We start from the raw sequence: 72,089 nt of genomic DNA on the forward strand, positions 1-72,089 counted from the left end.
AAGTTTATGAGAGAGAAGGAGCCAGTAGGGTTTGAGCCAGAAGCAGTGTTAGTAGACATCAGAAAAGAAAGAAAGACAAAGTTTAGATTAGATAAAGAGTCCTTAATATAACACCCAAAATGAAATATTAAGGCTAGGAACCAACACAATATTTTACAATTTGGAAGAGGGTTGTCGTAATCCAACTTGCAAAATATTTGAAGGTAGGTAAATGATGATTTACCAATTTCCACCATGAAAAACGAAATTGTTATTAAGTTTTAATAGGCTTTAAATTCCTAAATCCTTTGAGAATCATTGAACAATTCAATGGCATGTTTAAATCTTGATTATGCCCTTCAAGTTTGTGACTAGGATACCGAGGATCAAAAACAAGGTGTGAATAACCATGCAAATGTGCTTGGTACTCTCGATGTCATTTATCACCCAATCAATGTGTCAGTTAACCACACACGCTCCATTGATCTTATGATAAACATAGAGCCACCCTTTTCCACCCTTACTAGTCTAAGTTAATGTGTTGGTTAACCATACACGCTCCATTAACGACTTGGCAAGGTGCAAAGTGCAATTTCATGGATTAGCATAAATTTCACATTTTCCTAAAGTAACTAAGATTGGGAATTTTAATAAAACATTTAGTTACTTTATTATTATACTTTTAATGAGAATTATAGTTCTATCCTACCCGTTCGACTAACAACCCTCCACCAGTCAAGGAAGCGGTGGGTGAGAATGGACACCCATTAAACCACCATTTTATATGCAGTAACCTTATACCCCCTTATAGACCGGCTTCGTGAATGAGGCCTACTAACGGTAAGACTGACTTGATCTTATACATATATATTATTAAACTTATAATACTATAAAATATAAGGGTTGAATTTTAAACTTTTAAAATTCTAGGGTTTGGAATTAAAGTATCTTAAGTGACTTTACAAATTCCAAAACTAGAGGGTAAGTTTTGAAACTATTCAAAACCTTTCATTTCCAAACTTATGAGTTTTAATGGCTTTTAAAGACTTTTCGTTTTCCAAAACTTGAGGACATGTTATGGAAACCATTAAAAGACATTTAGATCAACAATTAAACTAAAAAGAAGTGTAAAATAATATATATGATCTAGAAAAACTCATAAGCAAAGATAATTCACATCAACAATTTTCAAGAAATTAGCTAATCATATAAACTAATACAAATCTTGAAACTTTGACAATTATCTTCTAATTAGACAAGCATGATCATTACCTTATGAAAAAACAGATTTCGTGGTTCAAAAAATAGTTTGGGGTAATGATCCTAATCCAATTTATGGCCAAAAGTCGAAAATCTGCCCACTAGAGCACCAACTCGGAGAGTACATGAACTGGACTCGTCGAGTTGGTCATTTTACAAGGGGAATCGGCGAGTCACCCAGTGGACTCGGCGAGTTCACTAGGCAGAAGGCAGAAATTCGATTTTTTCCACTTTGAAAATCAATAAAAACATCAAGTATAATAGAAAACAATCTTAGGCTCTGATACTACTGAAGGGGTTTGAGCATCCTAACAACCTTAAGGTACACATACAACCCTAAATGCTTTGGATCTATGTTTTCTCTAATTATATATGCAATTTGATTTTTCAAAGCATTTCCCTAATTAGCATACAAACATCGGTACTTGTATAACAAAATCTAGTTAGAAGACATACCTTTTCTTTTAGCTTGATTCCTTGGGCCTTTAAGATCTTAGCACCTCAAATGTGATGTATCAAATGCTTCACACAACACCACCAACAATGGAGGACTTTGAGAGAGAATACTTGCACTCAAAAATCGACTATAGCTCTTCCAAGAACACTAGGGTGTTGATTTTAAGAGCCAATGGGTTTCTTATATAGTGTGGAAAAACTAGGGTTACACCATGTAAACCCTAATGTGCATGACCTTCCATATTCCTTAGGCTCCATGGGTTTAAACCTCCATGGATCATCCGTGGGTTTTCACATGGGTTTAGCCCAACCTAAAGAATCATGGATCATTAGCCCACACCATAAGAATGAATGATTCACCAAATCAACCCCTTATATTTAATTAGTCTCTTTTAATCACAAAATTAATTCCAAATTAATTCTTAATCGATACTAATTAAATAATATGATTTCATATTAATATATTAGAATTTATAATATATTAATAAATCATAAATATCCTCTTCTCAAAAGTCCATCCTTACAAATTGTTCTGGTGCCATGCAACCCAAATAGACCATGCTACTATCGGGTTAAGTATATACCAATTATAGTTATGGGCTTAGACACTAAATCCAACAAAAAGCTCTTACCGTAATTCTCCACAAAGCATTGATGCATCATCCCTTGAACCCTCCAGGAGGCACTTGATATGTGTATTTATATATATATTTTTATGCACTTTATCTTAATATTTTGGCCTTATTTATTCTCTTTTAGAACTAAAAAGTACTCATAATGCTTTGAATTATGTTTTGCAGCTATTTGTTGTCGATAAAGCACAAAAGAAAAGACTGAAGCGGAAACCGGACGTAGAAGCTAAAACAAATTAAAAATGCTGAAGGAATGAGTACGCCCCGCGTCCATAGCTATTACGCGCCGCGTAGCGACCAAAGTGAAGTACGCCCCGCGTACCTTAAGGTTACGCCCCGCGTACAGACTTGCATCGGATAAACTTGATCGCGTAATTATCCTTAGTACGCCCCGCGTAATCCTACGTACGCCCAGCGTACGTAAGTCGGTTACAAAGGCTATAAAAGTCGATTTTCAGCTAACCAGGAGAGGGGATTCGACTTACAACTTAGTTTAGTCGATATTTAACTTCTGTTAAGCCGTTTTGAGGGTTTAGAAGGCGGCCGAAAGGCCGTTAAGCTAACGGGAGCGGAGATCGGAAGGATCGGAGAGCGGATACATGTCGGTAAGCATATGGGTTGTTAACGTGACCATGTTTAGCATTCCATTATGTTACTAATCTGTATTTAGTTTCTGATTTAGGTGTAAAAGCCTTTTACTTTGTGTTTATGATTGAATGAAGCTTTGATTATTAGACTAATTGCTATATTAAATTGTTTATTTATGTTTAATTTATCTTGCCAAGCTTGTTAAAAGATCCTTATGTGTTAATGATGATTATTTTCTGTTAATTGTCAGGTGAATTAAGTTGCATGAACATCTGCTTGATTTGCTTGTCTCTTATGATTTTTGATGACCATCGAGATTATAAGTCTAGAAATAACGAATGTGAAACTAGGATTAACTTGAGAATAAGTAAGTTAATGTGTGAGCCTTGTTTGATGACCATTAACAAGAGGTTAATTGAATTATTAATTTGATTGACTATATTTACAAGTCTTGCTTGATACGAACTGAACACTAGGAAGCATGTTAGTTTAATCAACTGATCACTGTTTAAATTGACTTGTTTGCTAAAGGATTAGTTATAGTGAACGCGAATCTAATAATTTTAGGAATCGGTGAATATGAATAAATGAATTTATATATGTAATTGTCTATGTTTTTAAGGTGTAATTTCTCTAAACCAAAGTACCTGAAGAGATTTGTTTTCCTGTTAGTTTATTGAGAGTAGTTAATTAATTGTTAGTTTGAAATTTATTTCTTTATTCTTTTCGTGTGACCTATAACCTATAATTAAATATATTAAATTAATCAACCGTTCCATGTGATCGACACCCGACTTACCTAAGCTATACTGTAATCTGACTAGGTACACTGCCTATAAGTGCATAGATAGTCTAAGTTTGTTAGGTTATAAATATTAAAATTAGTGGATACTTTTGTGCACATCAAGTTTTTGGCGCCGTTGTCGGGGAACGGCTTGTCATTAATTTAGTTTATTTGATTATTCGTTATTTGTTCTTAGTTAGTTTTTATTTTTAGTTTGATTTTCGTTGATATCATTTCACTTGTCGGGAAGGTTCTTGTTTTTATTTGCAGGAATTTGGGATTGTACACATTGCTTGACTTAACTTTTTGCATGGGTTTCGAGAATGAAAGTGATTAGGGAATTCTTGACCTGCTTAGCCTACTACTTTGTTGAATTGTTCAACTCAATCCATAAGGCGTAGTATAGCAAGGCGTATTGTGGTGGTTAAGTGGAAGACCGAGCTCTTGTTGTTCTTGACTAGTTAGGTCACTTCTTGTTCCGCTTTTAGTTAAATGTGCAAGGAAAACAAAGGAAATATTCTAACGGGTCCCGAAAGTGGGTATTTTCGCAAACCAATTCTTGCATGCAAAGGTTTTTAATCAACCATTGTCGTTTGATCTTGACAAAGATAAGTGATTGTGACGTTTTTTTTTTATTTTTTATTTTTTTGATCACTCATCGTGAAGTCATTAGTTGCTGAATTGACTAAGAAATTAAAAAGAAAAAAAATATAATAAGGTTTTAAAGTCCCTAGATTAAATAATTAAAAAGAAAAGGGAGTTAAATTAAAGAAAAAGGAAAGTTTCATTTAACTTACGCCCTGCGTAAGTTATATTACGCCAAGCGTAATTCAACATCTGATCGCGTATGAATTTTCAAAGGGATGGAGTTACGCCCCGCGTAACTTCGCGTTACGCCCTGCGTAAAGCGATGACCAGATTATGGCCCGAACGACACAAAGAACCAACCCACCCGAGGATGTGACCGATCATCGTTTTTTACAATTTCCGCAAACGCTGAACGATGCTACCCGGGCGCGTTATGTTACCAACTTGAGTTTGCTTCTCACAAAGGAGATTGATATTGCACCCTCATTTGATTGGGAATTGGCTACCAGGACTGGACTTGTTGCATTGATCCAGGAATTTTTGCAATACACACACTCGAACGCGAGTGGTGTGGAATTGTTTGTGTGTCAGGTATGGGCGCGGTTGTTCAGGATCCAGGAGCCTGTATATTGGGAGTTTTTGCTGGAGTTCTACGCTACAGTTTCTTATGATCCTAGGAAGGCACTCGATGACAGGACAAATTTTGCCTTCAGATTGGGGGGGAGTGAGCCGAGAATGCAGCGTGATAGAGCTTGCGACTCGGGTTGGTATTTACACAGTCGATGAGACGAGGAGTGTCCACTTCCCGCATTCCTTGCTGATTGTCTCATGGACCGGCCGGAGGACTATAATGAGAACACTTTTTGGGCCGAGATTACGGGAGGAGTTTATACACCATCTACCGCACGAGGGGGGATGATTCGGTCTACTACATACTGAATGTTGCACCGGTTGATTTCTATGTCTCTCACGCATCACAAGAATAGTGAGAGAGTGCCTTCGACGGACTTGTATTTCCTATGGGCACTAGTTACTCCAGGGAGGCACCTGAACCTTCCGGTTGCGTTAGCTGCATATTTGGGACGGAGGGCCAGGGGACTTCGGGGGGATAGCCCGATATGCGGAGGGCATTTTGTCACGCGGTTAGCTCGATCATATCAGTTGCTGACGCGTGAGATCACGAGATCGATGGTGTTTCACGACATGAGGCCGATGAGTCTTCAGCTGTTAGAGTCGATGCGCGTATTAGAGTGGGGTGGAGATGGTGTCTTGAGGGTTCGGGCAGATGATGTGGCGGATGAGGAGGGTGCCGCCGAGCCACAACCGACACGGGTCCAGCGGCGTAGACCTGCTCCTCGGGGAGCGCAGCAGGGACCTGAGCCGGAGATTGATATGCGCTACCTGGCTCAGGGTATTGACCGTCTTGACATGAGGGTCCAGAACCTTAGCGAGTATGTTGCACATGTGGACACGCAACAGCGGTGGTATGGGGATGCGTTGAACGCATTCTTCGCTCACCAGGGGTTTCAGTATTCGGTTCCCTACCCACCACCATTCCAGTCACGATTTGATGGGGCCGGTACTTCTGGGACACAACCACATGATGATGGAGATGATGAGTGATCCTTTTTATTTTATTTATTTTGTGTTATTTTTTTTAGTTTTTTTTATTTGGTATGTAATTAAACGTTAATTTAGTTTGTTTTACTTTTGTTTTCCATGTTGATGCTCTTTGGTTGTTTAGATTTCTACAGAATTTTTGCCCTTAGAAAGCTGGCAGTAAGTTCAGCAGCTAGGTCCGACTGTTGCTAGAGAGAGCGGTTTGAGAGTTGAAGATTATAATCAAGACCCACAATTTGTCATAAGTGTGGGGTGCATATTTATTTCGTGAGCGATCGTTTTGAAGATTGGCATTTTTATGATTTTCTGACTCTTATGATATGGATGAGCAGTTCCCACACCATAGAGTTTTATTTTGACGCGAGGAAGACGTATCATCCCGGCTGCCATGACATGGTTGACACTTTCCTATGTTGTGGGGGAGATTTTCATTGCGAGAAGAGGATGTCATTCTTGACGAGACGACGTGGTCGACACTTTCCCACGTCATGGCTATTACACATTGCATTTGTTTGCAATCTTTTGCACCACATTTTTGAAGATGGCGATCTTGATTTTATTTTTCGGCAAATTCTGAAGCAGCAGTTCCGGTTTTCAGTCTTTCAGTAATACTTGGAGCAACTTGTAGCAGCCCCATTCGATCTCCCTACAACTAACATGGGGAGTCTGTTCCCTTTTCTCCCTTTTTATGTTCTTAATTTGTTTTAGCATACAATGAGGGCATTGTATGAAATAAGTGTGGGGTAGGGGTCGGTAAAAGTAAATTAAATTTAAAAATTTAAAAATTTAAAAAACTTGAAATAATAGTTTAATTTAGAAAAATCTAGTGATAATTTAAATTTTTGCTAATATTGTATGAAATAATCCGATGAGAACTCAAATGTTTAGTTGAGCCTATATACGTTATAGTGCATTTGTGGCTTCCCTTATTTTAGTGAAATCATGGAACAAAAACATAACCCCGCTTGGTTTGAGGGATGCAATATGTTTAGCAGCCTAAACCTGAAATGTATCCAGGAAAATTATTATCATTAACCAATAAAGGTTGATGTTGAGCGCCTCTGCTTAAGCATGTAGGTTTTGAGTGAAAAAAAAGTGAGTTACATGTGAAAAAAGAAAAAAGAAAAAGAATTACGAAAAAAAAGTTTGAAGAATTTTGGAGCAAATAAAGTGAAGATCAAAAGATCAAAATTCTGAAGAAATCCAAAAAGTTGAAGATACCAGAAATCAATTCAAATAAGGTGGTGAATTCAAAGAAATCAAAGATCAAATTATCAAGGAAGTGAAGAATTCCAAAAGAGCTCCATAGTGGTATCGAAAAGTTGTAATTCTAGATTATGTATGCTTAGGTTGCTCAACTAAAAATACCTTGAGGTTAGGAGGTTTTCTACGGATGGATTCGGAGGGTTGCATAAAATGAGCATTGTTCGGAAAAAGTGGACGAGTGTTTATGAAGATTGTGAGTATTTAAAATATGGGGGGGGGGGTACTTTAGGAAAATTTTAGACACAAATGTATGCGTTGAGGTCTTGGCATAATGGCTGAGTTTTAAATGGATTGTTTAGTGCGATATTGGTAAAATAAAAGTAAATTTGCTTTGGGGCAAGCAAAGGCTAAGTGTGGGGTATTTAGATATGTGTATTTATATATATATATATATATATATATATATATATATATATATATATATATATATATATATATATTTATGCACTTTATCTTAATATTTTGGCCTTATTTATTCTCTTTTAGAACTAAAAAGTACTCATAATGCTTTGAATTATGTTTTGCAGCTATTTGTTGTCGATAAAGCACAAAAGAAAAGACTGAAGCAGAAACCGGACGTAGAAGCTAAAACAAATTAAAAATGCTGAAGGAGTGAGTACGCCTCGCGTCCATAGCTATTACACGCCGCGTAGCGACCAAAGTGAAGTACGCCCCGCGTACCTTAAGGTTACGCCCCGCGTACAGACTTGCATCGGATAAACTTGATCGCGTAATTATCCTTAGTACGCCCCGCGTAATCCTACGTACGCCCAACGTACGTAAGTCGGTTACAAAGGCTATAAAAGTCGATTTTCAGCTAACCAGGAGAGGGGATTCGACTTACAACTTAGTTTAGTCGATATTTAACTTCTGTTAAGCCGTTTTGAGGGTTTAGAAGGCGGCCAGAAGGCCGTTAAGCTAACGGGAGTGGAGATCGGAAGGATCGGAGAGCGGATACATGTCGGTAATCATATGGGTTGTTAACGTGACCATGTTTAGCATTCCATTGTGTTACTATTCTGTATTTAGTTTCTGGTTTGGGTGTAAAAACCTTTTACTTTGTGTTTATGATTGAATGAAGCTTTTATTATTAGACTAATTGCTATATTGAATTGTTTACTTATGTTTAATTTATCTTGCCAAGCTTGTTAAAAGATCCTTATGTGTTAATGATGATTATTTTCTGTTAATTGTCAGGTGAATTGAGTTGCATGAACATCTGCTTGATTTGCTTGTCTCTTATGATTTTTGATGACCATCGAGATTATAAGTCTAGAAATAACGAATGTGAAATTAGGATTAACTTGAGAATAAGTAAGTTAATGTGTGAGCCTTGTTTGATGACCATTAACAAGAGGTTAATTGAATGATTAATTTGATTGACTATATTTACAAGTCTTGCTTGATACGAACTGAACACTAGGAAGCATGTTAGTTTAATCAACTGATCACTGTTTAAATTGACTTGTTTGCTAAAGGATTAGTTATAGTGAACGCGAATCTAATAATTTTAGGAATCGGTGAATATGAATAAATGAATTTATATATGCAATTGTCTATGTTTTTAAGGTGTAATTTGTCTAAACCAAAGTACCTGAAGAGATTTGTTTTCCTATTAGTTTATTGAGAGTAGTTAATTAATTGTTAGTTTGAAATTTATTTCTTTATTCTTTTCGTGTGACCTATAACCTATAATTAAATATATTAAATTAATCAACCGTTCCCTGTGATCGACACCCGACTTACCTAAGCTATACTGTAATCTGACTAGGTACACTGCCTATAAGTGCATAGATAGTCTAAGTTTGTTAGGTTATAAATATTAAAATTAGTGGGTACTTTTGTGCACATCAGCACTCATCCCTACCGCGGCTATGGTATGATCCTCCCAGTCTTCCTCGATGAAGCAGATACCCTTCTGCGCCTGCACCACGGTTAAGCTAGCACCCCACAGTTGGGGCGAGCAATCAAAGTAAAAGGTCACTTGGGGATAGTCGTAACCAACCAAGTTGCGATTCACCCAAATACACTTATCTTGCTAGTTCTTGTTGGGCGCTTTTTGGTTAACGATGAATGCATGAACGCCTCGCCTTTGAGAAAAAGGTATGAAAGCCAGATTGGATGGAAGTGTTGAAATAGACTTTGAACGCCCAGAACTGAGGCATCACTCCAAGGGCTCAAAAGGCGAATTTAAAGCCTACATTTTGTTGACGGTGTTGGGAGTCAGATCATCCACAGAGAAGTCATATTGATGCATTATCTCATCAAAAAAGTCAGTTTTCGGCATCCTCAAGTCTGCCTTGAAGATCGGAATGGGGACTCCGACCTTACCCTTTGGTGAACGAGAGATGATTGTCCTTTTCCTGGGATAATGTGCCCTGTGTTTAGGCAAGAAGCTGAATCAGGCTTGTAAGGCCTCGAAATCGCTTGGGGTTGTCTCGATTCCAGTTATTTGTGTCACCATTGTTCTCTTAGAGCAAGAGCAGAAATGAAGGGAGGGTAAACGAAGAAAAGATAGAAGCAGATGAAGGATGGGAAGTGCAAAGAGTAAAACCATCCCTGATAAGGGAAGATTTAAATGAAAAGAAATAGAATCGAACAGTTACCATGATGAAACCGTTTACATCGACGACTCCGTCACATCAGCGGACGTCACAACCATCTTCGTCGAACACGTGTCTTGATCTAAGCTAAAACAACTCAGCTATGCCAGGCCAATGCTGACATCTACTAGCCTAGGGAACTTGTTAACGTATCCCACTAGGAATACGTTAAAGATAACAGAACTACTATCTTAAGGACGACCTTGATAATGGTCACAAATCCACTCTAGCGCCAAACCTAGTCCCTCGCCCTCATGCTAAGACCCTCACACTTGGCGCTCTCGCGCCTAGGTCCAATTCCTGACGACAATCCCTGGTCTATAATAAGACAAAACACAGCTGGTCATGTCCCAAAGCGACAAGTGTAGTGCCCAGGGCGTTGTCCTCTTTTTATTATGCACTAATAGCAGATGACCACTAGTGGTGCACGATCCACCAATGGGGCTCTTCCACATCCTGATGGCTAAGATATGACAAAGGACACCATTGGGATCGTGCACAAGGAATGAAATGTATAAAAGGATCGTTCTTCTCTAAAAGAATGGATCGGTTTCTCTGTATAAAAAAAACCCTAATCGCCTTATTCTTAAACATACACTAACTAGGCCGTTGGAGCTTCGTCCCGGGACCACCTCCTGGACATTGACTGACATTATCTCTTCTATGTTGTGATTACAAGACTCAAACCAATCGGAATCATCAAGTGACGGTGTCAAGTCCAAAGCACATATCACAATAGCCATAAACCCTCATTTTGACCTAATAGGAATTTAAGAAATGCATTGGACATAAATTTCAGAAAAGCATGGGTTTTTATGTTATTTATGATCCTAGAAACCTTTCTAGGAGTGTTGGACTAGATTTCTTCAAGATTAAGTGCTTATTGATTTAAGCCAAGTTGTGTTTTGCCCCTTTTGGATCTAGGAGCGGGATTTCTATCTCTTGGGGAGTATAAAGGGATAAAGTTGGAAACTTTATCCGCTTAGATCATAGAATGGACCAAATCTAAGCTTTGTAGCCCTTAGAATCGAAGAAAATAGCTTAACCCATTAACTTGTTAGGAGCCTAGTGCCCACGGTGTGGCCTTAGGTCGCTACGGCGTGGCGACTGGGCTAAGTCTCATTTGTTTTACTGTTTAGTGACACGGCATGGCCAAGGATGGCCACGACGTGGCGAGCAGCTGTAGGTTAACTTTTGGACATTGACTATTAACTGTTGACTTTGACCAAGTTTGACTTTAGGTCATCTAGGCTAATTTAGGTAGTATTTGAGTTTTGGATTGAGGATTTTTCCTTCTTTTTCTATATATGTGACATGTGGATTCAATACTCGAATTTATGTTCTTTTAGCTATCATCTCAGTTTTGAGGTGAGTTCTGTCACTATGCCTATGGGGTCAAAGGCACCAAAGCTAGCCCATTTGTTTTGTTATGTACTTGATGTAGGACCATTATATGGCTAATTGTTATTTGCATATGTTGATATATCTGGATGGTTGGGTTGAGGTGGAAAGCCAACAAACCCGGATGGTTGGGTTGAGAATCTATGACAACAAACCTGGATGGTTGGGTTGAGACTCTACGTCCACAAACCCACATGGTTGGGTTGAGGTTGTGGACAAAAAAACCCCTTTATGTATGCATTGTAATTGTATTTCTGATGTGTTGTGTGTTTTGGGAAACTCACTAAGCTTGGGATTACAGTTATGGATTTCTTGTTTTAGGTATTTCAAATGACCAGGGAAAGGCGAAGGCTTGATCATACACATCCTTTGTAGATTTTGATTTCCGCTTGTTTAGATACTCTGATTTTTGGGATATTCGTAATTTACACTTATATTTGTGATTTGGGTTTTATGAAAACAATGATTTTATTTAAATGAAAAACGAAAAAAAAATTATCGTGATTTTTGGGATGTTACATGAGACCTATATTTCCGTTCTTTCTTTCAACCAAAGCATACTGTTAGGGAGTAAATGATGAAGTATATCATATTTGATGTTATTATACTTTTTCCAAAGTATCAAACTCTTTCATGAAGTACTCTCTGCATCTATTCTAGCGAATAATCTTTAAGTGCTTCTTAAGTTGATATTATACATCGGCCATATATTATTTAAGGGCATCAAAGGCTTTACCTTTTGATCGTAACAAATAAACATATAAATAACACTTCGAGTCATCATTGAATCAATTTAATGAAATATATGTTACCTCCTCAAGTAAACATCTCATTTAGTTCAAAGATGTCAGAATGAATCAACTCAAGCAATGTTATTCTTTGTAAACTTCGATCATTTCACACAAGGTTTGTATTTATAATTAAAAAAACAAGACATTTTTTTTTGAAAAAACGAAACTAAAGAAACAAATACTATTAAACCAAAGGTTATAAGGGATACCAGTACCATTGTGTCCACATAATCATCATCAGAAGGAAAGTGTATCAAGATATGTATCACACAATATGTTTACTATTTATACCTCCTATAATTACTCTATTACCTTGTTGTAATCTGCCTATAAAAGGACACACAGTGTTTTGTAATAATGTAGAAAAGTCAAGAAATATTCTCTGTAGTGTTTATATGGTATAAGAGCATTCATCGCTTCTCTGAGCCTTCTCGATCCAAAACCCCACAATCACCTTCAAACCTAATCATGACTAACATTATTGAAATCACCATACACACCCATTTTCTCATCAATCTCACATTAACCAACATCCTTGTACGGAGGAAACAAGTTCCTTCTACACTTATTGGTCTTGATCTTGACAACTATGTCAAAGAATCAACCATAATACCACCTAAAACTATCGATAACAAGCCTAATTCTCTCTACCAAACATGGTATCTCCATGACCAAATCCTCCTTGGTGCTCTTCTAGGAAGTTGTTCTAACACCATCCAGCCTATCGGTTCATTTGTAGAGACCACACATGAAGACTTCAAATGTCTTACTGAGAGTTATTCTAGTGTTTCCAGATCTCGCATCATATCTCTAAAATTGAAACTTTCTCAGAACCCAAAAGGCTCTAAATCGATGGTTGAATTTATCCATGAGATGAAAGCAACTGCTGATGAATTATCCCTAGCATAGGCACTAGTTATAGAAGAAGACCTAATTGTTCACATACTAACTGAGTTAAGGGATGATTATAACTCTTATGATTCAACAAAAAACAATGAGCTCACCAAATTTGGGACACCCAACAACAGTCCCACAAACAATGGGCCTTCGTTCAATACTAACTCTAGTGATAATCGTCAATCCTTGTTTTGTCAATTTTGCAATATTCTAGGTCATGACACTAAGGATTGCAGAAAATTGGCTTGGTTCCTACGAGAAAACAATATCACAATCTCCTCGAGTTCACAATCAACTTTGAATGTCAATCATTTCATGGTTGCTCCATCTTCAACAAATCCACCTTGGATGTTTGATAGTGGTGGATCTCACAATGTAGCTTTGTAACACTCGTGTTCCAGTATGGTTTAGTTTTATTTATTCTCTAGGGCTAAAATGGAGTTTTTGGGGGAAAAAATGTGTTACGATGTGGAGCAAGGATGCCCACAGTGTGGCATTGAATAAGTGGCGCACATTTTATTGAGCCACCACGGCGTGGCCAAGAGTTGCCATAGTGTGGCAGCTATTCTGGCCCAAGCTCGTCATTCTTTTAGGGTTCCCTTTGTATTTAAACCCCCTTTAAACTCATTTTAGGGTTCATTATCAGCCTCCAATCCCTCTTTCACCTTAGAAAACTCTAGCCTCCATCCCTTGTTTGATTCTTGAGCTTTTTGTAGCTTTCTTGGCTTGAAGAAGAAGAGAGGAAGAATAAGAAGAAGAAGAAGAAGAAGAAGAAGAAGAAGAAGAAGAAGAAGAAGATGGTGATATTTTGGTGGAGCTTGCAAGGAATCAACAATATCATCACCTCATATTATCTTTGGACCTTTGTAAGTGTCCAAGTTCTTTGTTTTATGTCATTTGGTGGTTAGATCTTGAATATTATCCAATGTTCCTCATGTTTGAGCATGTTTGGAGGGAAGGAACACATAAAGTTTGCAACTTTATGACTCTCTTGAGTCCCAATAGTATTATAAGTTATGGATCTATTCTTTGATGAAAGATCTAATAATTTTCCTGAGTTTTGGCCTTTAGGGTTCATAATTTGACCTTAGATGGATCTTAGACATGTATTGAACATACATGTCTATAAAGTTTCCACCTTTATGACAGATTTGGAATTAGAAACCCTTTTGTAGTAGCTGGGTTAAGGACTTTTTCAGACTAAGGGCTTAATGATTAAGACATTATGGATTTTGGCTTTATTTGGACCTAAGGTTTGAGATCTTGATTTCCTTGGGTGTCTTTAATGGATAAAGTTTGAAACTTTATCCATTTACACAATAGTATAGACCATATCTGAACTTTGGAGCCCTTAGGATCGAGGCAGGAAACTTAATCCATTAAGTTGCTGAAGACTTAGTGGCCACGGCGTGGCACCAGATCGACATGGCGTGGCGATAAGGAATATCGTAATGGACTGTTGCTGGAGGGACACGGCATGGACATAGGTGACCACAACGTGGCGGTTAACTAAAGTTAACATTGACTGTTGACTTTGGCCATTGACTTTTGACATGGGTTGACTTGTGGCCAAGATGGCTGATTTCAGTATGTAGTCTAAGGTCCTTGTATGTTGTGATAAGAGTGTAGTAGCGGTGGTTACATGGATTTGAATTAAGTTTTAGTCGGCTTTTTGATTTAGGTGAGTCTCTTTACTGTACTCGTGAGTCGAAGGCACCAATGATGGCCTACTGGATTATGTTTGTAGGATGATGGTTGTCTTTGTGACACTTACTGGTATACCTATATGTGCTTGTTGTCTTTGTGACTCATGCTTTATGTTTGTATGTTTATGTATGTGGGGTGAAACGGACCCGGGGGTTGAGACGGACTCGACACAGCTACAAGTTGTTATATAGTGTCACTATGGACTCAGGGTTTATACAGACCCAGGGTTTTATACGGACTCGATACAGCTACAAGTTGTTACATAGAGTCATTATAGACTCAGGGTTGATACGGACCCGACGCAGCCACGTGTTGTTATATTTGTATATATGTTGTATGTGGTATTTTTGGGAACTCACTAAGCTTTATGCTTACGGTTTTGTAGTCTAAACATTTTTCAGGTACTTTCAGTTTTAGAAAGAAGAGTCCGGCTTGATCGCACTACATCCCCTGAAGATTTATTCTGCAATGATTATTTATTATTTTATTTTGATGTTTTGAGAATACTTTTACTCTAATCATCTTTTGGGATAATGTATGAATCGTTTTGACTTTATTTAAAATGAATATTTTTCTCGGTATTTTTAGGATGTTACAAGCTTCTGACCGGTCTTCGTTACATCATCTCTCAGAATTTAGAGGGCCAGAAGAAATTGTTCTTGGAAATGGTACACATTTATCTATCTCTCATACTGGCCACACCTCTCTCCCAACTCATTCTCGATCCTTAAGCTTACACGATGTTCTTATTGTTCCTCAATTACGAAACAATCTTATCTCTATAGCAAAACTCTGTAAATCTAACAATGTTTCGGTTGAATTTTTTTCACCATCATTTTTTGGTTAAGGATCTATAAACGAGGGCACATCTCATGCAGGAAATCAACGTTGATGATGTCTACTACACAACAATAAACTCTCTTCATATTTTGTCTCAAATCAACTTCACTACCACTTCCACCGGGTCTCTTCTCTACTGGCATCACACATTTTGACATCCATCTATCAAAATTATCAAGCACTTACTAAAAAAATTAGGTTTTTCTCATAATAAAATGTCCAATACTTTGTTTCACTATGATGCGTATTCTATTAATAAAAGTCATAAAATGCATTTTTGGTGAAAATTGCTTTCAAGTATCTAAGCCATTGGAACTTGTATACTCTAATGTTTGGGACCAGTCCAACCATCTAACGATGGTTATACCTATTATGTGATATTTGTTGATTTTTACTCAAAATATACTTCGTTTTATACAATGAACCGAAAATCAGATGTCTATGTGTTATTTCCCCAATTCAAAACATTAGTAGAAAAATATTTTCATACCCCTCTTCTCTCGCTTTTCTTGGACAATGGTGGAGAATTTGTTGGACTCATTCCATATCTTCAACAACATAGGATATCCTACTTCACCACTCCTCCAGATACACCGAAACAAAACTGTGTAGCCGAAAGGCATCATTGTCACATTATCAAGACTTGTCTCTGCCTTCTTCACCATGCAAAGCTCCCTCTCTCATTCTGGTCTCATGTATTTCAAACTGCATTTTATCTCATTAATCGCCTTCCCACTAAAATCCTTGGTTGTAACTCACCCAACACCAAATTACACCCACTCCACCTACTTATACAAAACTCAAACCCTTCGGTTGTCTGTGTTTTCCATGGCTACGTCCATATGCCTCCTCTAAACTTCATCCTCGCTCTATCAAGTGCATTTCCCTTGGCTACTACTCTTCCAAATCAGCATACAAATGCTATGACCCTACCACTCCATGTCTCTATCACACTTTCCATGTTGAGTTCATAGAACATGAATTCCCATGCATATCAAATTGTGAGTTCACTTTCATCTTACGTATAACCGAATCTAATCTATTTACTGGTACACACTCCCCAACACTACCTACACACTCTTCTCCTTCCTTTACATCTACAAACCAACCTACCACACCCACTATTCCTACCACCACATATGTCACTCAAAATACAAATTATTCTCTTGATCCTCAAAACACAACCATTCCCAAACCACATACTTCCTCCTCTCATCCCTCACCACCAGTTGACACTTCAACTAATACTCCACCCACACCTCCAACCAACACTCCCACCAATTCTACACCTACACCTTCCCCTCCATCCAATCCACGTCCTCAACGAACCTGAAAACTAAACTCAAAATATTTCAATCCAAATCTTATTAACACCACCACTTTTCACCAATTATCGACTACTATTGAACCTTCCACTCCAACCTAAGCTCTTAAAGATCATCAATGGCATAGTGCTATAGACACCGAATTCAATGCCCTCATTCACAATCAAACCTGGGAATTTGTACCTCCTCAATCCCATACATTGATTAGCTGTACATGGGTATTTCATCTCAAATTCAATCCCAATTATTCCATTGAGAAATACAAAGCTCATCTTGTGGCTAAGGATTTTCTTCAACAATATGGAAAAGACTATTTGATACCTTTAGTCATGTTACCAAACGGTCACCATTTGAACCATTCGAACCATTGCGCTCTCTTAAAACTAGTAGTTAAGACAACTCGATGTCAACAATGCCTTTCTTCATGGAACATTTCATGAGGATGTCTTCATGATTCAGCCACCTGGATACGTTGACCTACAATTTCCTAACCATATCTGCAAACTCAAAAAATCTCTCTATGGTCTAAAACAAGGTCCGCGCACTTGGTACATAGAAGTTACTACCCCCTTCTTCAGTTTGGATTCCACAAGTCTTTATTTGATGCTTCCCTCTTCATCTATCAACATCACACCACTACCTGCTACTTTATGGTTTATATTGATGATATTGTTCTCACTGGAAATGATACAAAATTCCTTGATCATTTCATTCAAGCCTTGAACAACAAGTTTTCTGTTAAAGATCTAGTAATGCTTCATCACTTTCTTAGTGTTGAAGTCATCCTTACCCCTACTGGTCTCTTCCTTTCACAACATCGTTACATCCAAGACATTCTTCATCAATTTAACATGGATGGTGCTAAGGATTTCCTCACTCCTCTCAGTGTCACTGAACCCTTGTCTCTAAATGATTTGTCTCCCTCAGTTGACACTAAAACCTATCGTAAGCTCGTTGGCACTCTCCAATACATTGCCTTTACCTGTCCTAATATATCATTTGCCATAAAAAAAACTCGCTCAATTCATGCATGCTTCTAGACAAACTCACTGGCAATCCTTGAAGTGGGTGCATCGCTACTTAAAGGGCACCATTCATCATGGTCTCTTTCTCACGCTCTCATCCTTCTCTGATTCTGATTAGGGTGGGTAAACGATGTCGGTCAGTCAACTACAACCTATATACTCTACTTTACCAACATTGTATCTTGGAAATCCACTCGTCAAAATTTGGTATCTCACTCCTCTACTGAAGCTTAATACAAAGCCTTAGCTAATGCATATGCTGAGCTTATGTGGATTAAGAGCTTACTTAAAGAACTAGGCATTTCTACTGCAAAAAAAAAAACCTAAATTTGTTATGTGATAACACATGTGCCCATATCTCTGTGCCAATCCGGTATACCACTCTCGAATGAAACACATTGCTCTTGACTATCATTTTGTAAGGTAACAAGTATCAGATGGGCTTCTTCGTGTCTTCCATGTCTAGTCTCAAGACTAGCTTGCGGATATGCTCACCAAGCCTTTGGCAAAATCTCCATTTCTTCGTAACCGTTCCAAGATGAAGTCTCCCATGGATCCTCCATTTTACGAGGACGTATAAAGAACACCACTACCATTGGGTCCACACAACCATCATAAGAAGGAAAGTATATCCAGATATGTATCACACAATATGTTTACTATTTAAACTTCATGTAATTACTCTATTACCTTGTTGTAATCTGCCTATAAAAGGCCACAAGTATTTTGTAATAATGGAGAAAAGTCGATCAATATTCTTTGTTGCTTTTATAAAGGGCCTAGCTAGTTACATATATGGAAACCTAACAAAAGACATCGTTCAAATATTATATTTGTATGCCTAATTATAACCGTACAAGGAGAATCTAGTTCCATTGCACAGTGGTTGTCCATATCATCCCTTATGTAGTAGCAGTTCGCTGCAAATCAATGGTACGAAGTGTAGTCAAGTTATTCAAAAACTTTTAACTTTTTGTGGTCATAAAAAGGACCATTATTTTAACAATCGTCCAAAAGGTTTATGCTATCACATAGCAAAATTTCAAATCCATCCCATCTATCAACCCATAAAAGCAAAATTAAATCAGTCCCTTTTATCTTCTTGCATTAATAGGTACTTGTAGTTATTATAATTTATGTGATTAGTATTGTTTTCAATGTGAATAAGTACCTCTAATCCACATAAAATATAAACAATAATAAAATAAAGACATATATATCAATAATACTGTTTAAGTTCTAATAATTGAAAGGTTAATTTATATATTAAATTAACAATATTGGTTGGCTTCAAACGCATATGGCCCATAAGATTCCATGTGCATGGTCCAAGTGTTATCTTAAGCATCGGTGGATGTCAAATCTTAAGGCACTTTCGATGGTATTGCATGAATGTCCTACGTATACTCAATAACTGAATCTTGATTACAAACACGGAAGTCAAAGGTTCGATAAAAACAAGTTCTAATGAAGATTGTCAAGCCTACATTTGATCTTCTGTTATTATACATATCCTTTTTGTTTGATTATGATTTATGAAACAAATATCATGGTAAGTTTGTAGTTTTTTTGTGTTTTCACTCATTTCCTTATTCAAATGTCGATGTCAGTAAAACTCTACGTTCCACATATCATACATAATTAAGATCACATATATATATATATATATATATATATATATATATATATATATATATATATATATATATATATATATATATATATTTCTTCAACGATGCGTTCTAATGTCTACGCCGGGAGATAATCATATCCAGTCATCACCTCAAATAACATTGTCTATCTTTGTACTAAACCAAGGAGATCATTACATTATTTGGGATAATAATCTCATTTCAAGTATTACTCATCAATATTGTCCATGAAGGCCACCTTTTCAGAATCGGACGACAATAACAATATCATTCAACAGATAACGCGCGCAACATATTCTCATGCACTTATACCAAACCCGTTTTATTCTCATTTCGTGTTAATTAGGCCACATGAGTTCGAAGATTCTAAATCATAACGATTATATTCATTGTTTTATGCAACTTCCACTACAAGAAAAAAATCCAAATTAGTGACCACAAAAATTTAGTCACTAATAACTTAAAGTTGGCGGCTATTACACTTTTAGTTAACAAAGTTGGGGTGGTCACTGTTTGTCGTTAATGGGTTGTCACTAACTATTATACATTAAATGATCACTAACTAGTGACCAACCAGAGTGTCCACTCTATATGAAGACCCAAGTATACTTACTAATTAAATCATGCATGGAACGCAGTCATTATTTTGATTAAAATTTAATGACCATAAAAACGCCACTAGTTGTTCGTTAGTGACCAAGGTTGTGGTCTCTAATAGCCGATTTTTTAGTGATCGAGAAGGTGGTTAAATTTGACAGTCTTTTAATCAAATTGTGGTAACTAGTGACTAACAATTATGTCATTAACGTTGTTTGCTAGTAAGTGGTCACTAATCAACAGCACGTGACAAAATATTTGTCAAATTTCGAAAATGATTTTGTTATATAACATTATATGTCAATCAAATTAATAATATTAAACTAAAATCTATTCTATCATCACTATTACGTCAACTTAACATCACCTATAAAACAGTTAACATCACCAAAAAGAAAACGTTTAAAGTATTTGATATTGCATTCTATATATGATATCCAAAAGTAGTTAAATTATATGTCTTGAAGAGTAGGGACTTCATATTGCTCATCAAAACCACATGAAAGAAGATTTATTAGAAAACCCCCCAAAAAAGGTTCAAAGTCATCAAAATAACTACTAGTAAAGCAAATTTAAATCAATATACTATGAGATGAGAGCTTACTTTTATCTAAGACTACATTTTAGATATTAGACATGATCACTCTTCTACCATATAGTCCATTTGTTCCTTCATTTGATCAGAATGCTCCTGTTGAAACTGGTATTGAATGTTCTTTAACTACCTGAATATCTCCCTCTAAAACAGTTGTTCTTTTCGTCTATGACGTCTCCAACCATTTGCAAATCTTTGGTGCACAAAAATCTGTTTTCTTTGAACCGAATTTCCTTTCAAATGTCCAGGAATACAATGTAGAACTTTTAAACACATCTCTACATGAGAACAAGAAGAAGCAGCTTCCTTACGATGTAATTCCCTCTAAATACGGTAAAACAATTTATTATTGGTTCCAAATACATAGTTTGATCTTATAGAGAAAACATTCGTTGTCAACTTGATGTGCTTGAGGTCATATGAATCACATAGAATTTAGAGCATAATCACTCCGGTACACTTTCATTTTCAGAAGTCCCGTACTATATGGCACTTTCTAGCCCTTTGTGGTTCCGGATACACCAGACAATGCCATTCACTAGTACAATGGCAATAAAACCCCAAAATATAACCCGATTAACGAGAAATTAATGTGAGTCCCATTACATGTAGAGTGAATATAATCAAATAACCCAATTCCATGTAGGAAACTCGGCTCTATTTGGAAGACAATCTAATATGTTATCTTAGACTCTATATCATATGAATTGATTAAAAAAAAAGTTAAATATGAATGTACAAACATGATGTGGTTCGGGATGTTCTCTTTGATTCTTGTCGGCGTGCTGGTATTTCTGTGAAGAAAGCACAACCAGTGAACTTTTTGACGGACCAGCAGGATGGAAGGTCCACACTTAGACCGGCTGACATTTTGGTCTTTTGATGGATAGGAGAGAAGCATGTGTGCGTGGATCTTACTGGGGTCTCTCCTCTCGTTGGTTTGGGGAGCAGGGTTTCACAGCTGGGCATGCCGCTTTGAAAGTCGTTGTGTGCAAAGTGGTAAAGCACGAGAATGCATGTATAGAAAATCAACATGTGTTTGTACCTTTTGCATTCGATACATTTGGTTTTCTCGTACCAGAGGCGATGGAGCTTATCAATAGAGTCCAACGGGTCATGCATTCTAATGTCATATCTCCTAAATCCACAAATGTTGTTTTCAAAAAAATTGGTTTTGTCATCCAGAAATCGCTAACGGTGCAGCTTGTTGCCCATTTGCCTTCAATCAATATATTAAACTATATTAATATTTCTAAAGTTTACACAACAGGACCATAATATGCTATATCATGAGTTGTAGAGAATATATATATATATATATATATATATATATATATATATATATATATATATATATGTGTGTGTGTGTGTGTGTGTGTGTGTGTGAATGTTTAAACATTAAGCATTTTTAAATCAAAATTTTGGAATAAATACAAACGATATGATGAATAATAATTTAATATATATTAATAAAAAAACTATTGACATATTTTAAATAATTATATTGAATCGTTGATGATGATTTTGGGTGTATTCAGCAAATATAGTTTAAAGTTGTAGTTTTTATTTGTATAAAAGTGTTCAAATAGCTGTAAATTTTTGAAATATGTAAATTTACATAAAATAATATATATGGATATAAAGTAAAAATAGAATACATTGACAATTAAACTAATTTTTCTAAATTAGAATTAACCCAAAAAAAAAAAAGATTAACATCAAGTGCACCGATTAAGCTTTCTAATTGGTAAAAACTTTTTTATGCATTTTAGTAAAGTTGAGTTTTTTTATAAATAAAGTAAATAAGGCTTTTTAATGGTGAAAAAATCTAATTCAAACATTTTTTACATATTACAAGTATTTCGACGTTCTAAAAGAAACACAATTATAATATGATATTAAGATGATGTTTGGCACGTCACAACTAGTTTGTTTTCGATTTTTTTTTAAGTTGTTCTGTTTGGAAAGTCAAAAAAAAAAAAACTTATAACCTAACTTTTTAAAAAGCTACCTAGACATTTTTCATAACCTTTTTTAAGATATTCCAAATATACCCATAACTTACCGGAGAAAACTGATTATCCTAAATTAGAGTAAATTACACGTTTCGTCTCTGGTCCAAGTGTCAAATTATACGTTTAGTCCCTAAATTCAAAAATTAACTCAGATCATCCCTTGTATAATTAAAAGTTGCACGTTTCATCCTTGACAGACATGAAATGACTATAATACCATTTTTTATATATTTTTCATTTGTTTATTATTTTTTATTTCTTTTTATTAAAAACAATACCCCTTACTGCTCCTTACCCTCTACTCTCATCCACCCCCAACATCCCCATACTTTTTTCTATCCTCGTGAAGAAGAACCACTAATAGTGTCCGGTGGAACCACCATCACCATCATCATAATCTCTTGCGAGATGTTTGTAGAGGATTCCTGGATCCGAAGGATCGCCATCATCCCGTCTCCGATGAACATCAATGACTCCATGACCATCGCCGATGGAACTAACAAATCCGCAATCACCATCACACTAGTCTCCAAAGAAATACCTAGCCATAGTCTCCACCATCACAAAAAAAAACCCATGAAGCAACTTGTCCAATCACTGCTCCACTACCAAATCAAAAATCGAACCCACAACCCGACAAAGAATCTATCATCAATATGGTGATAGTGGATTGATTTTATGAAATCAATGTATGCTTCTATAATGAACGATTTCTGTAAGCCTAAAATCGATTTTCTGAGTAACTTCTCATTCTCTCTATTTCAGCAACTCGAGTTCTTGATTTATGGTTTTACCCATTTTCTTATTGAAGTTGATTTTAGGGTTCAAGATGAATGGTTGTTGTCAATGGACAAAATTAGAAATAAATGGATTTGAGCCACTGGGTATCAACCATATCATGTTCACTGTCAATGGCAAGGCGGTAAGAAACTAGATTCCATTAATGGCACTAATCAAGCTTCAATTTTAGATGGAATGTTCATTTTGGGTTTTATTGGAAAACAAATTTATTGTGTGTTTGTTTGTGTATGTCATGTTCGGAAAATAGGAGGGAGTAGTCTTTGATGGCTGAGATTTAATTGTCAGAGTTGAGCATGGTGTCAGAAATATGGCTGTTGGTGGTGCCGGGAAATGTATTTGATGAAGAAGGGGGTGTAGGGGCGATAGATTAGTGAATTTGAGAGCTGGTGGGTCCCATTAAAATATTAATCTTTCATCTCTTTTAATGTATAAATTGCAAAATCAATGTTAAAAAACTTAAAAAGAAATAGAAAAGGGCAATATAGTCATTTTATGTCTGTCAGGGACGAAACGTGCAACTTTTAATCTTATGAGGGATGACCCGAGTTAATTTTTGAAATTAGAGACTAAACGTATAATTTGGCACTTGCACCTGAGACGAATTGTGTAATTTACTCCCTAATATACCTTTTATGTTACACTTTGTGGTTCCCTTACATAAATGGTCCATGAATTTTGTTGAGTTTAACATTTTTGGTCCTTATATGAGTTTTGCTGTTATGCACCCTTATTTATTTGGTTTGATATCTTGTACCTTGGTCATAAGTTAGATAAATAATCATTACATTTTGCTCACTTATTAATAAATCATCCATTTTTTATTTTATTATTTTTTAGTTTTTTTTTATAAATGCATTGATTTTTTTGTTTTTTTTTTTAAGAAAAACATACGTCTTGGATGAAGCCCGAAATCACCTACTAGTTAAGTATTATTTATGTTTAAACATCATGGTTTCTAAATAACGTAAGCCGTGATTGACGGCAATGTTAAGCCTTAAGCTTTTTTGAGTCATGGTGAGTCATGTCGTTTGTAAAATGTAACTTAAGATGACAATTTTGTGTGTGTGTGTGTGTATATATATATATATATATATATATATATATATATATATATATATACCACTATTATTCATTTTTATGTACGTATTTGACTTAGGGGGTGTTTGGCTTAGCTTTTTAAGGGCCAAAAGTTCTTTTTAGAAAAGTTGCAAAAAATCAGGTTTTCCTGACTTTTCCAAAAAGTTGATTTTCTTTCTATCAAAAATCAAAAAGTAAGTTTTAAAATTGGTTTGCCAAAGATCTTTTGGCTTCTATCTTTTTCTAAAAGATCTTTTGGCTTTTCAAAAACTAAGCCAAACACCCCCTTAAGGCGGCATTTTTGTCAAAATTTGACGGCAAGTATAAACTTTGGATCTATGGCACGTCATAAGAGAGTCATGACCAGCTTTTTAAGACATTGGTAAACATGTTATATATTTAATCAATTATTAAATATCAATTCATTGGACAAATAAATATAAAAAGTTAGGTAGCAAATACCAATTACTCACTTTCTAAGAAGCAACTGTATCCTCTTAAATTTTAGTGACCTTTTTCCCCTACACCCTCGGAGATTCGTCTTTAGTGCTCCAAACATAATTACCCATGATAACTTATATTTATGATAATTATTTGATTTATAGTTCTTTCTAAAAGAGAGATATATAGTCAATAATCTACTCCTAAAATTATATCCATATGCAAAATGAGATTTGAACACTCATCTGTTTATATAAAAGACATTTAGGTTATAGTCGATTATATTGTTTTTATATAATCACAAAAAGTCTTTTTAATTGGATGAAGTAGAATGATAAAATAATAGAAAATTGGTAAATTGTATAAAATACATTAAGTTTATATAAAGTTTCAATTTTGACATTGTATTTGTCTTTTTTTTTTCTCAATTAATTCGTTAAGTTTATAATAATTTTTTTTCAAATTTAACTGATCGATCAGTTTGTTTCGGGTGTTTCATGTTTCTCACTTGTTGACTATGTAAAAATTTGATATGGCTTCCATATATGATAATAATTGACAAACGTTTAAGTTAAAATGAACCTTTATATATAGATATGTACTCATTTTCCCTTACTTTTTCTTTTATTCTCTAAGAGCATCAAAATTTTGTTTAACGGTTTTACAAGGCCGCTCAAATAGTTTATCATCCAAAAGTGGTGTAAGCAATGCAAGGAAGGTTGTCAACAATATCATCTTCTAAAGAAAATCTTTCTTGTCTTGGTTAAGATAATGAACCATTTCAGTTAGCTTGGAAAGTCATTACACAAAATTGTGATGTTCTAAAAAAAATGAGTAAACATCAACGTAAAAGTCCAATTTAAGCTAAAAAATTGCGAACTATAATCTTATGTGGAAGTCATATAGTAAGTAAAAAACATGAAGCATTTAAAGTAAACCAATCTATCGATTAGCTTTACAAGAAATTTATGAACTTAGTGACTTAATTGAGCAAAAAAATAAATATAATATCAAAATCAAAATTTTATGTAAATTTAATGTTTTTTATCCATTTTTTCACAATAAAAACAATAACAAAACAAATTATTATGTTATATAATTATGTCAAAGTTAAGACCAACTCCAATCTCACACTTTAAATTATATTATTTTATATAAAACTTAGCACTAAAATTCTTTTTAATTCCAACCTTATACTAGAAATTTACATGTCAAATATATATTTTAATACTATAATAATAAAATTTACATGTTAATACTATAATAATAAAATAACATTTTATTTATCATTATATGATTTTATTTAACTTGCTAACTATTATTATATTTAAAAAAAATAGATGTCATGACTCCGTTAAAATAATGAGATTCTATTTATTAACATAAAAACTGTGTTGTATATAGAGTTCCATTGGAGTTTTTTTTCCTTTATTTTTTTGTTTTGGAGGTCCATTAAGATGAATTTAGTCTTTCTAACACATTTAACTCATTCACCATATTTAAGGGGCGAGTAAAATTGAACTCAAAAACTGTAAAACGGACAAAATCGAAATCATAACATAGTTTAGGTTTAAGATTTTCAAAAATTGAAAATTTTCGTTTTGGGTTTGGTTTTTGGATATGGTAAAATAGAAATAAATTGAACCGAACATATTATATAAAAAATGTTTATAAAAATATTATATATATATATATATATATATATATATATATATATATATATATATATATATATATATATATATATATATATATATATATATATATGTTTTGCGTAATCAAAACAAAAATAGCAAGTTGTTTAGATGGACAGGCTTTGGACCATTGAACCTAAGGTCTCATGTTTGAAACATGACACATTCTACTCTTAGATTTATTTTTTCAAATACATTAAACCTATCATGCATTGTTGGAGGAATGCAAAACCTCTATTCTTGATTTATTTTTTCAAACACATTAAACCTAATAACCTATCATGCATTGCTCGAGGAATGCAAAACCACGTCCTCTTCATGCTTTTATAATGATTTCTCTTTTCTCAACGTCTCTTGATGTTTATATAATGATATATCATGTTTAATTTGGATCAAAGTAGTTTAAACTCATTAAACCTGGAACCAAACTCATTAAAAGTGAACCGAGCGAACCGAGACCCTGGACCCATTGGTTTGTGTTCGGGTTTAGGTCAAGCCGACCCATGCACACTCCTAGCCACATCATTGTCCTCACTCCTCTCACTTCCATATTTCTCATCTCAAGACACATGGAAACTCATCATTCTCATTCCTCTTAACCCACTTAATTTTTTATTTTAAAATAAATACAAACTAATTAAAATCATTCAAAAATAATTAACAAAATATTAAAAACATGCAAAACTAATTCACAAACTAATTAAAAACATATAATACTATTTTGGTGTCTCTGTCCATGAAATACGACTACCTAAAATTTGAGAGAGTAAAGAGAGTCTAGAGAGAGAAAGATAAATCAATGGGTTATGTATGTAACATCCCAAAAAACAGAGGTAAATTTTTTCAATTTAAAAATCATCAATCCAAAACAATGTATCACAAAAATCAGAGTAAAATGGGAATCAATGCGGAAATATAAGGGGGATGTTGTGCGATCACGTCGGACCCTTCCCTTTCATGCCGGAAGTACTTAAAATCATAAACTTAAAACAATAAGAACAAAGCTTAGTGAGTTTCCCAATATACTACATATCATACATATAGTTGGGCCCAACCCTGGGGTATATTCCAACCCAACATACAATCATGGCCCAACCCTAGGGCCCAAACCTAGGGTATGTTTCAACCCGAACATCGAATAATGGGTACATCCTTGGGGTTTATTCCAGCCCAAACATACAATCATGGGCCCAGCCCTGGGGTATATTTTAACTCAATCATACATGCAAGAGTCACAAAGACAGCTAGCATTCTACATAACACAATCCAGTGGGTCGATATTAGTGCCTTCGACCCATAAGTACAACGAGAAGACTCACCTTCCTAATGTAGTTAAATGTCAACGGCTTACAAAACAGGAGACATGTGCTAAACACCGCCTATATTGCCACACAAGATAAATACTTAGGCCAACTTTCTAAAACTAGAGATTTGACTAAAAGTCAACGAGTCAAAAATCAACCCTCAAATTCAACGGTCAAAACTAAGGTCAAAATTACCAACAACAGTCCTTCACGTCGTGGCCTTCCTTGGCCACGCTGTGGCACAAAGTGACAAAACAGTCAATGACTCCCCAGTTGTCATGTCGTGGAAGCCTAAAGCCACGTCATGGGGACTGGTCTAAACAGCTCAAACGATCTTAAATCATTTTCTTTCAATTTCAAGAGCTCCAAAGCTCAGATTTGATCCGATCCACAGTCTTAATGGATAAAGTTTCCAAATTTATCCCTTAAGACATCCCTTTAAGTATAGATTTAAATTCTAAAGTCCAAAAAGGAAACTTAATGCATGGGACTGGGCCAATAAGCACTTAATCCATGAAATCTTCAAACCAAAACATCCATAAACACTTTAGGGGTCCTTTTGAACCCTGAAAACGTAAACTTTATGGACATGCACACCTTATACATGTCATTCCCATATTTAGGTCAAAGATGCAATAAAAACCCAACTTCAAGCAAAGTCTCCAAATCACTATCATTTCTTAGATCTATGAGATATAATGCTCTTGGGACATAGAGAAACCATAAAGTTGCAAACTTTATCTCTTCATTCCATTCAAACCACCTCAAAGGGGCAATAATATGCCATAAAACCTAGATCTATAAAAAAAATACAAGAAAAGGTGGAAAATTTAGGACTTACAAATGGTCCATCTAACATCCCAAAAATCATAAGTAAAAAATTTTAATTTTAATTCATCCAAACATCCATTAAATCATCAAATCAAACCATAAAAGTATGCCAATGTGAAAATAGTTATCAGAGTATAAATCCTAAAATCATAAAAATGCGGAAACACGGGTGGATACGTTGCGATCAGGTCGCACCCTTCCCCTTCGAACTAGAAGTGCCTGGAACATAAACTTAAACCGTAAGCACAAAGCTTAGCGAGTTCTTAAAATACCACATACCATACATCAATCATACATATCATACTGAAACATGTAACGAGTCTATTTCACCCATGAGTCTCTTCTAACTCTTTGAGTCCTTCCTGATCCCTGAGTCCTGTAGCGTCCCAAACTTTAAGACTAAAATTTTTGATTTTTATATTAATAAAACCATTATCCAAAACATTATCATGAAACCATATTGAAATCATATTATGTCAAAATCATCCAAGTACATCAGAGTTAAACAAAATGCAGAACAATATGGTGTGTGCGATGCGATCATCCCAAGCTCTTCCCCTTCGATCCAAAAGTACTTGAAACATAAACTGAAAACCGTAAGCACAAAGCTTAGTGAGTTCCCTAAAATACCGCATACCATACATATCTGCCAGCTCAAGGTTGTGTCGGGTCTATTTCAACCCCGGGTCTATTTCACCCCCCGAGTCTATTTCAACTCATATGTCAACACAAGGATGTATCGAGTCTATTTCACCCCAACATACATATAGCAAACATGCACACATGCATATAACACATACATCAGGAATCACAAAGACTATAAGCAAATAACATATCCTAGTGTCCTACAGTATAGTGAGCAAACTCACCTCGACCCTGCTGATAATGAAATACATAAGTTGCTACAACTGGTAATCACCTCACTAACCAAGCAAACAAAACCCTAATTAATAATTAGGTTAATAACCATAACCAGGGTCCCTACTCCTCAACTTCACTCCTAGGGTAAAAGACTATTTTACCCTTCCATTATTAAGCCCAACTAACTTAGCCTAAAAATCCAATTTTGGCCCAAGGCCTAAAAATGGCCCAACTCAAAAACATAAAGCCCAACCATGGCCCAACAGACATAAGGCCCAAAATCCAGTTAAGGCCCAAAGCCTAAAAGAATCCGGATTCGAAAAAGGGCCCAAAACGGCTAAAGCCCACTTCACCAAGTACATTCAGCGTATGGGTGTTGACTCAAAAATGATCAGTTGACCCAGTACACGTAGCGTACCAAGAATTACGCCCGTGTATTTTCTAGAGTCCAATTTATCCATTTTTTTTTGTCTTAATCACTTAAGTTCTTAACGTCCAAACATTAGATCTACTTCATTTCAAGGTATTAATACATAAAGTTGGCAACTTTATCACTTTGCATGTCTTAATGGGACCCAAAACCCGATTTTATCCATGACGACCCATAATAAGGACTCTAACTCATGCATGGTCCACTATGAGTCATCATGATAGCATTTTTTTACACAAGGAGCATCATAGGGGGTAAGATCTAGCATTCCTAGCTCCTGGAATGGCTAAAACTCACAAGGAGACTCATAAGACCCTAATAAGCTCAAAAGCAAGCCCTAATATAAATCTAACATAAAGAAGTATCAAGATAAGAACTTTATACCTTCTAGAGCTAACAAGACTGATGAAGATTATGGATCTACAACCTCAAGTTCAACCAAAGCTTGATCACCCAGAACCACCTTCTTTAATGCACATAAAAACAACACAAAATTACTTCCAATGCTCAATAACACACTATGGGAGGCTAGGATTTCGTGGTAAACTTTATAGGGAAAGACGATGATGATGAAGCAGCTTCATGCCTCATAACGATGATTATATAGGGTACAAACCCTAATAATTAGGGTTTGTGCTCTGCTTGATTACGCCCAGTGTATGCATACGCCCAACGTAATCAAGCCTAGACCAAGGTTAATTGAAATAAGGATAAATCTCATACGTGGTGACTTGGGCTTTACAGTTCTCTCCCACTTGAATCAGACTTCATCATCGAAGTCCGCTGCCGAAAATAACTCTGTGTAATGCGCCTTCATCTCATCCTCAGGCCCCCAAGTCCACTATGAACCCTTTTGGTGCTGCCACTGCCCCTTCACCAACTCCACAACCTTGTTCCTCAAGGTTTTTGTCTTCCTGTCGAGGATCGCTACCGGTTTCTCAATGTATTTTAGGCGGTCATCCACTCGAATATCCTCCAGTGGAACCACTGTGGAATCATAAACCAAACACTTCCGCAGTTGAGCGACGTGAAATGTGTTGTGAATCTGACTGAGTTCCTCCAGGAGATCCAAACAATACGCTATCCTGCCCTACCCGGGCGGCAACCCTGAAAGGACCAATATACCTGGGGCCTAGCTTGCCTCACTTCCATAATCAAATGACACCTTTCCAAGGTGACACCTTCAGGAGGACCATGTCCCCTACCTGGAACTCTAGATCTGATAGGTGTTTATCGTCATAGCTCTAATTCCGACTCTGAGATGTCTGAAGTATACAACGGGCCTACTGAATTATCTCGGTCGTCTTGAGTACCACCTCAGTACATCCTATGACCCGCTGACTGACCTCGCCCTAGTATATCGGGGTCCTACACTTCCATCTGTAAGGAATTAGGGTATATAAAGGCTTGAAAATTCTGAGAAATATGGTTTCACTTTCAGATTAAAGTATTTGGGTGGTACTCCCAATCTTTAATCGGATAAGACTCAGAATTGAGAGCAAGAACAGAAAATATGGTTGTTATGAATTTTGTGATTTTTGTTGTACCAGGAAAAATGATGACCAAAATGATTAAGTAGTTCATTTGTTTGAAAACTGTCAAGGCAGTTTTCTTTGTCCAAAAAACTACACCAACTGTCACAACCAATAATAGTCACTAAAACGGGATCCTTAATAAAGGTCAAAATGAAGTCAAAAATCGGGTTCATTTATAGAAAATTTAGCTCGACCTTATCCAGGTGAAACGACCCAAAAATACGACCCAAAAATATCGTTTTTCAACATAACCAAAAACCATAATCTGAGTGTCATATCATAAACCATACATGATGTATCTCAAAATAATAATAAAAACATTGTGCGGAAAACTGTATCATATCCATGTCATATAAAAATCAAGAACCAAATCAACTCCCAGGATAAAAGTTGAAGCTGTGGTGTGTGCGATGCCATCATCTCGAGCTCTTCCCTCTACAAGCGGAAGTACCTGAAACCAAAACTGAAACTGTAAGCACGAAGCTTAGTGAGCTCCCCCAAACTACCACATACCATACAATACATATAAATCACATACTGGGCCTTGCCCACTGCATCAGACCGAGGTCTGGAACTAGCTGCATCGGACCGAAGTCCGGAACTGACTGGGACCTTGTCCCCTGCATCGGACCAAAGTCCGGAACTAACTGCATCGGGCCGAAGTCCGGAACTAACTGCATCGGACCGAAATCCGGAACTGACTGCATCGGACCGAAGTCCGGAACTAACTGCATCGGACCGAAGTCCGGAACTGAATGATCATGACATAGCATAACACATAACAACTATTATAATCACACATACTGCATACTGCATCGGACCGAAGTCCGGAACACATACACGAATATGCTTGAATCACAAAGACATCAAGCACTCTAGCTACTGCATCAGACTAAAGACCAGAACTACTGATAATTACACGGGCCGGCATTGCGGCCGTAGACCCGTTCCTACTGAAGGGAAACTCACCTCGTGAACTGGCTGCTGAGTGTATGGCTCTGGAAGCTAGCTGCTGCTGCTCCGGTATCTCCCCGGCTACAAGTCCATAAACACACTCAATCAAATACTAAACACTGCACTGGGTAAAATGAATCTTTTACCCTTGGTCAAAGTCAACTCTCAGACAAAGTCAACTCTCGGTCAAAGTCAACCCATAGTTGACCTGACTCCCCGAGTTGGGCCGCCAACTCGCCGAGTCCCTATTCTCACTCCTCGACTCAACTCGCTGCTACTCGTCGAGTATGGCATCGACTCGACGAGTACTCTCCCGATCCAAGAACTCAGACAATCTTCATCCGACTCGCCGAGTCCTATGAACAACTCGACGAGTTGTTCTTGAGCTTAAGAAGATTGCCTTGGACTCGCCGAGTTGTATGAACAACTCGCCGAGTCCCCCGATTACTGAGTCTACCTTCAAACTCGCTGAGTCCACTCCCTTACTCACTGGTCCCACTCGATACCGCTCGAAAGGAAGAAATCGGGGACTCGCGACTAGACTCGCCGAGTCGTTCTTCCGACTCGCCGAGTCACCGCCATGCAACTATTCTACACTCGATTCTGATCAAATCCAGTACATACAAATGATAGACTGAGTCCAATAAGCTGATTTACCACGTAAAGTTTCCAACTTTACGTGTACAAACGCATGAACAAGGGAATAAATGCTAAAAGATGCTTAAAAGGGGTAGATCTAGGGTTAATGTGCAAAATAGCTCCATAAAGGCAATAGATCTGGGCTCTACAACTCCTAAATGAACAGATCTAAGGTTATCTCGGCATAAGAGAGCTTCCATATCAACATAAGGCTTTAGAAAGGCATAAACAAGATCTAGAAAGGGTTTCAAAGCATAAAAGGGAAGGAAATCTGAAGAATACCTCAAAGAGCTGTTGCTTTCCCTTGAATCTCTGCTCTACAATCCTTCTCCTTGCTCCTTTCTTCTTCTCCTTCTTCAAGCCTTCACAATTAGCACACAAAATCACTTAGAATCGCTCAAGAACGAATTAGGGTTTTCTCACAGCTTTAGAGGGTGAAGGAGGCGGGATTGGGGGCTATAAGGTGGCTTAAATAGTGGGCAACCCGGGGATTTAGGGTTTCTCCCAGACGGGCAGACTCGCCGAGTCCAGAATATGGACTCGTCGAGTCGCCAGCTAATCACGTGCTCGAAATCCTGACCCTACTCGGCGAGTCAGGCTATGAACTCGCCGAGTCCTTCTTGCAAAACTTCAAAATAAATACTAAGGAATTACCATACCGGACACGGGTCGTTACAATTCTCCCCCACTTATCTCAGACTTCGTCCTCGAAGTCTGCTACGGCTGAATCTGCAAATAACTCTGGGTAGTGCTCCCTCATCTCCTCCTCAGCCTCCCACGTCCACTCAGACCCCTTCCGGTGCTGCCACTGCACCTTTACTAACTGAATTTCCTTGTTCCTCAAGGTCTTGGTCTTCCGGTCTAGAATTGCGACCGGTCTCTCAATATAATTCAGGCTGCTATCAACCTGAATATCCTCTAGGGGAACGACTGCTGACTCATCCACCAGACACTTCCTCAACTGAGACACATGGAAAGTGTTGTGGATCTGACTAAGCTCCTCAGGAAGATCTAACCGATAAGCAACCCGACCCACCCGGGCCAAAACCCTGAAAGGACCAATAAATCTGGGGCCCAACTTGCCCCTCTTCCGGAACCTGATGACACCCTTCCAAGGTGAGACCTTCAGAAGGACCATATCCCCCACCTGGAACTCCAAGTCCGAACGCCTCCTATCGGCGTAACTTTTTTGCCGACTCTGAGCAGTCTGCAGTCTACTACGGACCTGCTGGATCAACTCGGTCGTATTGAGCACCACCTATGTGCTCCCAATGACTCGCTGACCGACCTCGCCCCAACAAATCGGGGTCCTACACTTCCTCCCATACAGCATCTCAAAGGGAGGTCGATCAATGCTCGCATGATAACTGTTGTTATACGAGAATTCCGCTAACGGAAGATACGTATCCCAACTGCCACCGAAATCTAGGACACACGCCCTTAGCATGTCCTCGAGAGTCTGAATCGTCCTCTCGCTCTGCCCGTCTTTCTGAGGGTGGAAAGCGGTGCTAAAATGGAGACGAGTACCCATCTCGTCGTGGAACCGCTTCCAAAATCTGGATGTGAAACGGACATCTCGGTCTGACACCACCGATACCGGCACTCCATGACGTGCCACAATCTCACGCACATAGATATCGGCTAACTTCTCCGCCGATATACTCTCCTGGATCGGGATAAAATGGGCACTCTTCGTCAACCGATCCACTACTACCCATATCGAATCCACTCCACGTGCGGTCCGGGGAAGCTTGGTGACAAAATCCATGGTAATGTCCTCCCATTTCCACACGGGAATGTCTAACGGCTGCATCCTGCCATGAGGTCTCTGGTGCTCCGCCTTGACCTTCCGGCAGGTCAGGCATCTCTCGACGTACCAGGCGACGTCCCGCTTCATGCAGGGCCACCAATAATCAGGTCGAAGATCTCGGTACATCTTCGTCGCCCCTGGGTGGATAGAAAACCGAGACTTATGAGCCTCATCCATCAACACTTGCCGTACTCCACCCCAGTACGGTACCCACACTCTCCCGTGAAGCGTCAGCAAACCACGACTATCATAATCAAACGAGGCTACTCGGCCCACGATCCTCTCACACTTCTGTCTCTCCTCCTTGAGACCCTCTACCTGAGCCTCCTTGATCCGCTCCAACAACGGAGTGATCACTGTCATCCTCAAACATAGATCCCTGATAGGGGCCGCCGACACCTTGCGGCTCAGGGCATCGGCCACCACATTGGCCTTCCCTGGATGGTATAGGATCTCACAGTCGTAATCCTTTAGCACATCCAACCACCTCCTCTGCCTCATATTCAGACTCGGCTGATCCATAAGATACCTCAAACTCTTGTGATCTGTGTAAATAGTACAACGAACCCCATAAAGGTAATGGCTCCAAATCTTGAGGGCAAACACAACTGCCCCCAGCTCCAAATCATGGATAGGATAATTAGCCTCGTGAGGCTTCAACTGTCTCGAGGCATAAGCTATCACATGGCCTCACTGCATCAAAACTGCTCCCATACCTGTGATCGAGGCATCACAATAGACTACAAAGTCCTCTACTCCCTCTGGCAAGGTAAGGATCGGAGCCTCGCATAATCTCTGCCTGAGGGTCTCAAACGCTGACTGCTGCTCAGGACCCCAACGAAATACCACTGACTTCCTGGTCAGTCGGGTGAGCGGCACTGCTATCTTGGAGAAATCCTGAATAATTCTCCGATAATACCCTGCCAACCCCAGGAAGCTCCGAATCTCAGATGGAGACTTCGGGGCCTCCCACTGCATCACGGCCTCAATCTTGGCCGGATCTACCAAAATACCCTTCTGGTTGACGAGGTGACCAAGGAACTGCACCTCGCGCAACCAGAACTCACATTTGGAGAACTTTGCGAAAAGTCTCTCCCTCCTCAAAGCCTCCAGCACCTCCCGCAGGTGCTCCTCGTGCTGCTCCTGCGTCTTGGAATATACCAAGATATCGTCTATGAACACTATAACCGACCGATCCAGCATCGACCTACACACGCGGTTCATGAGATCATGAACGCGGCTGGAGCATTGGTGAGCCCAAATGGCATCACCACAAACTCATAATGACCATACCTGGTCCTGAAAGCAGTCTTCTGTACATCTTCTTCTCTAACCCGCATCTGATGATAACCGGAGCGTAGATCGATCTTGGAGAACCAAGACACTCCCTGAAGCTGATCAAACAAATCATCTATCCTCGGAAGTGGGTAACGGTTCTTCACCGTTACCTTATTCAACTCCCAATAATCAATACACATACGATGCGACCCATCCTTCTTCCTCACAAACAGGATCGGCGCTCCCCAAGGCGAACTGCTCGGCCGAATGAACCCTTTGTCTAACAGCTCCTGCAGCTGTGTAGACAACTCCTGCATCTCAGGGGGAGCTAATCGATACGGTGCTTTGGCTATCGGAGTCGCACCAGGAATTAGGTCGATCCCAAACTCGACCTGTCTCTCAGGAGGTATCCCCGGCAAATCCTCGGGAAACACGTCCGGGTAGTCTCGAACAATAGGAACATCATCAACTGTCATCTTGCCCTTCTCCCGGGCATCCAAGACGTAAGCTACAAAGCCGGCGCAACCCTGCTGAACATAGCGTCTCGCCCTTGCGGCGGAACAAAAGGTCGGTCCCCGTTGTGGCTTCTCGCCCTGAATCACTAACTCTCCCCCACTGGGACTGCGGACCCTCACTAGCTGAAGTTCACAATCAATCACCGCCCCATTGGGGCTTAGTCAATCCATGCCCACAATAACCTTATTCCCTCGCAGAGGAATAGGTACCAGATCCACTAAAAACTGCTCGTCAAATAACTGAAGAGAACACCCTCTATCCACCCTGTCGACCCTCACAGTCCTATCATCTGCTATCTCAACCTCTAATGGACCATCCAGCTCCCCTGGAGCCCTACTAAATCTCTTGCTAAGCGCAAGTGATACGAATGATCGGGTAGCCCCCGAATCGAATAATACCAAAGCAGAAATGTCGTTCACAGAGAACGACCCTGAATAAAACATACAATCATAAGCAATATTCAATCAATAATAATAAAGAGATAAAGGGAAGATACATACCCGTCACCACATCAGGAGTCGCTCGCGCCTCCTCTGCTGTCATCTGAAACGCCCTACTCTTCGCCACTGGCGCATCAGCTCGGCCCTGCCGGCCATCTGTAATCCTCAAGGTAGCAGGGGCAGGTACAGCCACCTTCCCTGCTGCAGCTAAACTCGGACACTGGGACTTTTTATGTCCCCTCTGATTGCACTTAAAGCAAATCAGATCTGATGCTGCGACGGCAGTAGCAGGGGCCGTACAATCCTTACTCAAATGCCCAATCCGACCGCACTTGTAGCAGCCGGAACTCCCTGCCTTGCACGCTCCCTCGTGCAATCTCCCACACTTGCCACATCGACCGTGGCTCTGCTGACTCCTAGATCTGTGATCCGAAACCTTGGGCTTTTTGCCCGAACCGCCTGAACCCGAAACCGCCTCCGGTTTCCTCTTCTTCTCCATCTCGAGATCAATCTCCCTCTCCCGAGCCCTAGCAATCATATCTTCCAGCATTTTACAGCTGGACCGACTCACAAACTGGCGGATATCGCTCCGCAACATCTCATGATAACGGGCCTTCTTCATTTCCTCATCAGCCACGTACTGAGGAACGAGAAGAGCCCTCTCCCAAAAATATCCCACTACGGGGTAATAAGCAAGGAAGGAGTGCCACTTTCAAAAATTCTTTTTTAGTTAAATCACCCGCCGAAGCGAATCCTGAACTTGGCAGTGATCTCCGCCACTGTCTCTGTAGTCTGGGTGAGGTCCTGAAACTCCCTAGCCAACTGCTGCACCTCAATAACCGGTGCGAACTCCGCCCTGAACCTGGTAGAGAAATCAGCCCAAGTCATGGCGTCCAATGCTGCGTCATCTCCAATGGAATGTCCGACCTCCTCCCACCAGTCTCGTGCCCTGTCCTTCAGAAGACAGGATGCCAATCTGACCTTGTCCCCCTCGGGACACCTGCTAGTGCGGAAAGCGTTGGCCACATCTGCCAACCATCTGGTACTCGCTATGGGGTCCCGCGCCCCATGATAGTCTGGAGCTCCACATGCCCTGAACTCCCTGAATGTAAGGGTGCGCGACCCCATCATGGCCGCCACCTCGGCACGGAAGGTGCCCAATCTCTCATCCATCAGCTCTAGAATCCCCTCCTTGATCGAACCGAAGATCACAGGAGTCTGCTCTATAATGATACGCGTAATCTCCGAAGAAAGAAACTCTCGGGTCTGCTCATCCATGCGCTCATCCCCCGAGCATGAACCTGATCCCTCCCCGGCACCTCCGCTGCCGGCTGCTGGTCTCGAACGCAAAACCACCATTCTGAAACACATCACAACTACATCAGACAACGGAAATATCTCAAGGGATCATTGATACTACAACTAGCTTCCTGGTCTTGTCTCAGCCTTTCTTGATTCGAGTACGGATCCTCTGCTTTCAGTAGTACGGGCCCATACTACCTTCCACATCTATCCGTACTTTCTTCAAGAACTGCTTTGGCTCCACCAAGTCACTTTTACTACTACTGTTCTCTGCTACTCTCATCCTAGGCTTGCCCTTAGGGAAATCTCAGACTCAACTCAACTAGTCCTCAGCTGCTGAGAGTCTCCTTATAATGCTAATTAACCACCACCTGAACACCATCACATGTGACGAAGGTTAGATAATCCTTCAAGTCAAGGACCCGTCCCTATAACGGTTGGACTCAAACAAGAGCTGCGCAATAGGGCCAGTTCCAGCACTCTGGGATTATTCAACCCTGATCACATGTGGTGTGACGTGTTCACCTAATGGCTAACTTCCATCACTCAGAACTCCCACAAAGCACGAAGCAAGCATTATTCGGATAAAGGAAACATATTCAGGCAAACTATTCTCAAAACGAGAAACTGTACTAGCATACAATGCTAAGATCACACTATCAAGCATAACCTAAATAGGCTATCCTACTGCTATCTGCTCAATACTAGCATGCAATACTCATAAAGCTGTAACACATAAAGCAGGCACATAAGGCATCCTCCTAGATCCTTAGTCCTATACCAGCATGCTGTTCTACTGAAGCTGGAACAATTAATCATAATAATAAAACTTGTATTGGTAATTTGGGAGTACTTACTTGAGCTCGGCTGATCGCATGCACCACACCCTTATCTCGTTTTAAAAATTTTCTTTCTTTCTAAGTGCTTTCAAAATTCTTTTAGAAACATTTTTCTTTTAAAAATCTTTTTATTTCCCCCTTAGTTTGAGTTCAGATACACCCGGAAGTGTATCCCAATCCCTCAAACCAGGGCTCTGATACCAACTTGAAACGACCCAAAAATACGACCCAAAAATTTCGTTTTTCAACATAACCAAAAACCATAATCTGAGTGTCATATCATAAACCATACATGATGTATCTCAAAATAATAATAAAAACACTGTGCGGAAAACTGTATCATATCCATGTCATATAAAAATCAAGAACCAAATCAACTCCCAGGATAAAAGTTGAAGCTGTGGTGTGTGCGATGCCATCATCCCGAGCTCTTCCCTCTACAAGCGGAAGTACCTGAAACCAAAACTGAAACTGTAAGCACGAAGCTTAGTGAGCTCCCCCAAACTACCACATACCATACAATACATATAAATCACATACTGGGCCTTGCCCACTGCATCAGACCGAGGTCTGGAACTAGCTGCATCGGACCGAAGTCCGGAACTGACTGGGACCTTGTCCCCTGCATCGGACCAGAGTCCGGAACTAACTGCATCGGGCCGAAGTCCGGAACTAACTGCATCGGGCCGAAGTCCGGAACTAACTGCATCGGACCGAAATCCGGAACTGACTGCATCGGACCGAAGTCCGGAACTAACTGCATCGGACCGAAGTCCGGAACTGAATGATCATGACATAGCATAACACATAACAACTATTATAATCACACATACTGCATACTGCATCGGACCGAAGTCCGTAACACATACACGAATATGCTTGAATCACAAAGACATCAAGCACTCTAGCTACTGCATCAGACTAAAGACCAGAACTACTGATAATTACACGGGCCGGCATTGCGGCCGTAGACCCGTTCCTACTGAAGGGAAACTCACCTCGTGAACTGGCTGCTGAGTGTATGGCTCTGGAAGCTAGCTGCTGCTGCTCCGGTATCTCCCCGGCTACAAGTCCATAAACACACTCAATCAAATACTAAACACTGCACTGGGTAAAATGAATCTTTTACCCTTGGTCAAAGTCAACTCTCAGACAAAGTCAACTCTCGGTCAAAGTCAACCCATAGTTGACCTGACTCCCCGAGTTGGGCCGCCAACTCGCCGAGTCCCTATTCTCACTCCTCGACTCAACTCGCTGCTACTCGTCGAGTATGGAATCGACTCGACGAGTACTCTCCCGATCCAAGAACTCAGACAATCTTCATCCGACTCGCCGAGTCCTATGAACAACTCGACGAGTTGTTCTTGAGCTTAAGAAGATTGCCTTGGACTCGCCGAGTTGTATGAACAACTCGCCGAGTCCCCCGATTACTGAGTCTACCTTCAAACTCGCTGAGTCCACTCCCTTACTCACTGGTCCCACTCGATACCGCTCGAAAGGAAGAAATCGGGGACTCGCGACTAGACTCGCCGAGTCGTTCTTCCGACTCGCCGAGTCACCGCCATGCAACTATTCTACACTCGATTCTGATCAAATCCAGTACATACAAATGATAGACTGAGTCCAATAAGCTGATTTACCACGTAAAGTTTCCAACTTTACGTGTACAAACGCATGAACAAGGGAATAAATGCTAAAAGATGCTTAAAAGGGGTAGATCTAGGGTTAATGTGCAAAATAGCTCCATAAAGGCAATAGATCTGGGCTCTACAACTCCTAAATGAACAGATCTAAGGTTATCTCGGCATAAGAGAGCTTCCATATCAACATAAGGCTTTAGAAAGGCATAAACAAGATCTAGAAAGGGTTTCAAAGCATAAAAGGGAAGGAAATCTGAAGAATACCTCAAAGAGCTGTTGCTTTCCCTTGAATCTCTGCTCTACAATCCTTCTCATTGCTCCTTTCTTCTTCTCCTTCTTCAAGCCTTCACAATTAGCACACAAAATCACTTAGAATCGCTCAAGAACGAATTAGGGTTTTCTCACAGCTTTAGAGGGTGAAGGAGGCGGGATTGGGGGCTATAAGGTGGCTTAAATAGTGGGCAACCCGGGGATTTAGGGTTTCTCCCAGACGGGCAGACTCGCCGAGTCCAGAATATGGACTCGCCGAGTCGCCAGCTAATCACGTGCTCGAAATCCCGACCCTACTCGGCGAGTCAGGCTATGAACTCGCCGAGTCCCTCTTGCAAAACTTCAAAATAAATACTAAGGAATTACCATACCGGACACGGGTCGTTACACTAGGGGCTCTGCCCCTTGGACCCCACTCCTAGGGGCACTGCCCCCGGACCCCCATTCATTTAGGGGCTTCGCCCCTAAATGATAGTCTACTTTGAATCTTGAATAAACTTAAACAAGTGTGCACTCCGCACCTTCCTTACTTGTTTAATATTCATCAAGACTGAATTTTGGTCAACAAGTCAATCCATTACACTTAAATATACATTGATGATACAAAATAACCAACACTTTCCATGGAGCATCTCAAAAATAGGTCTATCGATACTGGCATGATAATTGTTGTTATACGAAAATTACGCTAAAGGAAGATACGTATCTTAACTGCGGCCGAAATCCAAAACACATGCCTGCAGCATATCCTCTAATATCTGGATTGTCTACTCGCTTTGACCATTCGTCTACGGGCGAAAAGTCGTGCTAAAGTGCAGAAGAGTACCCAACTCCTCGTGGAATTTCTTCCAGAGTCAAGAAGTGAACCAGACATCCCTGTCAAAAACCACTCAAACCGTCACCCCATGTTGTGTCACAACCTTACTGATGTAGATGTCAGCCAACATCTCTATAGAGATACTCTCCTGAATCGGAATGAAATGCGCGCTCTTGGTCAATCGATCCATGATGACCCATATCGAATCCACTATGCGCTGTCCGAGGAAATTTCGTGATAAAATCTATTATAATCTCTTCCCATTTACAAACAGGAATATCCAACGACTCCAAATTATCGTGAGGTCATTGATGCTCGGCCTTGACTTTCCTACAAGTCATGCACCTCTCCACATACCAAGCTACATCTCGCTTCATACATGGATATTATTAATCGAGACGAAGATCTCCATACATCTTTGTCGCTTCGGGATGAATAGAGAATCTTGACTTGTGTGCCTCCTCCATCAAAACCTGCCGTGCACCTCCCCAGTAAGGAACCCACACCCTCCGATGGAGAGTTAACAACCCTCGGCTATCATAATCGAAGGAAGCCACCTTACCCACCATGCGTTCACTGTTTCGTTGCTCTTCCTTCATAGCCTCAACCTAAGCCTCTCGAATATTCTCCAATAGCGGAGTAATCATTGTCACCCTAATACAAATATCCCTGATCGGAGCCGTGACCACCATGCTGCTGAGAGCATCGGCCACCACATTGGCCTTCCCCGGATGGTAAAGGATCTCATAATAGTAATCCTTCACCACATCCAACCACCTACGATGCCTCATGTTCAGATTTGGTTGATCCATCAAATACCTCAGGCTCTTGTGATCCGTGTAAATAGTAAAATTAACCCCATAGAGGTAATGCCGCAAAATCTTGAGGTCAAACACCACCGCCCCCAGCTTCAAATCATACGTAGGATAGTTCGCCTCATGAGGCTTCAGCTGCCTCGAAGCGTAAGTGTTGTGATAAGTCTCTGGCTTGACTCTGTTTTCTTTGGAGGCTGGAGAGGGAAGCCTGAGGATCACAGTATAAGAGAAGAAATTTGTTAGACTTCGTCCGAGGGGTGGTCCCGGAATGAAGCTCCGACGATCAAGTCAGTTCTTTTTCTTCAGAGATGAGAGTTCTAATCTATTCAATGGGGAGAAAGCAATGGAAGATTATTTGTCCCTTCCCTTAGAGGAGAAGGGACCTTTTTATACATGTCTTTGGGGGCACAAATCCCCGACAATATCTTTTACCTTTTTAGGCCTGTCTGTTGTAAAAGTTTTCTACACGGGCTTTGTAGGACACTTGTCGCAGCTGAGAGACTTCACGTTTCTCGTCAAGCATGTCTATGTTTTGCCTTCGTTCTACCTCGTTTGATTGTGCGTCGAAACCGGTTACCCATAATGACTTGCTTAGAATCTCGAGTGGGAGCACCACCTCTGTGTTGTATGTCAGGTTGAAGGTTGTTTCTCCCGTTCCTGACCTTGCAATAGTACGGTATGACCATAACATTGTTGTTAGTTCTTCCGTATAGGCCCCCTTTGTTTTCATCAAGCATTTCTTAAGCCCATTCACGGTGGTTTTGTTTGATATTTTGGTATGGCCGTTCGCTTGGGGGTGCACGACTGAGGTAAAGCGACGGTGGATCCTTTTCTCCTCACACCACTCTTTGAAGGGACTTCCCTCAAATTAGGTGCCATTGTCGCTTATTAGGTCTTTGGGAGTGCCGAACTGGGTTTGGATGTTTTTCCATATAAATTGTATCATCTACTTGCCCGTGACTGTGGCTAAGAGCTCCGATTCAATCCATTTCGTGAAGTAATCAACTACGACCAGTAGGAACTTCAGCCCTCTCGGGGTGGTCGGGAATGGTCCTACGATGTCAATGCCCCATTGATAAAAGGGTCATAGGCTGCTAATGTTGGTCGGGATTGTTGCTAGCTGGTTCTGGAATGGGGCGAATACTTGGCATTCTGGACATTTCTTGGTAACTTTGGTCGTGTCTTTGTATACGTTGGACCAGTATATGCCTAGACGAAGTATTTTTCCCGTGAGTGCACGTGCCTCTTCTTGTAATCCTACTCCTCCTAAGTGGCTTTCCTCCAAGAGGGTATGTCTATCCTCGTACGAGATACATCTGAGCCATGGTGCTAGATATCCTCTTTTATACAGTTGCATGCCTTTTACTGCGAAATGGGGGACTTTGATATTTACCTTCATGGCTTCTTCCAGATCGTCCGGGAGGATCCCATGATGCATGTAGTCTAGGTACAGTTTTGTCCAGTCCGGTGGTTCTGCGATAGAATTGACTTGCTTGTTGTCGATGCTCCTTTCCTCGAGGACTTATACCACTACCTTCTTAATTAGGTGGTCGAAGGAAGTCTAGCCTAACTTGCTGAGAGCATAAGCTCTTGTATTTTCCCCCTGGGTATTTGTCTAATTTTGAAGCTTTTGAATGAGTGTGCCAGTTTCTGTGTTATTTCTAGGTATTTTTGCATTCTTTGGTCTTTGGTTTCATATGTGTTGTTGACTTGACTGGTTACTAGCAGTGAGTCGCTGAAGGCCCGGAGGTGTTTTGCTCCAACTTCTTGTGCCAATCTAAGGCCCGCAAGGAGTGCTTCGTATTCGGCCTCGTTATTCGAAACCTGGAAATCAAACCTTAAGGCATATGTTATTTCATCTCCTTTGGGATTTTTGAGGATTAGGCGCGCGCCTAACCATTCCTTACTTCCTACCCCATCAATGTGTAGCTCCCAGCCATCTTTGCTCGCCTCGGCCTCCAATAGATATGTTGATGCTGCCTTTGCTATTTTTCTAAGTGTTTCTGCTAAGGTATGGGCCTTAATGTTGATTCGCGGCGGTAGTCTATGTCATGTTCCCCCATCTTTATTGCCAATTTTCCCAGTCGCCCTGACTTTTTAGGTCTTAACAGAATCTGTTTTATTGGAAGGTTGGTTAGTACTTCGATCTTGTGTGCTTGAAAGTAGCACCTGAGGCAGCTAATGATATAGATTAAAGCCAGTACTAATTTCTCCAGAACTGGGTAGTTGATTTATGGGCCTTGCAATGCCATAGTTACAAAGGGTATTGGTAACTGATTTTTGTTTCTTTCTACCATTAATACCGATGAGATGGCTTCTTCGGCCGTTACGAGGTACCCTTGTAGAGTTTCGCCTGGCAGGGGACTCGCCATTGTTGGTAGTTGACGGTGGTGGTTGTCGAGGCCAACACAAATAATAACCCTAAATATTACACACTAAAATAGTGTATAGTGGTAAAGGGATCGAATCCACGGAGATTGGTTCAATTTATAACTCTATGAAAAATCTCTTTGTAAAAATACTTGTAAAATGACAATAAAAATAAAATGGGGGGTTTTGGTGTTTTGAAATACTTGAAACAAACTAGAGTTAACTATGATTTAAATAGACAAATGCAACAAAAATAAGAGTTTGATGTAAAATCAATAAAGGAGAGATGGTTGACTTAAAGTTTCCTCACTTTGACTTTTGATGAACATATCATTAGAATCCAATGGTGCAATACATTGATTTAAATCCTTAATTTGGCTATAGCAATCCAAGGAGCTTGAGATTACCTGGACTTTTTTTAATTATTGAAATGGATAGAGAAGCTCATAACAATTTTCTTAGTCAAAGTCACTAATTCCAAATAGCATGTAATTACCGAAAGTCAACTAGCATTAAGAACCAAAAAGTCACCAAATCCAAGAGGGGTCAAATGCTTTCACCACCATGTTGGAGGAAATGTTTTTATGATTGTGTGAAGCAAAAACAACACAAAAATCATTTGTTGCTTGCTAATTTGAGGATCATTTACTTAATCAAGAAATTAGCCAACTAATCACCACAAACATATTTAAACTCATGAATAAAAACATACTAGTAGTGATAATATGATAAAACACAAAACAATTCCATAAAGATTTAAGAACAAGTTCATGGATTCTTCAACATCCAACAAAACTTCAAAAGATTCAACAAAAAGTCAACCAAGATTTGTTTAGCCAAGCATGGCTAAACTCAAATGAACAAAGTTAGATAAGACTGTACCAAACATTTGACAAGATTCAAGAGATGAAAAGAAGATATTTTTCAAGTGTTCTTGGCCTCCAAAAATGCTCCAAACTCCAGAGAGAAAGTCTCAAAATCGGACCTTCATGATTAGGCTAAAGAGGCACACCAAACTTCCCAAAATAGAGCTCTTAGCAAAATCCCGAAATTGCCCTAGTCAGGAACCCACGCGGGCCGCGGGGAATCTTACGCGGGCCGCGGGCTCTGACGGGTAATTTTGGGCTTCTTCAAGTTTTGGGCCCCCACAGCTAATCCATTGGCCCAGTTCGAATCCAATCAACTCCTAGCCCATTTTTCTTCAATATATCTTCAATTAAAGCCCAATTTGTCTATCCACATCACTCTAAACTTCCGCAAACTCCCAAATATTGATCTTGCACACTCAAGAATTCTCCCACGTCTTTCAAATATAAAGCTCAATTCTTCCAAGCCTTCAAGCAATTGACAAGTCTACCCCATGAGTCACCTTCATAGCCATCAAGCACGAAATCCCCAATTCCTTTCAAGCCCAATCGCCTCCCAAGAGTACTGCCCCGCTAGTTTCCAAGAAAATCTGCAATAATGTTCAAGAAACTAGAAAGTGCCCCGAAATGGTCATAAAAATAACAAACGGGAAAATATGCATGGAAGTTAACTAAAATGCGAATGAAATGTACTAAAATAAACTATAAAAAGAAGTAAATAAAATGAAGCTATCAGGGCCACATCAGCCTTTTTTATCCATTTGAAGTGGTTTTTGTCGACACACCCTTTCAGGGTATGGAAAAGTGGTAGGGCCTTTTCGGCTGATCTGGCTATAAATCTGACTAGCGTTGTCAGTCTTCCGTTGATTTCTTGGACTCCTTTTATGTTGTATGGGGCCATGGAGTCGAGAAATTCCTAGATCTTGGCACGGTTTGGTGCAATCCCCTCTTTGGTTATCTAGTAACCTAAGAACTAGCCCTCTTCAACCCCAAAAGTGCATTTTCCCGGGTTGAATTTCATATGTGCCCACGTCAGCGTCTGGAGGGTTTCTTCAATGTATTGGAGCAACGTTGTTTCATTGTGGCTTTTAATGACCATGTCATCGACGTAGACCTCCACATTCTTCTCGATCTATTCAACGAAGACTTTTTCCATCAGGCGTTGGTATGTCGCCCCAACATTTTTAAGGCCGAATGGCATTTTCTGGTAACAGAACATGCCCCAGTCGGTGTGGAAAGTTGCCTTTTCCTCATCTTCCCGGTGCATCTAGACTTGGTGATAGACTTTTGTAGGCGTCAAGGAAACATTTAAGTTGGAAGCCTTCCAAGGATTCAACATTCTGTTCTATCTCCGGGAGGGGATAGTGATCTTTTGGGCACGCATTGTTTAGATCGGAATAATCAATGCACATTCACCACGAGTCGTCATGTTTTTTTACTATTACCCGGTTTGCTATCGATGTCGAGAATATTGTTTTCCGAATGATTCCTGCGCCCACGAGCTTTGCCACCTCATCAATAATTGCTTTGTTTCTATCGCCTGCTTGCCCCCTCTTCTTTTGTTGTATCGGGACGCTACTCGGTATAATGTTTAGACTGTGGTCTATAATATTTCGGTCCACTCCAGTCATATTTACAGGCTACCATGCAAACACCCTGGATAATCGTGTTAGGAGTGCAACTAGTTGGGCCTTGGTTTCCGTCGAGAGATCGGCCCTAATCTTTATTGCTTGTTCAAGTTGGCCGCTATGTATTACATGCTTTTCTAATGGGTGGTTTGCTTTGGATTTCTTAGGGGCTATGACTAGATCTGATGCCACGAGGATTTGGTGGCATGTCTGACTGCACGGGGTGCTGGCGACGATAGCCATCGATCCTGACCACATGCTAAATTTGACTATGCCGTGGATTTTGGATGGAACGGCTTGTAGCTCGAAGAGTGTCAGACGTCCTAACAATATTTAATGTTCTGGTGGGTGGCGTATTATGGAGAATTCGATGGTTTGTGTACTGCTCTCTCTTCCATCGTGACTAACTAACGTGAGTGGGAGGTGTATTGTTCCAAGAGGCCACAGGCTGTGTCATGTGAAGCCTACTAAGGGTCCACCCATTGTGGGGGAGGGGGGATTCAACTCCTCCTTCTAGGAATTCGATAATTGCTGGAAGCAATGTTCTTATAGAATGCCTGCGCTGCTACCGTTGTCTATGTAGACTCGGTGGATTTTGTGCCGTATACAAGTGGTTATAAGAAGTTGGTCTTTGGGATTCCAATCTTGAGGTCTCGGGTCTTCCAATGAGAAGCTGATGTTTTGGATTTTTCAGTTCAGCGTTGTTACATCATGGTTTGCCTTGTGTTGTTTGTGCTTCTTGCATGGTTTGTTGATCATGAGCACTCTTTCCTACTGTTGTTGCTTTTCTCACATGGCCAGGTTGTTGTCTGTGAAGGTAAGCGACGAGCGCCACTTACTCAATGCAATTTCTGTGCCAATACCGGTATTCCCCATGCTTGATGTCGAGCGGCCAAGTTTGCTGGCTAATAGCGTTTCTCTTGCAGAGTCGGTGTCGTCCTTTTACGACGATACTGTAACACCCAAAATTTTCAAATAATTTTGCACATTTAAAAACACACTTTCATTCGTAATTGTTATAAAAATATCATTGTATCACATAATCAGTTCATAACATTTCATCCGAAGATCATAAAAAAAATGCAAAAGCTCCTCATGTGTGTACTGATCAAGCCGGCGCCTTCCCACAATCCTCACTGGTACCTGAAACACATAACACAACACTGTAAGCATAAATGCTTAGTGAGTTCCCCAAAATACCACACACAACACATATTAGCCACTCAAGGCTATAACTCTGTTTGAACCTCTAGTCAATGTGTCTTAGTGGGACCCTCCAGTCCCATAACTCTGTGGGCCCTCTGGCCCTAACTCTGTGGACCTTCCGGTCCTAACTCTGAAAACTCTATAACATACATAGCATAAATCACATAGAAATCATATCATGCAAAAGCATACAAAATACTCTGTCACATAACTCTAATTACCACTCCAGGTAAAGTATAGTGAGAAGACTCACCTCGGGTAACTCGGTAATCTCGAACTCTATAAAATCGGGTCTAGCCTCCGCCTAATCATATGAAATAAACACTCTAAATCAATGCATCTATCAAGGCTAGACTATTCCCTCTCTTAGTACTCTCAGAAGGGTAAAAGACCATTTTACCCCTCTCATGGCTCAAAGACCCTAAAGTTGACCAAACTCTAAAAGTCAACAAAAGTCAACTCTTCAGGTTACGCTACGCGTCCCAAACATGTACGTTGGACGTACTCGGCGTCCTCATCGAAACGGGGTGCGCGACCCCTTACGCCGCGCGTACTGGGATTACGCCCCGTGTAACTCCCAATTTCAGACTCTAAGCTCTTGAGGTCTTAAACAGTTAAGACCCACATCCAACTTCTAGATCTGACAATTTCTAAACCTCTTAATCCATAAAGTTGGTGAGTTTAAGCCTTTGCATGGTTGGACAAGTCACTAACACCCATAACATTCTATTTCCCAACTCTAGAAAGCTCATAACTCAAGCATGACCTCATAACAACGACCAAGGTGGAAACTTTATGGATTTATAACACAAATATCACTGAAATGGGACAGATATAGGTCCACGGAGTACATTACACTCATAAAGTCTCCACCTTTGGGACTTTTAACCCTACACATGGTCCATGCAGCATCAAACCAAATAAAGAGGAAAGTTTTGAACTTTATACCTCTAGATGAATCTCCTTTCTCTGTAGATATCATATCCAAACTTTCACTTCAAGCCCTAGCCTCCACAAGCTCTTCTCCTTCTTCTTCACTAACACACCAAGACACTTTTAGCTCCAAAACACACACACTCAAGCTAAGGACGATGGAAGGCTCTCTCTTAGGGTTTCACTCTCTAATATGGAGGCTGAGAAATGAGCCTTAGCATCCTTTAAATAGTGCACAATCCAATCATTTAGGGTTTGCATCTCGACCCGTTACGCCCAGCGTACCCAGGCGAGTCCGCGTCCAAAAGAAGTGCATGAGTACGCGCAGCGTACTCCCCAGTACGCCCAGCGTACTCATTTGCTTCAAGAACTCTCTCTCAAGGGACCACTCTTGACAACTTAACATAATGGAAGGGTTAAATAGCTTACCTGAATTTCGGGATGTTACAGAAAACAATTTTTTTCCAAAAAACTATTATATCAATGGCGTACTAAAGAACATATAAAGTACATTCTTGTAAATGGAAATAAATAAATAAGATAAGAAACCTATAATATTAAATAAATGTTCTATATTTGAATAAAGTTACATAAATGGTTTGTATGTGAAAGAAACTGACAATATATTTTCTATCTCACCTTACCTTACCTTACATACCCCACCTTATTTACATAAATTAAAAAAATCAAGGGCAAAATAGTTTTTTAGGTAAGACAGGGACCAAGCACACAATAAAAACCAACAGTAGGGACCTTCCGAGTTTAAAAAAATAAGTTAGCGACCAAACGTGAAAATTATCCAAAACCACGTCGACCATTTGTGTAATTTACTCTTTTTTCAAAGTACGATGCTATTAATGAAATTTTATGCAAACTTCAATGCTATTAATGAAATTTGCTTCCAGAACACTGTCCTACAATTGAGGTTTATTGTACCAAAAAAAATCAATTTTGATTGTGGACTCAAACAGGGGGTACGATTTTTATTTAGAGCATATCAATTCTTAAAACATGAAAACCAAAAAAATAAAATGAAGCGAGGTACTCACCACTTGTATACATTTGGGTATAACAACTTTCAATTGCACCGACAAAACCATTCAAAGCCTCCAACTTTATATAAAATATATAAACACATAGATATTGTACAGTGAGCTTAGTCATTCAACTGAAATGAAGGGGAAAAGTCAAAACTAACCTCTTGAAAGAACTTGTTGGTGCCACAGGCTTTAGAAAAGTTAGGTAAGATACCTTTGAAGATTTCACTACATTTTATATATATATATATATATATATATATATATATATATATATATATATATATATATATATATATATATATATATATCATGTCCTTGGTGCCAAAGGCTTTAACCAAAGAATCTGCCACACAAATTACATAAAGAAACAATTATGCATTATTCAGTTCATGAATGATGGTTTTCATACTGAAGGGACGAGATAATGTTATAAATTAAAAAAAAATGTTTCAATATAATAATCAATAATCTAAAAAAACAACCCCCTTTAACTACTCTTTATCAAATAGAATCAAAAGCTTCGGTTGTCCATCGAAAGCACTTACAACCCAAAATATATTGAAATAATCGATTACATTAACGAATTGAATACAGTCACTGACTCTTACAATTCCAGACACCTAAAAATCATAAATTTAGATCAAATAAAGTATTATCACATATTTAATAAGCATAATCAAAAGCTGGTAATTATGTTTTAGGCATAGAAGGTAATAAACAATAAAATAAATAATTTATATTAAAAGGACCATTATACTCTTGCCTCTTTCATGAGGAAACAAAAGTCAAAAATATTTGTTTGTACTCTTTAATAAAGTGTAATATTTAAAGAGTTACCAAATTACCCTTGATCCTAGATAGGGGTGACCACGTCATTACCTATACAACATTTAAAGAAAATACAAGAAACAATATAAAAAAATTAACTACAGTTCTAATATCTCTTCTAGGGTACATACGATTATTAAAATTAATGCCAACAAAAATGTTCAATATTCAAGTGGCTCTGAATACAACTACCCTCCAGTTTTAGGGCTTTGACTTCACCCCACTCCCAAGCAGAAACGGTCATTCAAATACTCTAAAAGACCTGAAAGATTAAAATATACACACAAAAAGATGACAAGGGGAAAATGAATGTTCATATATAACAACAATATCTTATAGACAATACTACACATAAGCTAGAAACATGCAAAGGGAGATGAAAGAAGATCACAATTAGATTAACACCATAGACTCATTTAGTCTTATCTTTCTTCTTCCCTTATAGGATTTTATAAAACATTTTCTATTTATGATGGATTTCCGAAATGATTTTTTGAGATATGTGAGGTTTCAAAGAATGGAACAACAAAGAAATGGAATGGATAGGTAATCGTAACAGCAAGATAATAGAACGAGTAATTTCATTCTAGGAACATGTTTGTAAGGCATGGAATGGAACATAATGAAAATTTCATATAATTTTTATGTTATATATTGCAACTTAAATTATAAATATAATCCTTCACATATCTTTGTTTAGTTATTATATAAAAATGGTTTATATTGCAACTTTTATACTAATATCTTCTCTTATTCTTGAGAAAACCTTGATTATCACGATGTTCCCAACCCAATTTTCAAGAGTATAGGGTGTACTTATTTATCATTAAGAAAGTAAACTCAATAAGAAAATTCAAACCATTAAACAAAAGAATAAGGTTGTGCAAGGTTCTTAATATACTTCTCGGTATGCCTAGACAACGCAAGTACTTGCATAGCATCGTGTTCACAACTAAAATGTATTCCCAAAAAAATGCTAATTTACCAAAAGTAATCAATCCCAAACATTTTCCAATAAGGTTTATCGATGTAATCTATTTACATGGTATACTAAAACCTTGTCTTTTCTTTTCTATTGAGTCTAAAAGAGTTTTTTATAATATTAAAAAGGGACCAGTAAATAACTTTTTCTAAAAGCCTAATTTGTGTTTTATAAAAAAAAAAGATATTTTTTACAATAAATCAAAACACATATCACCACTGGGTTTTGTTCAGTTGTAGGATATGTGGATCACTCACTCGTATAAGGGTTTGAATTTTGTTACAACCTGATATTTCAAGTCAATGTAATGACCTAAGTCAAGTATTGTAATCTACTTTTGATATAATAAAAATAGCATCAAAAATAAAATGTTCCAAAGTCTCAGTTAGGTTGCATAAAGTAATAGATATCGTAATAAGATTTTCAAAAATATAAAGAACACAAAAATCCGAGTAATAACGAAGAAGTTATGACAATTCTAAAATTCGCAGCAAAACCGGTAAAACACTTTTAAACGTAAAACGCGAAATTTCAATAAAATAATTTTTAGCCTTAGGTATCTAAACAAATGTCGTAGATATCATTAAACCGTGAACGTACATAAAAAGAACGTCCAAATCTGACTTCGTATCAGGAAGTTAGGATTTTTCTAAGTTTCGGAGTAGCGGTAGACAGCTAAAAACTCGAAATAGAGATCGAGCGATATTTAGCCAACACAACCTAAACGCGAGTTGAATATCTCGACAATATTAATACAATGGTATAAAGACAGACGAAAACGGACATTGGATGAAGAAGTTATGAATTTTTAATGGTCTTTTCCTGTCCCGGCCTATTAAAAATATATAATTAAAAATGAATTCAAAAATTTCCAACGAAGTCTAAATCAAAGTTGTAGATTATATTCCCACCTACGCGTGGATATAAAGAACGTCAAAAATGGAGCTTGTATGCGAAAGTTATGCATTTTAGAAGATTGAGGCACACAAACCGAGGGGGGTACGCCCCCACCGTACGCCATACAAGGCCTCGGATCGACCACGTCTCCCCTATGCACTCTATCCCATCCCATCCGAAGTCTGGCGTCCGAGGGTGACATCACCGCTGACGTACGCCCAGCGTAAGAGGCTAGCCTCCAGCCCTATAAATAAGATGCGAGGGTTCCGGCTACTTTTGCCAATTCACAACCTTTCTCACATATTTTCTCACTCTCGAGCCTCCCGAAACTATCCCGACGCCCCGGTTACGTATCCAAGCTACGAAGAAGGTTCGAAGCCCCGAGATTCCCGAGAACTTTTCCACTTTCCGGTCGAAGTGTTGCCTGAGAAAAGTCTTGTTTTTGTCAAATCACCACACTTTCCAGGTGAGTTCATAACCCTATATTTTCAAGTTTTTACTGTATTTTAGGGGGAGAAATACAAGTGAAATGCAAGAAAAACTTATGTTAAAATGTAAATCATTGCATACAGTTTCAAATAATTTATCTACATTTGTGTATAAATGTTAAATAAGTAAAATAACATTATTACGAATGTTATACTTTACATGCAAGGTTGGTAACACACTAAGGATTGGCAGGCTACTATCATAGATTCATTCAGGACTTCTCCAAGATAGTCGTACCCCTTATCCGGCTGACGAGGAAAGCCGTAGTTTTTCGTTGGGGGCCCGAGCAGTAGGCCACATTCGAGACGTTAAGACAGAGATTGTGCGAGGCGCCAATCTTAGCCCTGCCAGAGGGCATGGAGGATTTTGTTGTGTACTGCGATGCGTCCATCTCGGGTTTGGGCGCAGTGTTGATGCAGAGAGGGTACGTTATTGCTTACGCTTCGAGGCAACTGAAGCCTCACGAGGCGAACTACCCAACGCATGATTTGGATTTGGGGGTTGTTGTGTTCGCCCTCAAGATTTGGTGTCATTACCTCTATGGGGCTCATTGTACCATCTACACGGACCACAAGATCCTGAGGTATCTCATGGACCAGCCGAATCTGAACATGAGGCAACGTCGGTGGCTTGATGTGGTAAAGGATTATGATTTTGAGATCCTTTACAATCTGGGGAAAGCCAATGTGGTCGCTGATGCACTTAGCCATAAGGCAGGGCCGATCTGAGATATCTGCCTAAGGATGACAGTGGTGACTCTGCTGCTGGAGCGGACCCAGGAGGCTCAGCAGGAGGCTATGAAGGAGTGTAACGCCCCGGGTTTTCTCGGTACGTTTGGTTATTTTAATTTAATTATCCTTGTAACCTTGGGTTAATTTATTTAACCAATGTCTAATTTCTTATGTTATTGGACTCTTTTGATCATCTTGTAAACTCCTTTTATTGAAGTCCATGGGCTATGGGCCTATTTGCAAAGTCCATCTAGTTAATAGTACTTAATGTGTAAATTGAATCATTTGGAACACACACAAGGAAAACACTCTAAACCCTCCCTCTCTCTCAAAAATCGTCCCTCTCTCTCTCTTTGGGATCAAGAGCAGCCAAGGGGCTGTTTGGAGCTTAATTCTTGTTCATTTCCAGCCTTGATTCGTATTGGTATGAACCTCCTTATCCTTTCTTACGACTTGATTCATAACCTTGTTCTAGTTTTATGATTTCATCTTCACCTCTTCTCCTTCTTATTTTATTGTAATTGTATGTTATACATCATCTCAAGATCATATCTTCACCCCATATATGGTGGATGATGGATCTAGGGGATTACATGTGGCAAAAGATCATGGAAACCCTAAAAGGGAGAATGATGATTTTATGTGCTTATGTTTATTTTCATGTTGATTATTATTACATCCTTGTGGCTAAATGAAATCCTAATGATCCCTAACCCTTTTTAGTACCACCATTATCATGGGGACTGAATTGGGATGATGAACACATCTTAAAATGTGTTTCAAAAGGAGAAGGATGGATAAGCCAAAAAGGAATCACGGGTGGCTACGATTCTGTTTTCCATCAGATCTGTAGTCATTTTGTAAAAATCATATCTGGAGCTCTAGAACTCAAACGGACCCCAAACCAGTTCCAAAAGTTCACAAATTGAGTTGGCTAACTTTCTTAAGAAGTCCAACCTCACTGATAAGGGCTTTATCTATGTGAAAGAATGGCATCTTTGCTGTTAGGTCTGATCCGGGTCGGTTCTGATATGTCATTTTGTTTCCATCATTTCTAAGGCTTGGAAAAGGATCCAGAGTGATTCCAAGTTTCTATATGTTCCTTATATTATGAATTTAATATCTGGAGAATATGGGGTGTTATTTCCAATTATAAATTGGTTAGAATGGATCCACACTCCAGGTCAGTGGGCAGTCACCAGCTTTTGCTAGTGCTGTGATTGTCCACAATGTGAATTTTATATCTGGAGTTTGAGAGATGCTTTTCATTCAATTCCAACTCTGAGACTTTCACTTGTATGTCCTTTACTTCTCTTAATTTTCTTTTGGACGAATTCTACTCACAAGTTGGGTAGAATTGGCCAACATCACTTGACTGTATTGTTGGAGACAGAAGTGATACACCATTTTGTAAAATTCATATTTAATTCATCTTTTGGAGTTAGAATGAGTTCTTTATAGTTATGGAATCCAGAGCAATCATAGTTTCCTATAAAATTTATTTAAAGCTATGTTTCTGTTTTAGATTTTAGAGTAAATCCGTTTTGAACAGCAGGTCTGTTTTAGAGACCTTGCTGTGATTACTCTTTTCTCAACTCATAGCTTCATTACTTCTCGTTTCTAACCTTTAGTCCTTCTTAGGCGAGGTTTTGAAGTTTGCTCAAGCTTGGTAGCATTATTTTATTGTTAGCCATCCTTAATACTCACTCAAGGTGAGTTCTCTCACACCGTTGTATTGATGATTGTGTTTGCTAGTTAGCTCGTGTGTGATTATTTGAATTTATTATAAAAGCATGCTATATAAGTATTGTTTTAATTCGTACATGTGCATTGTATGTAACTAATTATGGATATGGGGACACCACCAAAGGATACGGATTTACCGGTGCGGTGGGTAGGTAAGATCACCAACGTAATACTCTTCGTGAGGTGCGGTGATTAGGGCCAAATGATACGGGATCTTCCCGGTGCGGTTCAAACCTACAAGTCCTTCTTGTAATATAGACATTGATTCGTTCTTTGCCTTTATCATTATAATTGGAAAATGGATTAGGGCTAGTAAATATGAATGTTAGTACAATGTCTGTGTTTGAATTCACTAAGCTTCGTGCTTACGTTTTTCCCTTATAACTTTTCAGGTGCTAAGATTAAAGAGGCTAAGGCTTGACATGGAGCATCGGGACATCGCTACTAGTTATTTTGTTGGGACCTTATTATTATTATTACTTCCGCACTTATTTTATATGATTATTAAGTTGATGGATTATGTTATGACTATTTCAGTTGTTTTAATTTAACTTAAGATGGGTTTTAAAAGTTTAAAATTTTTGCAAAAAAAATTGGGTGTCACAAGGAGGAACATCAGAAGAGTGAGCGGATTGTGGGGCAGGTTTCCTCCTTTGACTATGATAGCCGAGGGTTACTGAATCTTCACCGTAGGATGTGGGTCCCTTATCATGGAGGCGTGCGCCAGGTTCTGATGGAGGAGGCGCACAAATCCCGGTTCTCCATTCATCCCGGAGCGACGAAGATGTATAGGGATCTTCGTCTGGACTATTGGTGGCCCTGAGTGAAGCGGGATGTGGCATGGTACATGGAGCGGTGCTTGACCTGCAGGAAGATCAAGGCCGATCATCAGAGACCGCACGGCAAGATGCAGTCGTTGGATATTCCGCTATGGAAATGGGAAGACATTACGATGGATTTTATCACCAAGCTTCCCAGCATCGCGGGGGGAGTGGATTCGATCTGGGCCATCATCGATCGATTGACCAAGAGCGCCCACTTTATCCCAATTCAGGAGAGCATCTCGGCCGAGAAATTGGCCGATATCTATATCAGGGAGGTGGTGGCGCGGCACGGAGGGCCAGTTTTGGAGATTTCGGATAGGGATGTGCGGTTTACATCTAGGTTTTGGAAGAAATTCCACGACGAGTTGGGTACTCGTCTGCACTTCAGCACCGCCTTTCACCTGCAGACGGATGGCCAGAGCGAGCGAACCATCCAGACTCTGGAGGACATGCTGCGGGCATGTGTTTTAGACTTTGGAGGTAGCTAGGATACCTACCTTCCATTGGCGGAGTTCTCGTATAATAATAGCTATCATGCGAGTATCGACCGTCCTCCCTTCAAGATGTTGTATGGGAGGAGGTGCGGGACCCCGATATGCTGGGGCGAGGTTGGCCAGAGGGTCATGGGGAGCACCGAAGTAGTGCTCAAGACGACAGAGAAGATTCAGCAGGCTTCAGACTGCTCAGAGTCGGCAGAAAAGTTATACCGATAAGCGTCGATCAGACCTGGAGTTCCAGGTCGGGGATATGGTTCTCCTGAAAGTGTCGCCTTGGAAGGGCGTCATCCGATTCAGGAAGCGGGGCAAGTTGGGTCCCAGGTTTATTGGACCGTTTAGGGTTGTAGCCCGGGTGGGCAAGGTGGCGTACCGTCTAGATCTTCCAGCCGAACTCAGTCAGATCCACAGCACTTTCCAGTCTCCCAGCTGCGGAAGTTCCTGGTGGACGACTCAGCGGTGATACCCTTGGAGGACATTCAGTTTGATGATAGCCTGAATTATATCGAGCGGCCTGTAGCGATCCTTGACCGGAAGTCGAAGGATCTGAGGAACAAAAGAGTGGAACTCGTGAAGGTGCAATGGCAGCACCGGAAGTTGTCGGAGTGGACTTGGGAGCCGGTGGACGAGATGATGGAGCATTACCCCGAGCTGTTTCAGGAACGAGCAGTAGACTTCGAGGACGAAGTCTAAAATAAGTGGGGGAGATTTGTAGTACCTGGTTCTTGGTATGTACTCTTGTATTTAATTCTTTTAATGATTTGCAATTTTGGCCTTGGACTCGGCGAGTCGAATGACTGACTCGCCAAGTAGAAGCGGGATGAGACGCGGAGTTTAAGCTGTGGACTCGGCGAGTCGGGTCCCGGACTCGGCAAGTAGCCGCTGTCTGGACAAAAACCCTAATCCAGGGGTTTGCACCCTATTTAAACGACCTTATGCAGCCTCCGTCACTCCTTTATGCTCCCAAGCACCCCTCACTGAAACCCTAGCCGTTTTTGAAGCATCTAAGCCTTGTTGGTGCATTTTGGTGCTTGTGATCTTAAGAAGGAAGGAGAGAAGCTTGAGGAAGCAAGTAGAGATCATGGGAACCTGAGTTTGTGCACCTTTTTCAGCTCATTGAAGGTAAAAAGTTGTGACCTTGCTCATTCATTTGTTAGATCCCTCTTTGGAGAGGTTTAGGGCTTTTATGAGCCATTTTTGGTGGCCAACCATGCTTGCAAACATGGTTGGGGGTTTAAGCTTCTGAATCAGATCATGAAAGGAGTCACTAGGCAGATTTGGGTTGCTTTTGCACCCACGAAAGGTCTCATGTGCCATATGAGCTTGTTTTATGTCCTTTTGAGCTCAAAGTCCCATGCAAGCACGTAAAGTTTGTAACTTTACGTGCTAGATTGATTGTAGAAGCTTAGATCTATCTTTTGATCAAAGGATGTACATCAGTAGCAAAGATTTAGGGTATGGACGTGACCAACTCGGTGAGTCCATTCTTGGACTCGGCGAGTCTAAAGGGGGGTTCTATCCCATTCTGTTGAGGGTCGATAGGACCCAGTTGAGTGTGAAAAGGTTTTAAGGGGGATCTCCGGGCAGTGACCCAACGTTATGGGCTAAGCCATTGATCTGAAAGTTCATGGGACTTGGCGAATGCATGAAGGTGCTCGGCGAGTCTAGGTCAATCTTCATAGAACTCAACGAGTTGTTCATCAACTCGGCGAGTCGAGGATAGAACGTGTTCATTGGATGAAGATTAACTCGACGAGTTGTTCATATAACTCGGCGAGTCAGATGAAAGACCATTGAGTATCAGTTAGGAAGTGAACTCTTGAGTCAATGCCTAACTCGACGAGTAGAGACGGGAGTAAGGACAATCAACTGGATATGGACTCGGCGAGTTGGCAAGCCAACTCGGCGAGCCGGGTCAACTGGAAGTTGACTCTGACTTTGACTTGAATTTGGTTTGGAATCGGTCAGGGGTAAAATAGTCATTTTACCCTGGGAATAGTATCAATGTCTGATTAAGTGTTTTATGGAAATATAGTCGGGGGGATCACCAGAGCAGCTGTCAGACATTTGCGGATCAACTTTTCAGCAGCCAGCATTTTGAGGTGAGTTACCTTCCAGTAAGGGTGGGTCTAAGGCCACAATGTCGGCCCACCAAGTAGGAGTATTTTAGAAGATGATTATCTTTGTGATAATTATCTTGGTATGGATACGTGTTTGGTTATGAGATATATCTATATGATATGTTACGTGTATGATAAGGATAGTTTTCCCCTGACAGTGGTCCTTGTGACCAAAGGGTAGTTTAATACTCGGATATGCCTGATTGTATGCTTATACCTTGTTTTTGTATGCTAGTAGTAGGGGGTGGAATAGACCCCAGTTACCGGTTGAAAGATACCGATGATGATTACCGGTTGAAAGATACTGATGATGATTACCGGTTGTAAGATACCGATGATGACTACCGCTTGAAAGATACTGATGATGATTACCGGTTGAAAGATACCGATGGTATTGTATGGTATGTGGTATGATGGGGGATCTCACTAAGCTTTGTGCTTACGGTTTCAGTTTTTGGTTTCAGGTACCTCTTCGTCTAAGGGGAAGGAGTCGGCGGCGTAGCATGACATCATACACACATATGAATTTCCACACGAAGTTTTTTGGGATTGTACTCTGATATGATATTTGTTTATGACGTGGGTTTCGAACGTGATACATTGTTTTATGAAATGACGTGTTGGCACAGTATTTTCTAATGAATGATTTTATGAAATAAATAATTAAAATGAAATTTTTGGGCTTGAATTTTGGGATGTTACAAGTTGGTATCAGAGGCCTGGTTTGAGGGATTCGGACACACCCTCGGGGGTGTCTGGACTCAAACCGAGGGACTAAAAGATTTTTACAAGGAAAATGGTTTTCTAATATCTAAAATGGGAAGTTTTAAGAAAGACGAAGTGTGTGATGCGTGCGACTGGTCGGGCTCAAGTAAGCTTTCCCCAAGATACCCATACTTGTTATGTTATGTTGAATGGTCTTGATTCAGGAAACTGCATGCTAGAATAGGACTAAGGGTCTAGGAGGATGCCTTGTGTGCCTGATATATGATTCTGAGAATTGCATGCTAGTCAGGGCTAAGGATCTAGGAAGGATGCCTTATATGCCTGTTGTATGAGTTGTATGCTAGGACTGTTTAGTCAGCTGTAGGATGGCCTGTGTAGGTTATGCATGGTTTGGTTACTCAACGCACGAATGTTTCTTGCTTGTGATATGGGGGTTCTGGCCAACTTCGACTAACTAGTGAACGAATATGTAACAGTATCTGCAAACTAGTTAGGGGGACGTGGTAAGGACTCCTAATGCAACTGATGGCGGGGAGTATGTTGGAGAGTGCCCTAGGGAAACCTAGGATGTGATAAGTGGGAAGAGCATCGGTGAAAAGGGACATGGTGAAGTCAAGGCAATCCTTGAGGAAAGTACGGATAGATGTGGAACGTAGTATGGGTTCGTACTACTGAAAGCAGAGGATCCGTACTCGATTCAAGGAGGGCTGAGATGGAACCTGGAAACTTGGAGAGTGTGTTAGACCTTTCGGGTTATATGGGATCCTGACAATTGTGTTATTATTTTCAGAATGGTGGTCACACATCATGGAGCAGGGGGGTCAGGATCTGGTTCAGGATCGGGTTCGGGAGCGGGCTCCGAGCATGTCGATGATGGGTTACGCGAGTTCATCGCGTTTGAGAATACGAGAGGTATCCTTGAGGCGACCCCGGTCATTTTCGGGGCGATCAAGGAAGGGATTATGGAGCTGATAGAGGATCGCCTCCTGGCATTCAGGTGTGATCTGGTGTCACACCCCAAAACCGAGAACGGCGGAATATGTTCTGGGGTGGAGGACGTCATGTACAGTATCATAACAATGCATAATAGTATAAACAAGAAACAACATCCATTGCATAAATATAGTAATTGTAATACAAGCGTGTTCTATACAATTTGTTAGACACCAAAATATAATCAAAAATAAAGACGAGTCTTGTATGCGCTGCGTCTTCTCAAAAACTGCATCTGTACATGTCTAGTGCCGACCTAAGAATACAAGTTATTCTGAAAACGAGTATCAGCATAAAGCTGGTGAGTTCATAAGAATTTAGTGTCATTTCTTGTATAAATATGTTTACAATCGTATAACATGAAAGTTGTTATTAAGTTTGGAACTAGTGTGAATCTCTAGAAAATCCCATATTTTCTAATAAAAGTAGTCTTTTAGCCAAGACTTGGTTATTTGTAAGTTTGGTCCTCTGAGTGTGTAAAAGTTTTCCCGATTGGGCTCATAATTATAAACATATAATTTGAACTCCATTTAACTAAAGTAAATGGGAAAATAATGTATTGTTTTAGCAGTATTACTGCCGACTGGATGGTAACTAACTGCAGACTCTAAATAGCGATATGTATTTAATACACCTCGGGGAGTCTACTTTACTTTTAATTTGTAATTTGATAGATTAGGGTTCTGAATGTAAATATGTATGTAACCATGCGGATAGGCGATTGAATGTAATCATGACCCTCCAAGTCATATGTAGTGTGGTAGCATGTTATCATCCCTGGGCCTAGTCGGCTCTGACTGTAGCTAGTAGTCGGGAAATCTGATTATCCGCCCGGTATAGATCTATACACGTAGAGCCTGCTCTCCCTCCAGGAGACTAAGGTTACACGATGAAGGCGTAGTCAAGTGCCGTATAAAGAGATAGTGCCTCACATTCTGTTTTAGTATGTTCTCTGGTATTAGTGTATAGTGTGTTTCTCGGTATAATGTATTTAGTATTCTTCTGTTATAGCATATAGTATTATTCATGTACGGTACTTAATATGTAGTGACTCGTAATATCACTAAACGTGGTAAGTATCATAGTAATGGTAGCGAGGAGTGGAATACCTTAACTATACCTATTATAGTTAACTGTCATGTTGTAGTCGTTCATGGATACTTCTTAAATATTGAAATAAATAGAGGTATTCATATCCAACACAAATACATACAATATATAACTAAGAATTCAACGACATTCAGACAGATAACAATATACCCCAAGACCCCAAACAAACAAGAACATGTAATGAGGCGAGCTATCAGTCCTAAGTCCTTCAAGTCTTACTTATATAATTATATTGGTGTGGATATATTTTTAGAAACATAAGAAGTTTAAAAGAGTTTGAAAATAATTTTTGTAGCAATCTACATAAAAATGAGTTTGATAAATATTGAAAACAGTTCTTGAAGGCAAAACAGTTAAAAGTATAGAAATCCCCTTTTGATTGTAAGTTACAAATCACATGTGATTGATACTATAAATTGATGGATTCAACTTGTATTCCCCCCCCCCCTAAAAGCATTTAAAAACATTTGAAAGGTTAATTAAGGGTATGAACTCACCTGCAGTGAGTTGAGCGGATGAAAATGTCGGGTAGGATGCTAGGTGTCAAATGAGAATTTGAACACTCACACGGATCCTATGAACAGGTAGTAACACATAATGGTGTCTAATTAGTTATTCATTCATTAAATAAGTAAGTAATTACACCCTAATGCATGAAAACACTTTGTTTTAAGTGCTAGGAGTGCCAAGGATTGCATTTAAGGAGCATATGACCTCACTATGGAGTTTACTCCTCAAATACTCACCTTAGGTGAGTTTACGGTTGAGGGACCCTTTCCCCCATGAGTTTATGGCCGTAAACTCATGGAAGAGGTGTATTTGTGTGCTTTTTAGCTTCATGCCTCACTAAGGAAGGTTCTAGGGTTGATTTCAAAGGTTTAGGAAGTGATTAGGGCATAAATTGCCCACTTTATTGGAGTTTACGGTCCTTGGACCCTTTTTGGGGAGTTTACTACCTTAAACCCATGAGTTTACGGCAGTAAACTCATGGTTTGTCCATCCACTTCGAATTTTGGGGTTCCTAGATCATCCAAGCAAGTTCCTAGTCCATAAATCATGCTAGATAGGGAGTTGGGTCATCAAAACACCCTTTTTGGAGTGTTTACGGTTCTTGAATGGTTCTTGGGAGTTTACTACCGTAAACACATGAGTTTACGGCAGTAAAATCATGGCTACTCCATCCATTTAGTGATTTGGGGTCCTTAGTTCATTTATGCAAGTTTCTAAGTGAAGGTCCAAGGCTAAGTAAGGGGTTTAGGCTCATTTTGCATCATTTGAGGGAGTTTACGGCCTAAGAATGTTCTTGGGACGTAAACCCTCTTCCAAGCCTCCAAACATAATTTTCAATGTCTAAAACACTTCAAGGGTAAGATCCAAGTTAGCCTCTTATCCTAAGGAAGGGATTTGGGGCATTTTTGGCACACTTTTAGGGGTTTACGGCCTAAGTGGGTTCTTGGGCCGTAAACTCCTTGTTCTTGGCCTCCATGGATGATTTTCAAGCTATATTGACATGTAATGAGCTTTAGAACAATCTAGGGTAAGAGAACTTACGGTTTGGAAGCGGAAACTTGCGGATTTTTGGAAAAACCGGGCCTTGAAGAGAGAGAGTAGAGAGAGTGACTAGAGTGGTAAAAAGTCTAAGTTGGTGACCACTCAACCCTTATATAGGGCTTGAGTTGGTGGCCAGGTGGGGATCCACCCCATACCGACGTTAAATGAAATTTAAATTTTTACCTGATTAAATGGTCGTAACCCGGCTTTGTTGTAAACTAAAATTTTTTCCCAAATAAATTTGAGGGTATTACACATGTTTTTATTTATTTCATTACGACACTAAAATAAAATAAATTATTAGTTGATTTGACTAACCCAAATGTTAACGGAAATCTTAATAATAATATTAAAATCAGGTATTCTATTAACGGAAATGGGATGCTGTAACGGAATAAATTTCGAGTTGTCACATCATCCCCCCGTTAGAGGAAATTTTGTCCCGAAATTTAGAACCTAAGTAGCTAAGTTATTACAATACAACTAAGCAAAGAGATGGGGATACTTGAGTTTTATTTGATCCACGCGCTCCCAAGTGAACTCCGGTCCTCGTTTAGCGTTCCAGCGAACCTTCACAATTGGGATGCGGCTTTGTTTCGTTCGTTTCACCTCTCGATCCATAATCTCCGCAGGCTCTTCCACGAAGTTGAGGCTCTCGTTGACCTCGATCTCGCCGAGTGGGATTACGAGAGTCTCTTCGGATAGGCATTTCTTCAGGTTTGAGACATGGAAGGTAGGATGTATGTTACTAAGCTCGCGAGGTAGGTTGAGTTTGTAAGCTACGGGGCCGATCCTGGCGAGAATGTCGAAAGGCCCTATGTATCTTGGATTCAGCTTTCCACGCTTCCCAAAGCGTATCGTGCCTTTCCAGGGTGAGACTTTCAAAAGGACTCGGTCTCCTACCTGGAATTCCAAAGGTTTTCTTCGTTTGTCCGTGTAGCTTTTCTGTCGATCTCTAGCAACTTTTAATCTTTCACGAATTTGTACGATCTTCTCGGTCGTTTCTCGAATGATTTCCGGACCCGTGAAAGCGTTGTCAGGAATTCGTCCTTTAGCTAACTGAGTGCCACCCACCTCAGCCCAGCACAGAGGGGATCTGCACTTTCGGTCGTAGAGGGCTTCGAATGGAGCTGCTTTTGATGCTCGTGTGATAGCTGTTGTTGTATGAAAACTCGACAAGGGATAAGTGGGTATCCCAAGCCTTACCAAAGTCGATCACACAGGCTCACAGCATATCCTCCAGGGTTAGGATAGTTCTCTCGATTTGTCTGTCGGTCTGCGGATGGTAGGCTGTACTCATGTCTAGCCTCGTCCCTAAGGCGTTTTGTAATGATTGCCAAAATCTCGAAGTGAACCTACTATCTCTATCGGAGATTATAGATATAGGTACACCATGCAGTCGTACGATTTCTTTAATGTATGTTCTTGTGAGTCTCTCCATCTTGTCTATCTCTTTGATGGGTAGGAAGTGTGCGGACTTGGTCAATCTGTCGACAATGACCCATATGGTATCAAGCCCACTTGTTGTCTTGGGTATCTTTGTTATGAAATCCATAGTGATTCACTCCCACTTCCATTCAGGTATCTTCGGTTGCTGTAGTAGACCAGATGGCTTCTGGTATTCGACCTTGACCTTTGCGCAAGTAAGGCATTTACTCACGAAGGTAGCAATCTCTGCTTTCATGTTAGGCCACCAGTATAACTTTTTGAGATCCAGATACATCTTATCTGAACCTGGGTGAACGGAATATCGAGTGTTGTGCTTCCTTCATGACCAAGTCTCTGAAACCACCATGATGCGGCATCCAGATTCGGTCCATGAGATATAAGGATCCGTCACCCTTGACCTCCAAGTTCTTATCCATTCCACATAAGGATTCTCCCGCCACATTCTCAGGCTTCAAAGCTTCGAGCTGAGCCTCCTTAATCTGTGCGGATAGATGCAAATGGATAGTCATTGTTAAAGACTTGACTCTTCAACCAGAATACTCTTTTCTACTTAGGGTGTCTGCTACTACATTGGCTTTTCCTGGGTGATAATGAATCTGGCAGTCGTAATCATTAAGTAGCTCGACCCACCGTCGTTGTCTCATATTGAGCTCCTTCTGGTTCAGTATGTGTTGGAGGATTTTGTGGTCAGTGTATATCGTGCTCTTCGTTCCATACAGGTAATGTCTCTAGATCTTTAGAGCGAATACAACTGCTCCTAACTCGAGGTCATGCATGGTTTAGTTAATCTCATGAGTCTTCAGCTGTCTCGAGGCATAGGCGATGACCTTACCTCGTTGCATCAGGACACAACCGAGCCCCTGGTTTGATGCATCGCAGTATACCACGAAATCTTTTGTCCCTTCGGGAAGGAATAATACAGGTGCGGTGCATAGGGCTCGCTTCAAGGTTTGGAATGCCTTCTCCTGTTTCTCTCTCCAGTCAAATGTCATGCCTTTCTGAGTCAATGTGGTGAGAGGTTTCTCAATCCGAGAGAAGTTCTGAATGAATTTGCGATAGTAGCCAGCGAGGCCTAGAAATTGACAAATTTCTGTAGGCGTCTTCGGTGCTGACCAGTTCTCGATAGCTTTAATCTTGGATGGGTCCACGTGGATTCCTTCCTCACTAACCACGTGTCCTAAGAATTCGACTCTTCGGATCCAAAATTCGCACTTAGAGAACTTTGTGTATAACTTCTCCGATCGTAGGGTTTCTAGGACTCGTCGTAGATGATCGCTATGTTCTACCTCACTTCGATAGTAGACAACTATGTCATCAATAAAGACGATGGAGAACTGATCTAAGTAACGGCGACACACCCTATTCATCAAGTCCATGAATATTGCGGGTGCGTTAGTCAGTCTGAAGGGCATTACTACAAACTCGTAGTGTCTGTAACGAGTTCGGAAGGCTGTTTTCGGAACATCCTCCTCAAGCATCGTAACTGGTGGTACCTGGACCTAAGATCAATCTTGGAAAAGTAACTTGCCCCCTTGCATTTGGTCGAATAGTTCGTCTATACGGGGAAGAGGGTAGCGATTTTTGACCGTGAGTTTGTTGAGCTCCCTATAATTGATACACATACGGAACGATCCGTCCTTCTTCTTCACGAACAAGACCGAAGCTCCCCAGGGTGAGAAGCTTGGTCTTATAAAGCCCTTGCTGAGCAGCTCGTTAAGTTGACTGGACAGTTCTTGCATCTCCGCAGGCACTAGACGATAAGGCGATTTAGCTACGGGGGTAGCCCCTGGGATTAGGTCGATTTTGAACTCAACCTGATGTTTGGGAGGTAAACCTGGGAGCTCCTCTGGAAAGACGTCAGGGAAATCGCATACGACGGGGAAATCTTTTATATCTTTCGTTTTCTGGCTTGTGTCGACGACGTGTGCAAGGAATGCGTGATATTCTATATGCAAGTACTTCTGTGCTTGAATACTCGAGATGATGCGAAGGTTCGTACTAGGTTTGTCTCTGTAGATTAACAGAGTTTCGTTATTCGATATATTCAAACGGATTGCTTTGTCGAAGCACAGGATTTCCGCATGATGGAGACTCAACCAGTCCATGCCCACAATGACATCGAAACTCTTGATCGAAACTGGTATGAGGTCGATTGGGAAGGAATGATCATCTAGCGTGAGGGTGCAACCTATGTAGATTTCGTTAGAGCTCTCTGTCTTTCCGTTAGCCATCTCTACGATGAATGTTTCTTTTAGTGGTTGTGGGGATTGCTTAAGTAAGTGTTTAAAGTTTTGGTTTATGAAGCTTCTTTCTGTGCCACTATCGAATAAGACACAAGCATAAAAGTTGTTGAGAAGGAACGTACCCGTGACTGTTGTGGGGTCTGCTACTGCTTCATTGTGGCCAATGGCAAGTAGTTTCCCCGTTCCTCTTGCACTTCAAGCTTTTGGGCAATTTTTCTTGAAATGCCCCACTTCACCACAGCCATAACAGGCCTGGCTGACTCTTGAACCGGAGACCTAAGAAATGGGTTTGGGTTGAGATCTGCAAAACCGGGCGGTATGGCCCTTCCTGTCACAATTAGTGCAGTGCATTTCACGGCAGGGCCGTTATGATGAAAATGGCACTTTGGGCACTTGCACAGGTTTCCAACATAGGTTTTTGCTGGTACAGGGGTAGCAGGAGTAGTGGCAGCATGGACGACCACTATCTGTTAGTTTTTGGAAGAGGATCGAGCTTTCTTGTCCTTCTTTTTGTCCCACCGCTTCCTCTTATTGTCGGATGTCTTGAGATGTGCAGTGGCGGTTGTTGTTGCTGTTGTTGGAGTGGAAGGAGTCTCATGATCGATCAACCTGCGGGCCAATTCCTTGGCGCTGTCAAAGGTTGCCGGATGTGATGATAGAACGTTTCCTCGATACGGGGGCACTAAACCCCAGATGTACCATTCAATTTTCTTGCTTTCAGAGGGGATCATGTTAGGGCACATAGCTACCAGGTTGCAGAACCTGGCCGTATAAGCCATTATGTCTGTCCCCTTCATCTTGAGGTTCCAGAGTTCCTCCTCAAGCTTCTGAACCTCACCTCTAGGGTAGTACTCCCTTCTCAGTAGGTCCTTTAGTGTTTCCCAGCCCATGGCGCTGGCTGTTACTAAAGAGAGTGAATTGACATGGCCATTCCACCACGTCAGGGCCCTTTCAGTGAAAGTGGCAGCAGCGAACTTTATTTTGCTTTCTTTGGGGCATGAGCACATTTCGAAAACGGCTTCGGTTCTTTCAATCCATTGGGATAGAGCAAGGATTCCTCCGGTCCCATTGAAAAATGTTGGTTTACAGTTCATGAAATCCTTATAAGTACACCCTTGTGTACGTGAGGGAATTTCACCATGTCTGGAGTTGGTTCCCATTCCGGCTCCACTAGCATCACCAAAATTCATTTGGGCCATGGATGTCGTCACAGCTGCGGTCACAGCTGTTTGAAATAGCACTGGATCGAACTGCGGAGGAGGAGGTGGTGGAGGTGGGGTTTGAGTCACAGGTCAGCCTCTGTTCGGGTGCTTGCGAGGAGGCATCTTTTACTGAAAGTTCATAGAGATGATGACAATAGTAAGGGTCTATTGCAAGTATGATAAGAGCGTTTCATGGACTAAATCAACATAGCCCAAAAATCAGAGAGAGTCATAGCAACAGAGTAGGTAACTGCCAATATTACTGGTATTAATGATGTAATTGTTGGATAAGGTGTCTAAGTCCATAACTATTTTTGGTAAGTACTTGACCCGACCCGGCATGGTCCATTTGGGTTGCATGGCACCATGCAATTGGATAAACTAAATGAGAGAAATAACACATATGATTTATTAATATATTATAAGTTCTAATATATTAATAATATTGTTTAATTAGTTTTGCTCAAGAATTAATTTAGAATTAATTAAGTGATCAAAAGATAACTAATTAAATATATGGGTAGATAATGTAAATCTTCCATATCTTATATAATGGGCTAAGATGCTCCATGGATTATCAAGTTGGGTTCCACCCATAGGATGCTCCGTGGAGTTAACCCATGGATCAAGAAATGAAGAGTCATGGAGCATTAGGGTTTACCTAATGCAACACACTATATAAGCAATGTAACTCTCCCCAAAATCGGCTACACTAAGAAACAAGAGGGCTTGGCCAATTTTGCATGTGTTAGAGTATTCTCTCAAGTTTATTCTTTGCATTTGGTGTTGTGTGAAGCATTTGAGGCATCACACTTGAGGTGCTAGGCTCACAAGGTTTCAAGGAACACTTTCAACAACAAGGTATGTAGTTCTATCTTTTATACAAAGAAAATTGTACCCCATTTATGTTAGATAGGTTCATAACCTTGGAAAACAACTTTGCATGATTATTAGACAAACATAGATCCAAGGTTATTAGGGTTGCATGTACACTTAGGAAGTGTTAGAATGCTCAAAACCCATAGTGGTATCAGAGCCTAGGCTTGCTTGTTTGATTTTTGTGCAAACTGCTTGAAAAATTGAGTTTTCTGCTTTCTGCCCGTATGAACTCACTGATTCTATGGGGGGACTCGACGAGTCCATGACCAAATGCAAGCAACTCGTCGAGTTTGTTCTTGCACTCGACGAGTAGAGGCTGCAGTTTTCAGAATTTCGATTTTTGTTGCTGGAAATAGACTAGGAACATTACCCTAAACTGTTTTGGTGTTTTAAAACTTGTTTTAGTTGGTGTAATGTTCATGTTAATCCATTTACAATGACAAATCATCAAAATTACAAGTTTTTAAATGTAAGTTATTGATTCATGATAGTGTTCATATTCATATTCTTGATCTTATGATGTTTAGATGATCATAGGAATTATTTGTAACCTATGTGGTAGATTAATTCATGACAATTATGTGTTTTAATGGAGTCCATAACTTGTCCTCAAGTTATGGAAAACCAAAAGTCACTTTGCTTTAAAACCATTAAAAGAACACATGGGTTATAAAAATGAAGAGTCTTCATTTTTAATACTCTAATTAACTCATAAGTTACAAGAAATGGAAAGTTTTGAAAGTTTACAAAACTTGCCCTCAAGTTTTGGAACAAGTAAAGTCATATTAAAAACTTTAGTTCCAACCCTTAGAATTTTAAAAGTTAAAATTCAACCCTTATACTTATAATATTATAAGTTATTAATAATATATATATATATATATATATATATATATATATATATATATATATATATATATATGTGTATAAGATCAAAGTCGTCTTACCGCTAGTACGCCTCATTCACGAAGCCAGTCTATAAGGTGGGTATAAGGTTGTTGCCTATAAAATGGCAACTCAATGGGTGTCCACTCTCACCCACTGCTTGCTTGACTGGTGGAGGGTCGTTAGCCGAACGGGTAGGACAAGGACTTATAAATTCTCATTAAAAGTATGATGAATATATTAAAGTAACTAAATGCTTTTATTAAATTCCCAATCTTAGTTACTTTAGGAAAAATTTGAATAAGGTGCTAATCCATGGAATTACACTTTACACTATGTTTATGTCGTTAGTGGAGCATGTGTGGTTAACCGGCACACTAACTTGAACTTAACAAGGTAGGTAAAGGGTGACTTAATGTTTATCATAGTATCGATGTAGCGTGTGTGGTTAACCGGCACATCGATTGAGGGGTAATACATTAAGGGTACCAAGTGATTTGCATGGTTACTTCACACCTCGTTTTGTGATCCTCGGCATCCCAGTCACAAAACTTGGAGGGTACACTCGAGATTGAAACATGCATTTGAAAAGTTCATTGAATCTCAAAAGAATCTAGGAGTTTCTAAGAACCAAATTAAATATTTTAATATTTCGTATTTGGTGGAAATTGGTGAATCGTCATTCACCTACGATTCAAATATGTTATTACTTAGATTACGGCATACCTCTTCTAAGTATAATATATTGTGATTGGGTCCTAGCCTTAATACTACATTTGGGTGTTTTATTAAGGACTATCTCTATTTCTAAAATAACTTTTCTTCTCTTCAGATGTCTGCAAACACTGTTGCTTCTGGCTCTAATCCTAATGGCTCCTTTTCTCTAATGAACTTGTGTGGGAAAGTCACTTTCGATGGATCCAACTTTAATGAATGGATCAGAAACATCCGAATGATTACCCGCTACGAGGACAAAGAATAT

The sequence above is a fragment of the Lactuca serriola genome, chromosome 6 (assembly GCF_051521515.1).
Source record: "Lactuca serriola cultivar US96UC23 chromosome 6, Lser_US96UC23_V15, whole genome shotgun sequence".
NCBI lineage: Eukaryota > Viridiplantae > Streptophyta > Magnoliopsida > Asterales > Asteraceae > Lactuca > Lactuca serriola.